General features: G+C 39.4%; 1 protein-coding gene across 1 annotated transcript; it reads right to left on the reverse strand.

Moving 5' to 3' along the window:
- Window positions 1–8,250: 8,250 nt before the first annotated feature.
- HSPA12A (heat shock 70kDa protein 12A) lies at window positions 8,251–51,500 on the reverse strand. Its single transcript, XM_010003981.1, has 12 exons — window positions 51,413–51,500; window positions 43,712–43,797; window positions 42,689–42,813; window positions 36,566–36,752; window positions 35,561–35,665; window positions 33,114–33,230; window positions 16,910–17,081; window positions 14,085–14,171; window positions 13,416–13,520; window positions 12,093–12,351; window positions 10,325–10,428; window positions 8,251–8,895 (listed from the first exon to the last, which is right to left on the reverse strand). Exons 1-12 carry the CDS (start codon window positions 51,498–51,500, stop codon window positions 8,261–8,263), a joined length of 2,070 nt encoding a protein of 689 aa, XP_010002283.1. The 3' UTR covers window positions 8,251–8,260.
- Between the last annotated feature and the right edge of the window lie 5,784 nt (window positions 51,501–57,284).

A 57,284-nucleotide genomic window follows, 5' to 3' on the forward strand; every position in this document is an offset into this window, starting at 1 on the left:
CAGGAATGAGATCAAATGTTCCCGTGTTCTCTCGGGGTAGGAGAGGCACAGAGAGTCAGAGTTGACTATGTAAAACTTCAGAAAGGTGAGGAGAGCAAAACACAAATAAATGGCCTGGGTAGGTGGCACCATTGCAGCATCAGAAGGTCTACAACCATATTAAACAGAAGTTGTAAGTAACTCAGGCAGAACTAATACTGTTTTGCCACAGTAGGGTGAAAGAATACTGATGCCTGAGATCCTTTCCAGGTACATGCATCTCCTGTGATACTCTAGGAGAGATGCAATTGCATTCATCAAAAATACTGGATGGGTCTGCACAGAGAGAGGGAAGAAGAAAGGGAGAATATCTAAACCCACAATTATTACTGTGTGCTGCAATGGCTCTGAAGGAGAGAAATTATAAATCCTTTGGTGGGACGTAATCGGTGCATTTTGGCAACATCCCCTAAATCCTGTAACATCTTTGATAAGTGACACTTTTTCATTTCAATTTCTCACTCCTAAGACAAAACAAGTACAAAATTAATTTAAATGTGTTTTGCAAGACCCTCAAGTCATGTTACCTGATTCCTCAAATACCTTACACAACTATCAGATGTAAATACTGACCTTGTTGCCTTTAGCTGACAAAGTATCTCTCCTCCTGTCCACCTGTGTACTACTTGTAAAGGACTTTTTGATGGAAAAGGCAGCTAGGTATGTGCTCCCAATACCCTGCAGATACCAGTGCCACCTGGGACCTCTGCTTACATAAGGGAACATAGGGAGAAAATAACCTGAAGGAGACTGATGGATTGTTGTTTATGGAAAAACACACTTAAATATAGGAACCCCTGAAGATTTCATGTAGGACCAGGACTTTTTCTGACAGATTCAGGTCTGCTCACAGTTCACTTCCTTCAACTCCACTCATTTTGAGGTGTTGATAGCCATCTAGATAAGCAGGGTGTGTGTGTCAGAGGCAGGGAACAGGCTGAGAAAACATATCCATTATGATTGTTACTAGACGAAAAGTAAAAGCTCTGTAAGTGCTTCACCTGCAGCCTTGGTACGTGTGAGCAGAGATGTCACATGCAGGGAGCTCTGCAGGCTGTGGGGGAAGCATCAGCTCAGCCCCGAGGCTACTCTTTGTGCTACAAAGGAAGAGGATATGTGGATATGTTCAGTCTGGTGTCTGCTCTTATCAGCTGATAGCAGACGGAAGTTGCTACTAGAAGTGCAGAGTTTATTTCTCAGAGGGAAGGAAATACTCCTTGTTGTCCTCAGGAAAGAGACCTTTCTAACTCCTTAGACTACCATGGTTTAGCAAACTGGTGTTCACTGCTGTCAGTTTCCCCACTCCTTTCTACTTTGAAACCTTCCCTGATCTTCCATTGCAGCTGAATCACACCAACACCTTGGAGTCCCACATTCAAATCCTGGTTAGACACCTTTTCAGCCAATCCCTTTGGCTTCCTTACACTCAATCCAGTATTCACCTCCTTTTGCTTGTTAGCTCTGCTGCAGCACACAGTGTTCTCAGAGTAAGCTTATACTGTATTTTTCATTTCTCTGTGTCTATATGAGCTCACCTGTGGACACTGACAGAAGGATCATAACAGTTGCAATCTAAGTTCTTAAAACAATTATTTGTCATCAGATGGTAGCAAACACTATGTCCTAGTTTGATGACTTCTGCTCTGGGCACAAAGCCAGAGGTCCTTGGATATAGCATCTAGTAAACTCTTCCCTATTATTCCAGTCCCTGAAAAAATGAGAAAAATTATACTACTTCAAAATCACAGCCACCACTGACTGAACTGTGTGCTACACAAAGAAGATATAGAATTTCTTGGTTTGCAGAAATATGTTTGTAGTTAACTAACCAACCTAATATGCCACTTAGTACTTTTGTACCACTGAGGTGTGTGCCCAGCTGCTTTTGTTACACCCCTTAGTGAGTCTGAGATAATCTTACTGCATTGTTGTTTGTTAGTTGTTTTTTTTTTAATCCAGCTAGCTCCTCAAAATCTATTTACTTTCTAATGCATATTTCTCTGGCTACAAAGCTTGGCCAACAGCCAGACTCCAAGGTCCCCTGAAGTAAGTACAAACCTTTCTATTCAATTTAAAGAGAAGGGAAACACTCCCTGAACAGGGGAAGGGCTCCCTTGCTGAAGTGTTCATGTCATTTCCACTGCACTGTCAAAATCCATGCCTAGGAAACTGCCTCCTGGCTGCCAAACAACAGTTTGAATGGGACATGGGTGATGCCTTGCTTCAGACTGCCAGTTTGTAAGCTGTGTGCTGTTGAAACAGTTGCTGTGCTCAGACACTGGTGCTGGCTGCTGGGAAGGAGTGCATGAAGCAATCTAGGAGGAAAAGGAACAGTGACAAATCTAAGAGTTGTCACTAAGGCATGTTTTACAGCAGTAAAAGGTTATCAAAGCAAAGCAGGTTTCTGAGCCATCCTTTGTAAGTCTGAAATACAGTGAAAAATGCCAACACAAGACAGACTTTGGTTAAGTAAGATGGAGGGAGAAAAAAAAAGCCTGACTTGCAGTTTAGGCTGACTTGATACATACCAAAGTGAAGTCATGTTTGAATTTGGGGATGTTGGACACAGTTGTCATGAAGATTGTTTCAGAAGCTGTTCTATTCCATGGCTATTAACATGAAAACATGGGCTGCAAATTTCCGTAAGGATTTACGTGATCTTAGTGCAACTAATGATTTATATCAGCTCCTTCCTATCAAGATGGGGCTGTAACTTTAAATACAAACACACTCATGTGAGAAATAACTAAGATTTAAAATAGTCCATCAAAAGAGCCAAATTCTGTCAGTGAACTGCCCTGGAAACCAGAGCACTGGGCTAGAACACTGAAAGCAAAATTTGGTTCTTAATGTGTCTCTGAAGACAGTAATTATATTTCCCATTGTACTAGTAACATTAATTGAATGTTTAGCTGAAATCAACTTCATTACAAGTTAAATACAGTACCTAGCCTATTAGGATGGTGTTTATAATTATAGTCATAAAGCACTTGTAAAACATCTTCATTGCAGCAAATAGCTGGAAGTTGGGGTGTAGTGGCTGCTGTGCACTTCAGTTCATTCTCTGCATCTTTGTGTCTGGGCAGCACTGTAGACTAAGGTCACATACACCAGTGAATCACCTCCATAGCCAGTGCCAACAGTGCTGGATTTCAGAGGGACAAGGCCTGCTATGGTTAGTAAAGAAACATAATATTGAACAAACTCTTACGTTTTTTTTTTCAGTGCAGCAAGACCTTACTAAACATTCCTAGATCTAGACACACAGAATAAACATGTGCACTCATGCAAATTCTCCTGGTTATTGACCAACTTATTGGACTGACAGTCCTATTTTAGTAATGAAATAGCCTTTGACAAGGCTTAAGAAACAACAGTCCCCTCTGATATATCAATTTTTATATTCAATTTCTCAGCTTTCTCAGAGCACCTTTACAGAAAAATACCTAATCTTCTTTTGGTACTATCCAAAGTCTTCCTGTTAACTCAAACAGATGCCCTACTTGGAGCTAAACCAACTTAGGTGGAAGCTGAGTAATCCCCAGCAGCACAATTCTACCTTGGGCACATATGGAGTCTCCCTAGGAATTGCACAAGTGAACCAAAAATGCAGCAGCCTCTTGTTGAAGAGCTGTGTGTGCTGCACAGGCACCTGAAAACCTCTGGCCAAAACTCTTAGGTGTCCACACATCTTAAATATTGATGAAATCTGTACAATCAATGTCATTTCTGCTCATGTGCATATGAAGGAGTATCCAGACACAAATATAACCACTTGGGCTTCTCACTTTCAACTTAAATTAGGATTCTTTTTATAGCCATTTTCACAGAAATAGTAACACTCAAGAAAAAGAATTAGTTTTACTGTATTTTATTTGACATGGTTGAAGACACAAGAACACTCAAGATACAGTCCAGACAAGTTGTGAACAGCTCCAAACATCAGTGAAATCTGAATTTATCTTGCACAGAGGTGAAGAAGACCACAATGGTTGGTTTTATAATATAGTTTAAGAATATTTCAAGCAGGTGAGCACTGTGAAGTTATGCCCGACAACTTTTATACTATTCATCCGCTTAAGCCACTTCATATCATAAATACGCAGCTTAACTTGGTGATTAAATCTCTGCAATATATAATTAGCCTTCTCATAATAATGCATTAAAACTCCTGTATATAAATATTGGTATATTCATACCAATGTAAACTGTCCTAACCATCACTGCACATCTATCATATTCTAGCACAATTCATCATTCTATCACAAGGAGCTGCTGACTTTCAGCCTTGAGTTAAATCATTTGGATCCAAACTTGCAAGTTGCTGCTTCAACCAAAACTTCTGCCAAGACCTCCTGCTTCCTCCAAGGACAACACAGGCCTTGTCTTTTCAATGTTACGTTGACAATGTCATCTGAAACCTGTACCAAAAAAATGCTCTGCAGGGAATCTCCTGCAAAACTATCAGAACTGCTACTCTAAAAAAAAATGACTCATTTCCTAATAAATTTCATATTAATTTTACAACCTAACATCCTTTAGCAAAATGGGCATCCACATGCCACTTACAATGTAGAGTTCTTCAACTGGGTTCTAAACTACAGACATAATATTCTACTTAAAATTCTAATTCTTTAGAGAGACAAGCTAATTCTCCATTCTTTGATTTAAAGAGGGCAACAAGGACAGCTGGGAGCTTTTTCAGTAGTTCAGTGCTCTGCAAAGATAAACTTGATAGTGCTCTCATCAGACTGAACGAGGAAGTGAAAAAATATCAACTTCATATTTTACAGTTACAGTAATTTCAGCAACAACCCCTGGTTGGATCCAGAAGGAATCTTACAGAAGGGGAGTAAGAAAGAGCAGAAAATAGCTACTGTGAAGGCAACCATGCTTCAGAAGAGCTGCAGAAACTACCCTCAGCATTCCCTGCAGAAAGGCTGGAAACAGCACCAAAATCATGGGCCACCTGATGATTTTGCCTCCAGTTTGCCTCCTCTTTGAGGTGGGGAGGTTGCAGCCATTTCTTAGACTAAAGTCTGTGTTAAGTGAAGGTCACTGGCAACAAACCTGTGCAGAACTGGACCAATTCAATTTAACACAAGATGCAAAGACACAGAAGCCTACATTTAAGAATTTTGTCTAGTGGTAGTGGTAGACAGAGACTAGGTCTTACCTGCAGCTACAATGAATCAGTGTTGTCTGTCTTTAGAAGGTAGTTTTGTGTTCGTTTTGGTTTGTTTCGTGTTTTGGTTTGTGTATTGTTTATTGTTGGTTTTGTTTTTAAAATTAAAGAAGATCCTTAATACAAACCCCAAAGCTAGTGAAGATGCTGTATATCAAGCTATCTAATTTTTAACTTTGTTTTACAGGAGGATTCATCCATTATTATGATGAACTGTTGGAGATGGAGTGGTCACCATCTGAAACAAAGAAATTAAAATCCCAGCCACATACTAGTGCATCTGTGTAATATGCTTAACTGGCATGACTTGCATTGCAGGAAGAATGTTGTATTCTCTGACACACCAACATTTCTTTCCTATTATTATAAGAGCAGCCTTTTACATTTCATATCTTACCATCTTTAAAAGCCTGTAATTATAGAAGCTGATTGAGAAACTATGTTATTTAAAATTAACAGCTGAATGAAATCAACAGAGGCAAAGAGCATTTTTATACAAGAAAATAGCACTGTAGAAAGAAAGAGTCTGTACAATATTTAAATACTGTATATACATAAAATTATATTGTTAATAACTCATCTTAAAGTTTCTCTTGTTTGTAAACCATGGAAAGCAACACACAAAATATCCCAGTATTTAGCTTTTAAAGCATTTAGCAGGCAGCAGGAAACTGAATGCTAGCAAGCACACTTGGTAATTATAGAAAGTATCCAGCTGGATACTGTGTCTAGCATTCTCCACAGTCCTTTTTTTTGTTAAAGCTGAATGCAGAATAGATTTCACATTCAACTAGGGAATTCTGCAGGAGACACCCAATGGCAAAATGCAGTAGACCAGTTCTGCAGCTCTTTACTGTGGCAAAACTCCAGGCTAAGCACAGAAAGCTTAAGTGCAGGTTTGGAACATAAATTAGTGGAACAATTGATGAAGTTTTCATTTCCCAAAATTACCAGTAATGGATTTAACTCATGCTCAACTTATTAGAAATGAAGGTTTAGTTAAACAATTAACAGTGGAAAGTTTAAAACATGTAATGAATTCCAGCAGGTAACCAGACAGCTCTGTATAAATGCCCTGAAGGTGTCAGCATTTTAGGATGATTCTACAGGCTAGTATCAGTCTGCCAGTTTCAAGTGGGATTTAGATTTGAATCTGAAGTTAATTCATGGCAGATATAGGCTGTAGCTTTCAGAAGTTATCTACCTGTAGCATTTGCAAAATAAAAAAAATTCTATAGTTGCAGAAGAAATTTTCCAGGTAAACATGCTTAGAATAATACTTCCAGAAAGTTATTATTTGGAAATTAAGATGCTACCATGACCCTCATTGTATTTCACTTGCATCAGCATTGCTGCTAACAGTCTTGTAAGGAATGTCTTATTTAATGCTATTTGTAGCTTCAATCTCTTGGCTTCTGCCTTCCACTTTACTGGCCATTCAACTGAACCCAGAAACATATTTTACTCAGTTAAAATGTTTGCTCCTCAAAATGTATTGCACTACTTTTAATCTGGATGTCTTCTCTCTTTTCAAGTTGTTTAAATTCTCCTGGACACCCATAACTTAACTGTACTTCCAATCTTAACACAGGGATTACCAGTAAAAGAAATCTAGTAGCTCGGAGAAGAGCTTGATAAACCAGGTGGGTCAGAGTGACCTGGACAGGATGGAGAAATGTGCACACAAGAACCTGATAAAATTCAACAAAGGGAAGTGTTGAACCTGGGGAGGAACAATGCCATGCACCAGTATATGCTGCAGGCTGCTGGCTGGGAAGCAGCTTGTCAAAAAAGACTTTGGGGTCTCGGTAGACAAAGTTGAGTGTGAGCCAGCAACGTGGCCTTGCAACAAAGAATGCCAACAGCTTCCTGGGCTGAATTAGGAAGAGCACTGCCAGGAGGTGAAGGAAAGTGATTACACTCCCCTCTATTCAGCCCTGGTGAAACCACATCAGGAGTGCTGGGGTCAGTCCCGTGCTTCTCCCTACAAGGCACAAACATACTGGACTGAGTCCAGAAAAGGGTCATAAAGATTATTAAGGGATTGAAAGATCTGTCATGTGAGGAGAAGCTGAGAGACCTGAGACTGTTTAGACTGGAGAAGACTCAGGGGATGCCAGGAACATACATAGATGCTTGATAGAAGACAGTGAAGAAGATGAAGCCAGACTTCTCAGAGGTATCCAGTGAATGAACAAGAGGCACTGGTGTCAAACTGAAACTCAAGAAATTCCTTTTGAACAACAACCTGTTCTGCAGTGAGTGTTGTCAAATACTGGAATAGGTTGCCCACAGAAGTTTAGACATCTCTATCTTTGGAGATAATTCAAACTGGACAGGGTATCTGCCTCCAGATGACAACACTTGGAGCTGAGGGGTTGAACCAGAAAGTCAATGGATGTCACCTCCAACCTCAACTATTCTGTGATTTTATTATTTCAGATGGAAACTAATAAAGTACATTGAGAAGGCCCAAAAAGGGAAAGGACTTTGCTCTTAATAATTTTCCAAATATAATGAGGGTAATGCTAGCTATTTAATCTAACAGCTAGTTCTGAGAGCTTTGACAATAATCGCCTTGTTTTCAAACTGGATCAATCAATGTTAGGCCCCTAAAATATATCCATATTTTCTAAATCTAACTTTAAGGATTTCTGAGGATTTCCTTTTCAGTTGGATCTCAGAATTTAAGAAACACAATTCCCATTTAAGTAATTGACTTTCAGCACTTGAAATTTTTATCTAATCTTCAGGATCCCCCAAAAATCAGTATTTACTTAATAAAGGCAGATCTTTAAGCATGCTTGAGTAACTTGGGAACTTCTACCTCTGGAACTTCTGCTCCCAAAACTTTTTAAGGGTCATTCAAAATCCAGTCTTTGGTCATCAAAGAGCACAAACCTGACATACCCCACCTTACTAGCTGTTCTCATCTAGCCTGCTGAAATTCAAGTTGATTACGTGACATATGGAAGTCATACAATGGAATACTGGAAGACCAGTCTCACGAACAGGCTGTGGTGGGGAAATGGGCTGTTAGTAGTTTAAGAAATCGATACCAACTTTGACACTTCTAGAGGTGGCAACATCAATGGCCATGGCTTTGATTTCAGTGTCCCCAAACTGCATCAGTGTTTTGATCTCCCGCCGGTTTGGCACTGAAGCATCAGTTCCCGTGAGATCCAAGCGGAGGGTGCCACACTTCTTCACTCCAGACTCGGTGATGAAGCTGACATTATCCTGTTCTGAGCTATAGATGTTGATCACTATTACTAACTGAGAAGGTTTGGCAGGCGTGTAACTGCGTGTCACAGTTTCTCCAAGGGCTACAGATTGGTCAGCTGAGATAAATTTGTCAAAGACATCAGTGCACCAGCGTGTGCCATCTTTGACCAGAAGCTTCTCTGGTGGATGCTTCCCTTCCACAAACCTGTTGAGCACTCCCACCCCGTAGGTGAGAGGGGAACGCCGCACTTTGATGACAGCAGGGTCTAGACCAAAGAGAACAGCTCCTTTGAGGATAGTGAGCCCCACATCCTGAGGAATGATGACTCGACATCTTGAACCAAAAGCGCTCTGGACAGCTTGCTGGAGTAAGGGGGATTCAGCGAAGCCACCCACCAGGAACAGAAACTTGACATTGGTCACTTCTGGCTTATCAAATACATCACCTAAACAGAAACAGAGCCCGTTCAATAGGGAAAAATCCACAGTGACAAGGCAATGTAGATGAAACTCCTCATGTCTGAGAGTACTGAATGTTCCATGCACGCGCACAAGGTCTGAAACTGCCACATCTATGCCCACACTGCCACCCTCAGCATGCACTAGTTCCATAGTTTCTTCTCTACTCTGTTTCACCATGAATGGAAACCTACCTCAAAGCATACAATATTTCTGAGGTGGCATTCAAAGCAGAATTTTTATTTAACTTCTACCAGTAAAGGGAGACTCAGATTGCTTGCAAAGAAATCCTGCCAGTCACATTATGCGTAGTAGGGAAACAGATATTATCTTGCCACTGTAAGTATCAGTGAGATAGCACCAAACCTAACCAATCTGCATACCCTTTACTGCATTCCTGATAACTCAGCCCATTTTAAATTTACTTATAATTTCTGACTCTAACATCTTAACCACAATAACTATCATTTGCAAAATATATCCTTGTGTTTTTATAATGTTCCTTCTTAGCTTAAGCCCAGATCCCCTACATTGAAGAAAACCATACAGTTCAGTTGGAGGCTTTCCCTAAGTTCAAATAACTGAGGCAGCATGACTGAGTTATCTGTCATAACTACTGCAATTCTAGTTCTCTCCCTCCCTGCTGTCTTACTAAGTTGTGACCTCCAAAATTTACCTAATAATTTCTCACATACACTGAGCAAAGCTGGACTTTCCATTCCAAATACAATTCAGTTAGTGCTCTGTAATGTGTAGAACAGCAATAGTTAGGTCAGTACATATCTTATACTCAATACAAATCCAATCTTCCACCAAGAAGACTTTAAATAATAATTTTCCCAATAAGCCTACATCACTTTCCATTACTGGATAAACACATTCAGTGCTGCTTAAACCATGCCTGGAAGTTATTTTATATGATGCATCATTTAATACTTGTTATTTAGAGACATCAGTGATTTGGATGGTTATGAAAAAATTGTGATGTTTCACTAAGAAATGAACTAGAGGTCTTAGTAACAGGAAAAATTAGAAACTAGTTACATCTCTGACATTATTTAGTTGTCACCTGTAACAGGCAAAAGAAAAGCAGCATACTGGTCAGTGTATTTCAGCCTTCTGAATGCTTGCAGCCCTGGAAGCTGAGAAGAAGTGAACCTTAGGAGCAACGTGACTGAATCTCAATAACTAGTACTAGAACTAGGTAGGAATACATGTTAAGGTGATGTCTCCTACTTCTATAATTTTCCTAACTACTTTGTAGAGAATTGCAAGCTTCAGAACTAACTTCCTTGCCCACATTTGGTGCATACTAGGGGGGCTGTCTGACTTTTATCCCAGTTACTGGTTTGAAATAGGCAAGCAAAGCTCCAGTTTCAGCTCAGGCAGGAAGTGGAATTACATGCAGGTACTTACTAAGGTGCTGAACGATCTGGTCAATTGTAGGCTTGAAAAGAGCATTCATTGCATCTGGGCTCATCCTCAGCATTCCCTGGGAGGACCACTTCACAAAGTCCACACTAGAAAAGCACAGTTAGGAAGGACATTAAAACATTACAAGTGAGCTGTAAGCAACAGCCAAGCACTCACAAGATATGCTAAATAAATAAACCAGGTTTTTTTTTACAGAATCTGCATGCATTTTGCTTGTAAAAAGGGCCTGACCTCATCCTAGCCTCATACCAACTGCAGCAATGTAAAACTACAAGGGAGAATTACTATTTTTGCTTGTCTAAATGTTGTTTTCTTTGCCTGATTGCCTTATGTTGCCTTATCAATGCTCAGCTGTTTGCTGGACAGCTGGAAGTTAATCCAGTGCTCACTCATCTGAAACAGCACTGACTCATTCCCAGAAGGGCAACATTTAGATTATAGCAGTAGCAGGCCAAAGCCCCTGAAAACACTCCAGGAAAACAAGGAAGTATGGGAAGCCTCAGGAGGCAGAAGGGAGCATAGCATTTTTAATGAGGCATAACATTCGTTAAGTGAATGCAGGCATTGTGTTATTCCATCACTGATGCACAACCATACAGCTCAGTAATCTTTTCATTCATGCACATTCTGTGTCACCTTCATACTCTTTCTACCCCATTATCCAATTAATTTTATTTCAAGGGAACATTTAGCATTGCCTCTGAGATTCACCATTAAGACTATTAATAAGGAGATGGTCTTGAGAGAGGGAATATTTCCAGAAATGTTTAATGATTTCAGAACCTCAGCCTCCTTTAGGAAGTGGCTCTGAGCTTCATTACAAGCCATTGTAGCAGGGCACTGCTCAAAGTAAATTTACCAAGAACTTTAGGAAGAGATCATCATAGAAGCCTGCATGCTACATTTGACATTCACTGGATTAAAAAAAAAAACAACACAGAAAGAAGCCAAGGTACAGGTACTAAAAATCATGCCTCCTGCTCTTGGGTCCCAAGCATTCTGTCCCAGATTTGCAGGCCCCCTTTTTTCATTCTCTTTGATGCTATTAATCTCCTGATGTTCTGTACTACATAACTTCAAAAGATGCAAAATGCTCACTTCTACTTTCTCCTCACTTCCTTTTGTGTAGCAGCCCACAACGTTGTCATTTATGGTGCTTTCTTGATACAACCAGGAACTACAATCTCTGCAGGGAATTGTGTCTTCTCCCCATCTACTGAGCAAATGATCTAACTGTAGCAGACTGGGAGAAAAGAAAGGATGCTTCCCTCTCATGGAGCTCTATGCAATCATATGCGTTTTCACTGGTGATGATCTATCACTTTCCTCTAGTCATGAACACACTGACACATCTCACTGAAGATCTTGGATTTGTCCCAGCATCCAGACTTCTGAAAATTAAGGTCTAAGCAAGTAACTTTTAAACATCAAATTCTGTAATTTATCTGACCTCCCTACTAAACACAAAAAATATGGTCAAATTCAGGAAAGTGAAGCTTTGGTGGCCTAAAGGAAAGTCATAGAAAGAAATACAAGGAGAGTGCAAGTCTTGTATAGGAAAGCTTTTGCAAGACATTGATCAGAACTTCTCATTCTGGAAACTGCACTTTAGGCAATCTGATTTTCTCCTCCTTATATTACAGTTTTACATGAGTATCTTTCAGTCTATGTGTAATTAGGATATTTTAATTATTTGACTTTGCTATCTATAGTTAATTCTGTATTCATATGGGTTCAGTTGTCTACTCACTTGCTTTTCCTCAAGGCATGTTCTACACTGTGACCTCGAAACTTCTTGTAATAGTCAATGAAGGAGAAAGGCAGAGTGATGTTGAGTGGATTGGTCCTGTCTGGAGCTGCTGCTCGTTTACGTGACTCAAAGGCTATCATCAGATCCACCCAGGCAGCAGGACGCTTGATTTTAAACTGCTCAATAAAATCTTCTCCAAATATTTTACACAGGAGCTTTTCAAATTCATAGTCGACACCCAGAGAACCATATGGTCCACCTGCATTACAAACAAAGCACAACTTTAATACTCTAAACTGCTTACTGGCTTTTAAGTTGACCAAAATCACATCAGATTGACACTACTAGGACCGCCAAGGGTGAAGGTCTACAGAAAGAGGTGGTTTTTCCAACTGTAACAGTTGGTCCAATACAGAACATAATCTTACTTTTACTCCTATACCATCATAGCCACTGTAACACTACCACTACAGAACAGAAACGTTTTTTTAGAAGCAGAGCAAACCACTTCCTTATTCACATATGTGGAGTTGTGAGTTGGACCCATATTCAGGAGCAGATAGACCTGATGTACAGTGTCCCATCTGCTCTTCCTAGGTTGTGTCCTGAGGTAGTCTTACAGCCACCAAGACTGAGAAGGCTCAGTGATGAACCATACAAATGCAGACTAAGTCAGTTTGAACACACAGGAACAAGTAATAGGTTGTCTCATGTGGATGACAACTTAGGGGACAAGGTTAAAGGTGATCTGCAGTTCAGGAAGGAAATATCATTCAAGAAATTGCACTTTGTATATCATGCATTTTTCCCAGGTGATCGTAGACTCTCTTTGCTACACTTTTAGCGAAATTCCTGGAATATATAAGCTTCCCTTTAAATCTAGAGAAACTTCTGTTCTGCCAACGACACTTTACACAGACTTTCTTGTGACACCTGGGTACTAATCTCTACAGCACATCTCTGAATACCTGGACAGAGCAGCAATACACAGGTGACCTCTCAACAGACAGGAAGATGACAGCTCTACTAGCACAGGTCAGACCAGGACCATGGCAGGAGGTCATGGCCTGAATGGGAGCGAGTAACACAGAAAATGGCAGTTTCATACCCTCCCAGGGTGAAGTTTACCATCCAAAAGCATCAGAAGCACTAAGCAATTTACCCTTGGTGGCTGAGCAGCAGCTAGGTTATACTGATTTTGAATTCTGGTCTTACTTCAAGAAGAACTGTTAGTAAAATGCAGTCAACAAGAAAGGCTTACATTGCCTTCACTGACCAGTCAGCACACTACATAAACAAAGCCAGCAGAGGAAGTGACATTACCTGTTGCCTTGTAGAGCTCCTTGAGATGTCCTTCAGGGAGCCTTATTTGATGGACAGTTATATCCACTGTGCCTCCTCCACTGTCAACAACGATGTAACGGTCACCTGGTTTTCCAAAGGGATAGACAAATGGTATTTAGATTAGCACTATCACAGCAGCGTGTTGCAATTAAAGCTTCTCAGGGGCATTGCTACCATGAGAGATGAAGACAGAAAGTCATGAATATCTATGCTGAAGTCTTGACCTTTATTAGTAATTATAATGCAATAATTAATAAAAAATATGAATGTCAGATGTCAAAAGCTATTGATTTAGCACAGATGAAAAGCTGGTTAGTGGAATTGCTCATGGTGTTAGTGTACATTCTAGCGAGCTACCAAATGAATATTATGGTATATTTACTAGGCTTTTCTGAGAGAAGTATTCTGTCTGCATGTCAATTTCAATTCCTTTTTACCACCTCCTTAATACACCATATTTTGCTAGAGCATGCAGCCTGGCAGTTCAGCCTTAGCATAACAAAGAGCAGCACATGAACTTGTCTTTTTTTCTTTCCCTGTTTATAATCGCTGAGAATAAGGCAGTGCACAGCACATGGCTGGGATCCACAATATTTGCCCGCAATATAAAACCAGGGAGAGCAAAGTTGATTCAAGAAAGGACACTACCTTCCTCCAGCTCAGACCAGATCTCTCCTATGACATTTTCCACCAAAAAGGTACGACTCTGTCGGTTACGACGGACGTGTTCCTTAGCTGCTCATCGACAGAGAAAAAGATAAACACATCACTGAGTTTAAGAAAGCATGAAGCAGTTGATAGAATAAGCTGCAGGAAATGAGTGCAAGCAGGCTGACAGATCTGTGCCACTTCTTAGCAAAACAAACGAACAAGTTCTGTTAGAATGTGGAACATTACAACGTTGCTCCTGGAAAGAAGAAATGTTTTCAGTCACGCTGATCTTCCTCATTGGGTTAAAACAAATGACCTAAGATGAAAGCTATAACTAGGTCTGATTTCTTTTATTTTTTTTTCCAACACTGATCTGCAGAGGGGGAGCAGGCAGGGGGGCTGGCAGGGGATCTGGCAGGGGGGCTGGCAGGCAGCAGGGCTGGGTGCAGGCTCTGCAGGCAGGCGGCAGCTCCGGCCCGGCTGCCAGACCCATCCCCGCCCCGTTCCCAAAAGCCGCCGCTTATTTTAGGTGCTCAGGCCAAGAGGCCACCCGAGCCTTTCAGGACGTTGGTCTGTCTCAAAACAGGCAGCCAAAACTACTGCTTCTTAGAGTTACAACTTCTTAAGGCCACAGCGACCAGGTCTGACCCTCACAATATTCTAAATAAACACCACAAAGATTCAGCATCATCTAGCAATACTATCATAACAATAAGTTAATTTACAAGGCTTAATTGCCATTTAGACATTTAAAAGATACAGAATAGACTGTGAAGAGAGAGTAGTGAGAACCTTTGTCCTTATGCATCTTAATCAACCTCTACAACAGAATGATAAAAAAAAATCATTCCCTGTGTAACCTTCACTCACCTTCACAGGCCGTTCCATACAGCACGACAGAGGAGAGATGTTCTGTCATGCATGAAAATATTCTTTATGAAAAAACATCAGCATGCAAATCACTGAATGCTTTTTGCTTCTTGCTTCTATAGTGTCTGTTATCAGAAAGAGACCAGCAGCACCCAGACCCTCCCCATAAAGACCCTGTGATGCAGACAAGCCAAACCAGCCTCACTGTGATGACTTAGCAGCACCCAGAGAGAACCTGAACAATGTGACAGAACAAGCACTGGGTTCAAGCAAGGGACAGGAGCCCATAGAAGCCAACAAGAGTCTTTCCATTCACTTCTGTGGGCTACAAGTGAACACAGGAGCCACTCTTTAACTACAAGTGAAGTAAGATTATCCTGGCTACTCTGAACAGTAAAATTTTTTTACATCACAGCAATAAAATGGCCCTTGGAGGTCTTCTCTCTGTTTACATTTAAAGGGTTTTTCCCCCTAATCTGTTCTCAGCCTGCCTTGGGTGCCTGCCACATCTTTATGAAATTTTAATTCTAACCCAAACTTAATTCACTCCAAACTTTGTTTTCGTTAATTTTGACATGAAACCTTTTTCATCCTTAAAAGATTTTACCATGCAAAGTATGGAGAATGGCACCCCCCCCCCATCCAAGAAAAAGCCCATTAGCAGAAATCCATGATCTGCCAGATCCTGCCCAGCTTCAAAACCTTAACCAAAGAGAGAAATTCCTTGATTATTTTCCCAGAAACAAATCCCTATGTAGCCTGAAAGTGAGTATATGCAAAATCACATGGAAATGGAACGGCTCAGGGCATGAATGAGGGGAACAGGAGCCAAGGGGCCCCTCAAGGGACTGTGTCCTATGAAGTGACTGCATCCTGTGCCCTGTGTGGGCCTCCATAACACTGAACACATCTGACAAGTGCTGGCTAGGAGAGGCATGGATTGGAGAGAATGATGTAGTGACTCTGCCTAACTAAAAAAAACCAACAAAATAAAATAGCCTCTGGTAAGTACAGGAATAGCTTTACTAGCATAATCTTCCTGTACTGTTTTGACCTAGTAAATGTGATAAAATACATATTCTTCTGACTAATTCCTCCTTCTGGGTTAGGTTGGCACACTACCACCAATATCTGTACAACCATTATAGTTCACACAGATGGGAAATCTGGGCGTTATGCAGCAACCACATCTTACTACCTCTCCTGGTTTGAGCTTTGTTTTCTTTTTTCTTCTTTCTCTCTTATGTTCCTTCTATCTTAGGTAGGATATCAAGCTCAAAATGAAGGCTCTCTCAGCAAGTGACTTACACTGTGGTCCAGTCTCTGAACCTCACTGTAAGTCAGTCTTCAACCATTGATATTAGCAACAGATCCCAGGTCAATAAATCACAAGTGCTGTATCTAGTTGCTCTGCAATGAGCAGATTAATTCATTGCTATATTCCAATACCATGTGTTGCCCTGACTGTTGACAGTAATTAATGATATTTCATAAAGATGGTATCAAAAATCATCTGCCAAACCTCTAGAACACCTCAGACTAAAAGTCTCATTGCAGATCCACTTACTTAACACTGCTTCAATAATTCAGCTAATCAAACACACAATTCCTTCCAACAAATTACATCTAAAGAACAATTCAACATGAATAATTGATTTTAATTAAGGCAGAATAATACTATTGTGAGAATACTAGAAGACTCTCACAACATCCCAATAAAGGCAAGGCAGTGAAGCTACCTGCACACTAAAATTCAAATGTGTGCAAACATACCTGCTGGATGCCTCAATTAGTCTAATTACAGAAAACAATGAAACAGCTTATAAAAGCAAACTGATTCTAGCTTGAAACTTTTCAAGAGAGAACAACAAGAAATGGTAAGAAAACAGCCCTCGTGGACAAAGCAAACTTAGGCATAAGAATCTAAAGAAGTGAGTTAATAGAAGTAGTACCCTGTGTAAATCCAGTTCCAATAGTGTCACTTGGGCTATAACCATTGACAGGTGCCCTACTACTCAGGTCTATCATCTGGTGCAGGCGGAGCTTTCGGCAGTAGATAGAGGCAGCCTCAGGTTCCAGGGCAATGATCAACTGCTCGGGATTTTCAGGAGATGCCATTCCTGCCTGGGAGAGAGAATCGATCAGAGAAGTGGGGTGGGAAATACTGCAACCTATTAGATCCTTTTCAGCAAGTGAACAAGCCCTTCTGCCCTTTCCCAGCTCGAGGTTTCAGTCAGCCCTCTGAGGGCAGTCCCCAAAGGAGCTGCTGCTGCTTGCTAAAGGTCTTGACCTGGAAATGGTCCTGCCCACGAGGTTTAGCACAACTTCACAGCCTGTAACAGGGCGGCATGCATGCACTTACCAGGCTAAGTGCCTAACCCAGCAGCAGTTTTGCATGACAGGTGGAGAAAGGAAGAAACTAGTTTTGGATTTTGTAATGAATGGCCTAAAACCTGAACTCCTAATTAACTCATGAATCTGGCTGCTCCGAAGCTCTCCAGCCTCTCTTAAGAAATTAATAAATACTTTTGGCCTCTCCCACAACAATTTCTTAAGTATGCTTTTTTTATATCCCAGATATACATAGTCCTTGCTGAAACAGACTCCTCACACCATATAGCTTCCTAGGAATACACTATACACTTTGCCAGTAATGCATCTTCTGACTTAAACCCAACATTTTCTACTTCAAAATCCATTTCTTTTAAGCACATTCACTTTCATAATATCTTCAAAATGTTCAGTATATTCAAGGACTCAAAATACAATCAGGTAGGTTCCCTAAACTGTAATGAGAACTAGTCTAAAAATAGTCCTACATTATAAAATGAACATTTGCTGTTATTTCTATTTTAATTCTGGATTTTCAGCCTCCAGACAAACACTTTCAAGAAGCCACAAGTTCACATGTAACTACACTACTCTCAGAGCTGGACTTACAGAAAAATACCAAATTTGACAAACTCATGTTTTCATTACTTTTCTTCTGTAGTTCTCCCTACTGTATGATTTCCAGTTAAAGTGGATAAAAATGTATTTCAACTCTTTCTGCCCACGTAGTGGTTTACCTGCTGTTGTTTTTCAGTTAAGTGCCTGAGTACCAAACCATGCTAGCAAACAAATAAATGTATGAATATTTGTCTGCCTTCCATGGTCAGTCTTCTGGCACACCTTAACACTTCAACACACTGTGGGGTGGCTCCAGCACATGCCCAAAAGGAGGTGGACTCACATGGATAGACTGCAGACCTGGACCTGAATTTGGCTTCCCTCCTAGCACACTGTGGGCTGTGGGAACTGCTGGCTAGTTTACATCATCTGCAGCTAGAAACTCAAAGCAAAGCTTGTTCAAAAAGCAATACCAGGATAAAACTTGAAAATATAAAATTGTCCTTCACATTTACTGACTCCATTTTACCCACTCCATCTTAATAAATGAGATAAATAGATTTTTATAGAAAGCGTCTTCCTCATTGCTGATAACAAAGAAGGTAAACAACAAATAAATTCCAAAATAAGAGAGCAAGGGTTAAGCTAATCATGGTTGCTCATTACTTTAAAAGCACACCTCATCAGTGAAGTTATGTTCACTTTACAACCTTCACTGCTGTTGAGCAAAACCCTGTGCTTCAGTTACATCCCCTGGATTCAAAAGCATGATCAGAAATTAGGGTAGCTCTCTAGGAAGGAGAATAGTGTGCCAGCTCCCTTCAGCGTCACTTATCAGAGTCAAACAATAAGGTCCAGATAAGCTCTTCTACACACAGTTTTAATTTGTTGCTTTGGAAAGGGCAATATTCAAGATACGAATAAATACTCAGTCCCTGACAGATATTTATCTAATCTGCTAGAGAATTAAAAAAATGTATGGTCTCTGCACACAAACTATCTCAGCTCTTTACTGGTTTTGCCTTTGGAAAGTTTTGCAAACAGCCTTATCTGAGTCATTCTTGCTGCAATTTTAAGGCCAGCACTTCTTTGCCCTACCCAGTAAGGGCACGGAAAACAAACAGCTCCCTACTATCCTGCTGCAGTTCTCACATATATTACACTTATTTCCATGTCCAGTGAGAGCTCTGGGCCTGAGCAGCAACTGTTGTTTTTGGATTTTTTTTTAATATCCAGCAGTGTGGATGGTCTTAGCATGCTCAGTCTGGTCCATATACCTGTCTTATGTTAGTAGCACAGACACAGCAATTCTTAGTCTCACATCTAACCTACACAGTAAAAGAGAAAATTATATTTTAAGATAAAAATAGTTTGTTTCTAAGAGTATTAAAATCCAAAGGCTACATCATAAAGTATATGCAGAGGTGACAGGACCTGAGCTGTGGGGAAAAAAACCCTGTATTAATTGCAAAGTCAACTGTTCTAGGGGGAATTTTGGTAAAAATTCCAAGGCTGGTTCAGCTAAAAGAAAACAGTAAACGATTAACAACAACATTTGCTTCCTCCCCTCCTCCAGCTGTAGTCTGTACTATGAACTTTTCACATTGCAGCCTGCATGTCAGGAGGGCAAGGCAGTGACCTGCAGCAGATGGATGCAAATCCATGTTCTCAGTCCCTTCCAGTACAGCAGATGCTATTCTTGCTACTTTTCACTCTTGATATTATTTTAACATAATGAAAATATCTCCTGAGGAAAACATTCAGCACAAATGTCAGTTTTTAACAATTCAAAGCACAGCTGATCCTAACATGATTTCATGAAGAGAATGTTGGAACTTAGTGTTAAAAAAAGTTTCCTTACAGAGTTTGAAGGCCCAGTTACACTGAAGATTGTGTTATTTCACATCATAAAAATCTTGTAAAGTGAAAGGTATCAGGCATCCAACTTACATATATATTTGTATGTACATATATGTACATGCATACAAATGTATGGATAAATATTGACTATTTCATACTTTGTGTATGCAGTATTTCTACTTAGATCATCAGAGATGGCACATTTACTGAACATATATCTGCACACAGCACAGAGAGAATGGAGGAAGGGGAGATGAGAAAAACACAAACACATACATACTGGAATGGAGCAATGAAGTTACTTTAACACAAGACTTCAGAGGCAGTACCTCTGTCCCATTTTTACAGGGGAGAGGTAAGGAAATAATGTGGAAAAAAAAAGTATCAAGAGTGCAGCAAAAGAGCAGGAAAACCAGCAGGCAGTCAGCACAAAGCAGTGATGATGCATTGACTGAAAATACTAGCTATAGAAGTTTGCTATATTTTACATTTGTTCCTTTTATCTGCCTCACTGCATGCCCTTGTCCACTGCTGTCCAAATACTACTGTAACTAAGAACAGAGATTCACAAGTTACAGACTTGAATAGGACAGATCTAAACAATGTCTTGGTATTCAAGATTATATAGATCACCCTGGCAGTGGGACAGATGCATCATGTTGCTTTTGCCTAGGGCAGCTTATAGCAGACTTCATAATAGAGCCATGTCTTGACTCCAGAATGCTCAGGGAATTTTCTTTCTCCCATTATACTCACTAGGAGTACTATGAAACATGAAGGAAGCAGACAGCAGTTCTCCCAAAAATGCAAATATGGAAAACCCATCATGGAATTACAAAAACAGCTTTGAGCAAGAGAAAGTTCTTAAAAATAAATTTATCTGCAGGACATTGCTGCATTTATATACCTGGAAGAAGCAAAGAACACTGTGAAAAGAACTGCTTTAAGAGAGTGCAAATTCACTTTGCTCATCTGCCTGAGCACTAGGATTTCATGCTTTGACAAGGGAACTCCCTGATTTTCACTCACTCCAGTAACACAGGTCTGTGAGCTGGTGCCAGTAAGTTGCTGTTCATTTGCCAAGATGCATCATCAACAGCAAACCTCGGAGTGCTTTGAAGTCTCACGTGCTGGAGCACAAATATCTTTACCATCCAGACGCAGGTGAATTTCCAAGCTGGAGCATTAAACTCTGCTTTCATAGCCAGAGATGTGGCACCAGAGAAGAGCCACAGCTGACCACAAATAGATTCCTGATTCCCTGAAGAGCATCAGCTGCCAAGTGGTAAGACTAATTTATCATTAGTAAATATAGAGGTCTGGGCTGAAGCTCAGTATAGCAGGCTGAGTGCTTCCAGAGAACTAAACAACTTTCACTCATTCCATACACAGCATCATCATTATTATTTTTAAAATCTAGCCTCTACTTATTACCTTTAAAAAAAAATACTGTGAAGTGCATGACCATAAAGACAGCATTATAATAGAATATTCCATCTAGCTTGAGCCACTGATTTTCACTCACTCCAGTAAAATGGGTCTGTGAGCTGGTGCCAGTGCATTGCTGCTCATTCAGCTGCCAGTCAGGGCAAGAGCAAACTGCAGCTGGGGATACTTCAGGGCTAATGCTCACAAGAACTTGCAGAGTGGTGGTCTTTACCACTGAAAAAGCACAGAGGCCACACTGACCCCTTGATTCCCCTTCAGTCCAGAGAGTAGTTCAGGACAGTTCTCTGAACTAGAGAAATCACTCTGATTGAGACCCATTTTTTACCTATTAATAACATTTGCTACTTCACTTTCAGGATCAAATTGAAGTAAATTATTCCAACATATACTCATAAATTTTAAAAAGTGCATTTTCTCTGGATAAGAGCTGTGCTTATACTCAGGAGATGTGAATTTTACTTTCTGTTACACTACTAACCAGTGAGATGATCCTGGCAGACTCTGTATTCCTTACTAGCTCAGACTACCTATATGTAAAATACACATACTAGCACCTTTGTCCTTTATGCACTGAAAGCCAGTAAAGGAAAACATTCTGTAAACTAAGTATAGAGTAATATACTATATTACTTTCATGGCTGCTAAATTCAGAAAAAGAAACAAACCAAGAATGAGCTCTATTGAGTTAATGCTAATTTACTACTTTGATAAATTACATAGTCATCTAAGCCCTAATTCAGTCCCATGTCAGTGCCACAGCCACTGCATTCACAATTAAAATAACATTTCCAGAAGCAAACAAATATGTGCAACAGAAGAACAATCCTCCTTAGACAGTTGGAAAGGCAAGGCACAAAGACTAAAAGCCTTGGCTAATATTGCACAGGAACACATGATAAGGTGGGAATTCGCTCCACAACCCCAGAAGCACAGGTCAGTGCCCCAGCCAAATGCTACTCTTCACCAGACAGCAAACTTCAACTTCTGCATGTGACACGTAGCACTTGAGAAGCCACAGGGCAGCTCCATCACAGCCCTGGGCCCCCATTCTGTTTTCTCAGTTTGCTACCTCCACCATTACTTGAATCACTTCTGAAGCAACAGGGCAGAGCAGATGAGTGTTGTGATCCGTTCTTCTGGGTGGTAGGAAGAAAAGTTTTAAATGCATTTTACCACTGAAGCCACATTTGTAGGCACCAGACATAAAATTTAAAAGTTGGATTCCATGAAATAGCCCCGTAAAGATAATGTGGTTCATTAGGAAATGAAGCTCTGCAGGATAACATCATTCAGCCAAAAAACCAGAAGCTGTGAATTAACATCAACACTTTTCTACATTCCAAGGTATTTATTATAATTAGTAACAATAGGAAAGCCATGATTGCAAGTTAAGCAAAGCTCAGCCTGCATGAGGAATGTATTGTGTGACTGAATTAAGGCAACAAAAAACAGCAGTTGGAAATTAAGTGCCTTGTGAAGTCTACACTGTTTAAACTAATCAGTTCATTGTGTTAACAGATTCATGATAACACCATCCACTTAGTGCCTTGGTAAGTGAGCTCTTCTCTAATCCTCCTCCTTTTTCACTAGCTAGCACTTTCTCCAGTTCTATGGCATCAAACTGGGATGTCACAAATAAACGACTGAGATCTAATTACAGAGGCAGAGCATGCCAGGAAAGAAGATGAGCAACATGGGAAAAGGCTCTCAGCATTATCACAAAGAGGCGCAGAAGGGGGAGCTGGGTTGGCAGGGGTTGGGGCTACTGGGTATCACAAAGCTGCATGAAAAGCACAGTGCATGGTTTAGCTAGATCTTCAGCCTTGAGACTTAAGAAGCCTTCACAAAAATATCTGAAAAACACCATGCCATCACATGCTCTGATGCTTTGCTACTTCAGAATGATGAAGAGTACTGCAGGACAATAAGTATCGTGAATAAATACAGCAGAGGGAGGTCAGAGAGCCCATTGAGCTCAGTCCACTTGTCAGTTCAAAGACAAATTCTTAAAATTGCTCAACAGCCACAAAAACAAACAGGATTGTCAAAAGCATCCAGATTCCTCTTAGAGAACACAGTGAAGAGGCTGGGTTTCCAAAGGCAGGAGGAAGAGCTGCTGGGTGCTTCCCTCCTTTGGAAAATTCATCCTCAGAATTTAAGAGCCTAAATGAAAAGGGCGAATTCACTTCTTTCTTCCTCTCATTTTTAAACCCAGTCAACATAACGCTTGCGTAGTAGTTGATCCTGCAAAGATCTGACATCTACAGTGTCACAGAATCATCATAGAATCATAGAATGGAAGGGACCTGAAAGATCATCTACTACAAAGCCCCCTGCATGGGTAGGGACACCTCCCACTAGACCAGGTTGCTCAAAGCCCCATCCAACCTGCCCTTGAAAGCTTCCAGGCATGAGACCTCCACAATCTTCCTGGGCAATCTGTCTCACCACCCTCACGTCAAAGAATGCAATGTCTAACCTAAATCTACCCTCTTCCAGTTTAAAACCATTACCCTTCATCCCATCACTACATACCCATGTAAAAGCCCCTCCCAGCTTTTCTGTAGGTCCCCTTCAGGTATTCGAAGGCCACTATTATGTCTCCTCAGGGCCTTCTCTTCTCCAGGCTGAACAGCCCAACTCTCTCAGCCTGTCTTCATGTTACAAGTGTTCCAGCCCTCTGATCATGTTCGTGGCCCTCCTCTGGACTCAGTCCATTGACCAACACCCCCAGGTCCTTCTCCTCAAGGCTGTTCTCAATCCATCCTCAGCCCAACCTGTATTTGTGCTTGGGACTGCCCCAACCCAGGTGCAGGACCTTGCAGCACTTGGCCTTGTTGAACTTTATGAGGTTGGCATGGACTCACTTCTCAAGCCTGTCAGGGTCCCTCTGGAAGGCATCCCTTCCCTCCAGCATGTCAACCACACCACACAGCTTGCTGTCATCAGCAAACTTGCTTAATTTCACAACTTGCCAGTTGCTCTTCCCTTGTCCACTGATGCTGTGACCCCATCATAAAAGGCCACCAAATTTTTCAGGCATGATTTGCCCTTGGTGAAGCCATCTTCATTCACATCAACCACCTCCACATTTTCCATGTGCCTTAGCACAGCCTTCAGGAGGATCTGCTCCATGATCTTGCCGGGCACAGAGCTGAGACTGACTGGCCTGTAGTTCCCTGGGTCTTCTTTCCTTCCTGTTTTGAAAATTCTCTTACTCATTTTGCATGAGCTTAAGTGATTAACGTGAAAGACATAGGAGAATGAACCTCAGTGTAAAATTGGCCTTTAAATTGTCCTTTGGATTTTAGAATTACCCTGAGACGTCTCTTTGAAACCCCAAGCATCTTCTCTTCTTACACAATTAAGTAGATACTGTTACTATGTATTTATACAACTTTCCCTTGCTTTTAAAATACCAGAGTGTAGGCTTTGCAGTACTGCTTAAATTCCCAGGGCTTGCCTATACCAGAAGCTCATACAAAGCAACTAACCCACAGAAAATTCACAGCCTTCCCACAGCCTTCATGTATGCTGAACTTACAGCTGCTCACACTTCAAAGGTAGAACTCACAAGCTATGAACTCCCATAAAGGGAGTTTTTAGGTGAACCCTCTAACCTGTAGGAACTTGGGCTAGATGATAAAAAGGTACCTCACAGTTGCACCTATATAGCTGGTATAGTGAACTTCACCAGACAAGATATAAACTAATCCCACCCTACTCCCCATCTGAGAGTTTGTACATGAAAGTTAACAATGAATGAACAGAATTTTAGATTAGCATTTTATTTATAAAGAGACTTAGTTTAATGGTGGAAGAAACTGTTGGATATCAACTTCAAAAAGCTGGAATGAAAATATGTAATAATTGCATAAACTATTATTATTATTGTTAATTCCAAAGAAACCACTAGAATTACTTAGAGCCCTCTACTATAGAGTTTGCACTGGGAAATAACATGGAAGGAAATATTTGTGGCTGCTAATTTCCCAGAACCATGGCTACAGAATGAGCTCTAAAAGAAGTGAGGTTCTAAAACGAACATTTTGGCACCCTTAAGTTCAAGACAGAGATGGAGAAAGTGGAGAGGGTTCAAGGAGGGCTGCTAGAGAAGACGTTCTGTAAAGAGAGACTGAGAGAGCTGGCTTTGTTTAGTCTGGGGAAGAGGCAGCCAAGGAGCAATCTGAAAGGTACCTGCAGCCAGCTCAAGGGCAGTTACACAGACAGCAGAGCACCACTCTTCTCAGTCTTGCCAGGAGATATAACAAGGGGCAATAGGCACATATTGCAGCTGGTAGAGTTGAAACTGGATACTACAAAAAAGCCTTTTCACTAGGAAGGTGAGACAGCACTGGAACAGCTCTGTCCTTGGAAATGTTTAAAACTTGGCTAAACAAGCCACTGCTGACCTGGTGTTGGCAATAACCCTGCTTCAAATGGAAGGTCAGACTAGATCATCTCCAACAAGTGCTTCCAAGGAATACTTACACAATTCTAAAATTGTGCAGCTATTATATACTGAAAAAGACCAAAGCTGCTGGTAGGAATCTTTCCCAGAAGTCAAAAATCCTACACACTTTCTCATTCCTTGTCTTTGTGAAAGCAGTGTATCAGGAAGAGGGGACCCATCATGTCTGACAGTATGACAGCAGGACTAGACTCACTCTAAGAAGCCTGGAGTTATTCAGGGCCTCAGAGGCTTCCATATGGAGTACAGTCATCTTTGCAATTAGAAATCTTATTTAAGTGTCTTGGGACCAAAAAGAAACATTAGTCACAGTATTCTTTTTTTTTTTAACCTCAAAGCAACAATTTTCAAAACTAAAAATACAAAGAGCACAACAGTGCTCAGCAGTTATTGAATCTTAATCATCATCCACCCCTCATTTAGAAAGTGATTTAATATAGGGAAAACAATTAGTTTAATGCATCGAGGATGCACCAATTGAATTTACAACACTAATACAATTTACACCCAAAAAGCAATCTGTCTCAGTCCAGTGTATTCCCAGAGAGGGAAATTCACTTCCTAAAGAATTCATTTTTCTGCATTTGGTTGTAGAGAAAAAATGGTCTTTTACTGCAAACCATGAGAATACAAACAGCAGACCAGGACTTGAAGCTCAGTTCTTTCATGTTCCACTCTGCCACAAGCTCCCCATGTCACATTTTAAAAGTCACTTAGACAAAACATTGTGAAAAAATCCACTAAAGCAAAAGCATCAATTTCTGAGTATCCAGCTCGACACTAAGGTTTATAGCTATTTATTTACAGCTGTTGTTGAAATTTGTTGAAATGGGTTGCTTGGACCTGATTATTCAATCAAGCTGGCTACCTCTCATACACGTACCTCATCATGCTACTTAGCAAGCTGGTTTGGACCAGAGCAGAATCCTGCTGATATTTCATTTATTATCCTATCCAAAAAGCCACTATTACAATAATAAAGTCCAGCCTGTAACACTGCTCTCTCCTAAGAGCTGTTTAGAAACTATGGCATCATCCCATTCTGAAAGGCAAGATAAACATGGCACCTGGAACTGTAATGAAGCGTGACTGGTACTTTCAGCACACTCTGAATAATGAATTTTCTGAAGCTGCATTGGCTACAGTCAGATCTGCTGCGTTTGTGTGGTCACTGATTAGATGAACCAATTTGTTATAGATGGCTAGGCTGTCTTATTGAGATAAATGCCTCTGCCAGGCACGGCCAGACTGCCTCCATTTATTTTTCCTGGGGTTGCTGTTACCCAGCTAAGAGTACAGATTGCTTCATCAGTGCAGTTCTAGACTTTGTATTTCATACACTATTTTTCTAACCTATTCTTTGTGTTTTCAACCTGAACTTTGAATAATTTGGGACAGCAAGCACTGTTTGATTCTATTATTAAAACCCATACACATCAGGTCTTCTGGAGTTGGCATTATAAATTTCCCTTTTTTAAATTTAAAAAATATAAAATTTACTAAATACAGTATATAATACAGGATTTCTTGTATTTGTGAGACACAAAAGACTACCAATAATTGCAGCAGACCTTACTTAGGACACATCACATCTAGTCTATCACATTTAGGTCTCGGAAGTAATCCAAGATATGTGAACACAATTTTCTAAGGGGAAGAATCTTGGATCCCTTTTAAGGTAAGGAACAACCACAAGACTCTGAAATCACCAGCTTTTTCTTTGCACAACAGACTACACAAAATCTCCAGATTACTTATTTTGTTGTGCCCCTGGCCTTTCATTCCTCCAAAATTATCACAGGTATTGAGACCACAAATAAATTCAACTTACCACTACTAAAGCTGACTCACATATTGCTCAATGGTAACATGCTAAGGGGGAGGTTCTGTTTGTTGACAGGTTGATGGTAAATGGGACCACAGTGACACAAAGCCCCCATTTCCACTAGGGTGATGTTGCTGCAGCTCATTCCCAAATGATTGTTGCCACAGATCACATTAGTGCAGTAAATGAAAGCTTAGCTCCAAGTGGTATTACCAATAATTTTTTGCTGCATTACATTATATCCCCCAAGGTTCAGGAGAACATTAGTTGCAAGTTTTATGACTAGTGTGCATTAAAAAAAATGAAGCCATTAAATTCTCAAAAGCTTTTCAATTTTTCATGTTATATTATTCTAAAAATGCTTTTTGTACCACAGGCATGCACCAGTTACCACAACAGCAAAGCCTGCCTCTCTTTCTATTTAAGTATTCTCCTAGTGTCTCAAGGCTCTTCCCTTCTCCTTGTTTCAAAATATCCTCATTGTAGGTCCTCATGGCCTGGCCCCAACTGAGAGCAGGTTTGTTAAGAAAACTACAGGCTTGCTGTTTTCTGTTGGTTGCATCTTACTCATCTTACTTTGTATCTTGGGCTTCCTGATTTTGCCTTAGTATTTTTCACTCTAGTTCCACTTTGAGCTTGTATTTCTTTTCTCTGTCTTTGTAACTGAACACTGGCACCTAAGATGTTTTTTGGACCAATTTATTATCTTCCTTCATTGTCCTTTCTATGAACTTTTTAATAAATGATCCTATCCACTAGTTGTAGCCCTTGTCCACGCTGATTTATATTTGTGGACTGCAATTACTCCCCACACTCCTCCTGATTGTAGTTTAAAGACTTCCAAATTGCAGTTTTCTTCTTTTGGCTGGAAAAGCCTATCTAGCACAGCCTTCCTGACAGGCAGAAGGAAGATTCTAATTTTTGGCTAGTTCTGTTGGTTTCAGTGCCCTTTCAGGCAATTTCTAAGATCCTAAGAAACATGTTCCACAGCTTTATAAGACAGGGCCAGACCATTTACCTACTCTTACCTACAATGCTATGAAAACCTCCTATTTTACTTGCCTAGAAAAATAAAAATAAAACCTCCCAATATTCCAACTTGTGCCACAGAGCTGGACAAATAGAAATGTACAGCACTGGATTAGCAGATAGCTTTGTCAACTACCTCTGCTTTTATGTGAATCTGGCTGGGTAATTAAAACGTGTAAACCAAGATCAGTTAGTACACATTTCCCACTGTGCTGAGTTCCAACTCTAATCTGCACTCCTCAATTAGTTATCCTTTCAAAATTAAACATAGCTGCAAGATGCAGAATCTTATCACTTAATAAGCATTTTAATTCTAATTATTAAAAATATCTTAATATCACAAAAGTGAAAGCATGGACTCAAGAGAACCCCAGAAACTACAAACAATCAGGGTGGTTGATGCCTTAATGCACTTTTACCTCATCTGCCTCCACTAACAAGTACTGTTTCAAAGAAATCACCAGCTTCCCAGTGCTGCTCATGCCTCAATATCATTGCCTTTTTATGTAGTTTATAGCACAAGTCTGTTACACTGTGCCTAGAAAAATAAATTTCAGTTGTGTAAGTGTAGCTCAGCTTCACAAATATCAAGCTGGTTAAATACCTCTAGTAATATTTTTTAAAAATCAAACACACTTTGCATCATGTTTTTACTAGCAAGGAATTTTATGTGCAGTCACTCATTCACCAAATCTGTTTCCTTCTCTCTGAAGGTTTCTACAGAGCAGAATAATAATACTGATCAATGTAATGTAGCCTTGGAATACAATGTGTTAAATTATTCTCATCATGCACATTCTGTAACAAAACTGAAGCAAAAACATTAATAAAAATCCAGAATAAGAGCTAATTAAAGAAAGCCTCTGGAATTCCAAGCTTGCATGCTTAATCCTATAACCTAGACTGCCTCTCTGTTTATTTATATGAACTTACCATGCAAATGATTTGCTATTTGTAATGGAATCATAAATCTACATCAGAGCTTTCAGAACTCCATTTCAAAATCAACAGTACATATAAGAGAAAATAACCTTCACTATCTCTAAGTAGATCTTGGCAAATGTTTTACTTTCCTTTTTTATAGTTTCTGCATTCACATGCTTCACTCACACTCCAAACTCTTCCTTAAAACCTCATCCCTATTGACATATTCAAGGAATTCCAGGCTGCAGATTGTGCTCTGCACTTACTATGCCCAAAGAATTTGTAATGAAAGATGAGCTGGAAGAGTGCCCTCACTAAAAAGAAACACTCTGCCAAGAATATTGGATCCTGTGTTCCTCTAATAAACAATCTACAGTGCCTGAATTTCATTTGGGTAAGGGCTTAAAAGTGCTGCTCACAGCAGCGTATTAAGACAGCAAAGAGATGTTAGGTCTGAACCAACTATTCCCATCTACCTACAGTCAATGGATTTCTGCACAAATACTTTTAGAGTTTCACCTTCTCATTAGTGGATGTGTGCTTTATTATTTTTTTGTTATCAGTAATACAAGACTAAAAAAACACTGAATTTTCTTGTGTCAGTACAAACTCAGACGACACAGAGGTGGGATCCTGGTTTTGTGTCCATGTCCATGTGCTGTTCTGATGAAGCTGTAAGTGCCAAGGCCACTGGCACCTACCTTCACACCTAAGCCATCTTTTCATATTGGGATCTAAATCTCAGGCCCAGTGCAGGTTGCAATTGGCTGGTTCTGCAAGTACAATAAGGGCAGGTCGCACCCATGAGTGGGGTGGAGTCCTCCTACATGCTGTCCAACTGTACCTCTCTGCCAAGGTCTTCACAATTTGAATTTATTACTCATCATAAGAGTTCTTCATGATAATGCAATTCCTTCTAAGACTGGTATATACATCACTTCTGACAGAACTACACCAAAGTAAAGAATTTGAGAAAGGAGACTTAAGGCAAAGTTGGTTGTACTGAGATGACACTGCTCTTGCCAGAGAGCTCTCTGCAAGTGTGACCAGACCTCAAAGCGACACACAGCTTTAGAGCTATCTCTGTACACAAAGGAATTACATACAAAGAACAGGAAGAAGCGTCTGAACTGTTACTCAGAAAGAATACAATTTTGACTCAGCAAAGTGAAGCTATAAAGACATACAACTGTCTACAGCCCACCAGACTTAGTCCCTCAGAAGGCCCAGAGAAAATAAACGAGAATAAACAAATACCTGCTTCAAAGAAGTAACAAGTCAAGTATAAAAGTTAAGGATACAAAAAGCACCATAGATGAATACACATGACATGCAGGGTAACAGCAAGAAGCAACGAGGAGCAGCAGGTTCAGAGGAGGAAACTGAGTTAGCATTACAGATGTTGATGTCCAGAACATGCAGTTTATGTCTGAGATGACACAGGTGAAGGACTGAAATATAGCTTGATTTCCTGACAGATGTGGGGTTATAAAACCCTTTAGTGGCAATACTCTGAAGAGACACAAACCAACCCAGATTGCTGCTGCCAAAACCAAGGAAACGATGCTGCAGTAACAGAGATGCAAAATCCATAACAGCTTTAATGAAAGCTAAGCAGTATGTAGAGACAGGAAAAGCTGTCATGCAGTCAGAATTAGCAGGATTTTGATAGGCTGGATGGAAAGAGAGAGGAAGAACTGTGAGCTGAAGGGAACACCCAGATCCCTTGCTCAAATGAGAAAGCAGCACAGCAGCTGGAAAGGAGCACTTCAGGAGCCCTTGGGCAGATTAAGAGTTCCAGGTTAGCAATGTTTTTTTTAAGGCAAGACAGAGATGAGGGGATGTCAGAGTGACACTGAGACTGTAGGCTGTACAAAAGCTAATGAATGTTGAGTGCAGAAGCAGATCTACACCACTTCCTAGTTGACTTTATTAATTCTATGTCATGTTAAGCTTTGCTTAGACAATTACTTAAGCATTCCAGAAAAGGCTGAGCTTTACATTGTGATCCAATGACTGAAGCCATTTATACTTGTGTTCACTTAGAGCTACTTCACTTGCCACAGATTACTCCAGCAGATTTCCACAGCTTACTCCCACTAGTTAACTCTCAGCTTAGACTAGCTCTGTGTTTCCAGTAACAAAGGCTCTACCACTGCCTTTTCACACTTTACTCGATGCCCCAAATACTCTTGGGAGAACAAGCTCTCATTTCATGCTACTCCAGTGTTCCAATAGCTACCAATAAGGGTTGCAACTTCTGATCCATCTGTACATACTGGTTTGAGGGATCCAGCAATAGGAATCTGAAAGACTGAATAGCAATGCAAAACTCTGTTTTCTGCTCCTCTTTCCTCATCCCCTTCACTTTAAAGAAAATCAACCACGTGTCAAGTAAACATCAATTATCTCCCTAAACTCTTCTGTTTTCCTGCAATTGATCACACACCCCGAGTTAAAAGTCTTGTCAGTCCTTGCTGTTTATCAAGCTTGCTGATAAAAGTACACAATCACAGACACAACCACAGACACAGACACTAATTAACAACATTCCATTGTGCCACAAATGAGAAATGCCAAGAGATCTACCTTATATCCTGCCCTGCTCCTTCCACAGCTCCCAGTTCACGAGCACACATGCACACAGACAGCAGGCAGACAACAATATACAAAGATAATGAATGGGTCTCTAGTGTTTCAGATTTACCTACAACCGTGTCCTTCCATCAGAACTTTAAGAGTGTTTTGCTTCTGGCACTAGCATTAGCAATCCCACAAAAAAAACTGTTAAGAAAAATGTTGCTCAACATTAGAGAGAGTTAGAAACAGAGTAAGGAAAATCTGGGTGCTTCCCAGGAGCACTCTGTGCATTACTCATGACTACCAGATATTTTACAAACTGTGGATCACGTCGCTGCTGCCAAAGGGTTTCGCAAGTCTCTGACCACAGAGAAAACAAAACAAAATGGAATATCCTGGTGAAAAGAAGGATACCTACATCTCGTGCATCAAAGACACAAGCTGAATTTGAAGTAAAGGACATGCATCTGGAAAGGGCAGATTTGGGGGGTGGGAGGACAGGGTTAAATGCAGATAGACCTCTAACCGGTGAAAATGACATTTAATTTTATATCTAGACTATCCAGTTCACAGCCCTTTCATTCCTACTGTGGGAAAATGGGAATTGGGAAAAAAAAGTCCCCGAGGAGGCTCTTTGCATTCCCTCCTCTTCTGTTGGTTTTGGTTTTCAGGGCTTTTTGTTTCATTTTTGTTTTGGTTTTGTTTTTTGATTGTTGTTGGTTTGTTTGGGTTTTTTTTTACTTTAAAATCTGTGATGACCTAAAGAAAGTAACAAAACTGCATCCAGTATTTTAAAAGCAGCTTTCCCTTGGGTCTCAAAACTGCATCTGTTCCATGTGCACTGAATTCAGTAGGAATACAGTGTACAAGATGACTAAAACATCAGAGTCTGCAGTGAAGGACAGCAATATATAAAAGTAAATAGAAAGGAAAAGCCATTTAAAGGTGAATACATATAACTTAAAGCTGCTGCCTGGTAGAGTTAACTTTTCTTTCAATGTTTCTAGCCTGTTTCTACACCATTTTTATACAGTTTCTACTAGAGCTAATTATCCCAAATACAGTTTATCATTTAGCCTATCAACTATGGCTTCAAAGGGGCATTTCTATGTTCAGCCTCTAATCTTACCTTGTAGGCAGCTTGTCTCATAAACTGCTTTGCAGGCTGCTTCCAAATAGCAGGCACTGTAATGACCCATCTTACTTCATTGTTTTCAAAATCTGAGCCTCCTTGGTCACTGAGCTCCTAAGAAAAAAGGAAAACAGAGGTGACTGGAAAATGATGGGTGTCAGCTTTATAAGAAAACATTATTCTCTGCTGGCTCCAGTAACAGTAACTTTTTCTTTTCCGTTTTTTGCTTTTTCATCAATGTCACAAATCAGAATTACTGCCAGACTGTCAAGAATGCTCTACGGTGCCAAAAGCTGGGATTTAGGTTGATGTCTTCTCAAGGAGGCCTACAGAAAAGTTTACTGCTTAACATAAAGTAGAAAATATAGTTTTTCCAAAAGCAGCTCGTGCATTGCTGAGTATTACAGAATATTCATGTACATTCTTAGTCACAGTGTGGGGTCTGTTGTTAGCTTGAAGAATTCACACTTGCATCTTGAGTAATATGCAGAAAAAATATTTCAGGTATCACCAGTGAACATTATGCTTTACAATCTGGATTTTTCAATGACTTCTTTATACATCATTTACCTTTAAATCAAATTTTTGCAACTCAGTTAACAAGGGGAAGTTAAACCCTATAAAAAATGACTGACTCCTCCTTGAAAATTTTGCTTCAAGCAAACATTCAAGACTAGTTTAGTTCTTTTATTGTGCCTTTCCCCCCCCCAAAAAAAAAAACAGGAAAGTCTGTATTGCATTTGCAAATTAGGTGATATACTGACGTGTTTTGGGAAAGCTTCCAAGTAAAATGTCACTACCATATGTCCTACCTAAACTTCCATCCAAACAGGGAAAGGTTCAGAAAGGTGAACAACGGGCCTTTAGAATGTAAAAAAAAAAACCAAAAATAGTTCTGCAAGTGCTGTGCCAAGGTGTTGTGTTTGTTTAGCTATGCTGCAGCTCAGAAATCCGTGCTAGAAAAGTAGCACCTTTATCCTGCACGGGCCACTAGGAACAGACAGATCACAGTCCAAAGCAACAGGTCATTTACATTGTTTGTCTTAATTAGTTTCAGTGGGAACTCACAAATCACAAGGACTTATTTATTTACACCAAGAAAGGATGTAGCCCTAAACAGGCAGCACAGCAACTCTATGGGACTGTACCCTACACATCTCACAGAGAATAAATTAAACCCATTCAAAAGAGTAGGTTAGTTTTTTAACAAGACTATTTTAAACAATGCTTCCTTGAAGATTCTGACCTGACACAGCAACTACTTTGCTTACGTTAGCATTACAGCGGTGCACTTGAAGACAATCTGTACTTAAATCACAATTGACTGTTTACATGAGATTCTAGATCTCCAAAACTGTTTACTGAAAACATGTGTATCACAGGAGAACTAAAAAAATGGAAAATAAAATGCATTTTCCTCACCAACATAAGCCACAGCGAGGGAAAAATAGGCAAAAAAACCCCCATAAAAAATGCAACATAAATGGAAGCAGTAGATCAGAACACAGTATGACTTCACAACTGAAACCCCAACAGATGTCTGTCTTTCTGGTTCTCCCTAATGCTTATTAGACTTTATGCCTAAGTGTGCCTTCAGGATCAGGGCAACCAAGTAACATCTCACTGCACAGTATGAAATCCAGCCCTGCAAAGGGTGAGCAGAGGCCAAAATACCACAGCCTATTCACAGCTCTTTGGCGCGTGCACTTACAGTGTAACTGCATGAAACAGAATAAAGGAGTGCTGTGCACACGTAGTTACGTTGGTGCCAGAAAATGAAGGCAATAAATCTGTGCTAGTGCAGAATTCTAGGTAGGCTAATACACTGAACCCCTCAGAGTAATCAAGAGGTCTGTACAGATGATTGCACTGCCATAATTACACTATTTCCACTGAGTTAGCTGGCTTGTTAGCTGACTTCCCTTTGCTTAATCAGTGAAGACCAAGCCAGGTTGGGGCAGGAGACATCAGTAGGTGCCCATCCTATTGCAATTCACATGCCAACTCTATAACATGAGAGAATCTTGCATGAACACAGACAATCCATTATCCCAGCAGCAGAAGTGTAGGAGACAAGGACAGGACCCACTCACAAATTTAATCACTGAGCTTCAGCTCCTGTACTTCTAAATTTTTCATTCAAATCAACATTTTTTCACTACAAAGCAGTAGAAAATATTTAAGCTGGTAAGAAGATATGCAGAACTCTGCATCACAGTGATACACTTACTGTTACTGAACCAACCTTTCCCTGTGCAAGGGGAGATCACTTCAGGCTATTGTGAGCTCTCTGGAGTTCACAGCCTTCCTAAAGTTTCTACAGCTGCCTTGCTTTGTTCCCATCAAACACTAGTAAGGTCAAAGCTTGGGAAGACTGGAAGTGTTAAGCTCACATTTATTGCAGTTTTAAATACAGAAATCTAGATAAGGAAGCATTACTTTACCTTTAATGCCTGTTCCTTAAAGAATTGCAGAGCATAAGCAAATATCTCAAGTGCTTTGACTTTTTTGCCATTTGCAGCTGTCAGGTCTGTCTCCATAGTAAGATTCTACATGAAAGAAATTAACTGGAAGTTATTAAAAGGAAAAGATAAACATGAAATGAATTCCCACTGCTTGAGGAAAAGGAATTCTTCATTATCCACCTGGTTAGGAATGAATGACAAAACTGTTCTGAAAAGGATTTAACTCATCACTTGAACTTCCTGGAGCACAGCATTTGTTGCTTATTACAGACTTTGTTTTTAAACACCTTGCATGTCTACAGATAACTGCAGGCAGAGAAAGAAATACGAACTAAATATTAAATAATTACAATAAATATATTTGTAATTAATTGCAACAAAGCTGCATGTGCAAGATATTTAATGCAAATTAAGTGTTAAAAGCATAGATTTTTGGCTTTCCAACAACAATTGAAACCATAAAAAACCTCAATACAGAAAGTACTGACCAAGTCCCACAACTCTAGAATGGCTTAAAGACAATAACACAATCAGTGGGAATAATGTCAAATTAACAAGATTTGCATTTGCAGTTTCGACAATAAACTGGGTAAGTTTTCTCCTCTCTGTTAAGAGTTCAGTATGGCTCTTATATTCCATTTCTCCTAAGTACATTTATAAAACAAACCAAGATCATTCTGACTCCCTAGATACCTATGGGTTTCACTTCAGAAAATTAGGACATGAAGATCTAAGCAAAGCAGATATTGAACTTTCTAAGATCTAGAAAGAAGGCTGGCAAAACACACTTACCAAACACAGTGAGAAGCAAAACAAATCACAATGTTAAATGAAGAATTGAGTTTCATTTACTTCATTTGCTCTTTGCACTTAGAGCTGCTCCACAATTAATTAACAAGCTTTAAGCAAAAATCTAGTACCGTCCACAGGATGATAATTTAAGTAGCAAATGCACAATTATATAAGAGATGGTTTATTACTTACACTAGTAGTATGTAGCTTCATCTTAAACTTTTCAAAATACAACCAGTGCTTTGATTCAGTGGGATCCAAGTCATGGTAGAAATCTCTTGCTGCATACCCAAAGCTATGAAACTTTCTCTCTGGTGTTAGGAGGATTGTTGTTGGTGTCTTCTGGTTGGATACGCCAGGATCTCCACCTTCCCATCGTCTATCCAACAAGTGAAACAACTTCAGTAACTGATACTGATAGCAGCAGAAAAAAATTGTTTACCACAAGCAAACAAGCTACTGACAGATTGCACACACTGCTATTCCCCTCCAAAGACACTAATTACAATCCTTATCATATCAAAACCAAGTGTTTCTGTTCACATCCAAGAAAAGAGGGCTGTGATTTTAATTTCAAACAATTCAATAAATTTTGCAGTTAGTTGTATAAATTTTAAGGACAATAATACTCCATCTTAAATAAGAATACAGGTTCCCTGAAGTAAGCCACATAGAATTATCAAGGAAACAATGCTACACTTATATTTTCAAACTAAATATAGATTTGTAATAAATACTGTAAGTAAAAAAAAAAAATCAAGTCATTATCAAGAACACACTGAATGAAACTGCAATTCCTCAAAACAGCCCACACAATTGTCAGTCAGACTCCATGAATGCTTAGTTGTACAGCATATTTTTCCCCATTTTGAATGAAGGACCTTTTTAATTCAGCTAAACACCTCTGCAGAGATATTTAGAATATCCCTGCTTCTGTCACAGAATGCTCTCTGAAGCCAGACAATCCAGTTTGACCAACACCTCTTCAAGTGCCTAATTTCCTGGACACCTGAAACTGTGAAGGCACATCTGCAGATGCTGAGTGCTCTCCACTGCACTTTCCACTCACCTCAAGTTGATGGATTTTGTGTTTCAAATGCCAAAAATGTTGTAAAAATTTCCTGTGTAAAGTAAGGCAGACTCCTCCAAAGAACCTTATAGGCACCAAAGCATCTCCCTCACCACCATCCATTAAAATGGTGAATAAAATTATCCTATCAATATTGTGAAAATATCTTCAGGAAGTCCCAAAAAGCACAAAGGTATTAAGGCAAAAGCAACAAAAGGCCTATTTCACAGAATGGATAAGGAAATAAGAAAGAAGATAAAATTTGGGAGCGACCATTAAACGCAGCAGGGACTGTGGGGGAGGCACAGTGGGACAACATGGTCACACAGTAGAAAGTTGTATCAGAGAGACAGATGTGAACATTCTAGTCTTCTCACTTCTCCATCACACAAAAAAACCCAACAACAAACCAGAATGAAAGAACAAGAAACCTGCATTACTGATCATCCTCACCCCATATGCCAGTATTTTCAGCATTGGAAACAAATACTTATCAGAAAACATTTTATGAAAAAGGCATCAGTGGAAAATCTGCTTTATGCTGTCAGACATAATGATAAGGCAGCTCAAACAGGAGCCAAAGTAAGACAACACAAGCAACTGCATTCATTATTAAACCACATGTTGATTGCTTTTTTTCTAAAGATAGCAAAACACACTTCCGTATTATACCACTGCCAAAGTCCTTGTTCTAAAGCACAAAAACACTGCCTTGTTCTTTGGTACTTGTTTACATGACACAGGAGTATTATGTAGAAAAAAATTCTTTTCCATTTCACTCTCAGAAACAGTTGAGCCAATTGATAACTAACTGACCTCCAGACCAGGTAGAAAAGTGACATGAAAAAATGCAATCTAAGGGGTTAATACTTGGCAAAGTAACAAGGACTGGGATCTTCTGAAGTGCTAGGGATTCTTCAGATCATTCAGCTAGACCAAACCAGGCAAAATTTGCCCTTTTTTGCACCCGCAGCAGCAATGGCAGGCAATCACATGTCTATAAATTTGTTTCACTACAGAGGGCAATTGCACTGCTCTGAAAGCAGAAATAGCATAATGAGAAATGGGATGTTTTCCACCTTCATCCACTTGGAAAAACTCTCCCAAACCTCTCTAGTCCAGCTGCTCAGCCCCTGAGCTGTTATCAGCTCACAATGCTCGAGGCAGTTTCTTTTAACCTGCTGCTAAAGCTGTACTAGGTCAACTCCAAAATCTTTGAGTAGGTGTTACAACAAACATGGCTCCAACGTGAAGAAGCTGGAATCCCAGAGCCCATGAACAGAAAACACTGCCTATTTCACCAGAACATTTAAATCTCACAAACAAGCAGAGAATAGGCAGACTAGTATCGTTTTCACGTGGAATCACTAATGATTCATTCTGAGTCACCAGTGGGAAATTCCATAAAAAGGTCGTTGCTAATAACAATACTTTGTTTTCTTTACAGCTAGGTATGTTCTCTTTCCAGACTGAGTACACTTAAAGCACAGGTTAAATGAAGACAAGTTGATGCTGAATGTCATGGGCTGAAACTTCAAAGCCACCTAGAGAACTGGTGGCATCACTTCCTGATGAGTTTCTGACAGAAACTACACGTGGTGATTGCTCAGCAAGTTTTAAAATTCTCAGTCTGTATTGCTGTTCTGTCACAGAAAGAGCAGTAAGGAAACAGAAGGGGAAGTCTGACTTTACCATTTACAAGCAGAGCTTTAAAAATATTCCTGTGTGACATCTATTCTAGACAGCAGCAGCTAAAGGCAGGTGTGTGGTAACTCCTGACTGTGACACTCTTCTCAGGACAAGCCCTGGCTTCTCTCCAGCCAGAGGACACTTCTAGTCAGCAGGGATAGGATTTCAACACTTGCATTGCAGTTCCCTTTCATGGTCCAAATGTTTCAAAAAATTGTAATAATGGTCTTACGGAAAAAAAACCAGAAATGCCTATTAAGAGTATGGCCTAATAGAAGACAGCAGTACTCTTAAATGCACATGTGGGATATCTTCTCAAAGCAGGGTCAGAGCTAAAAATCTACTCAAGGTAGCTTTCTGCCTAAATTCAGACATATGAGACCCATTCCTAGGCTGATATAAAGTGGAGTATCTCAACAGAGCAGCATAGATCCATTTACAGCCACAGAGGATCTGGCTGTATATTAATGAAAATAGAGACAAGAGGAAAGGGAGTGTGGAAAGGATCACAAGGTTATACTAAGGTTAGAGAAATGCCCTTTCTTACACATGAATCTGGCTAACAGGCAGAGGAAAGGGAGTGATTCGTGCAGAGTGATGAGAATTTGATCCAGAGCTGCAGCAAAACAGTCAGGGAAATGAAGCAGTGGGGTCATCAAAATGCAGCCAAATGCCACTAGGAGTGTGTATGCAGAAGAAAGGCAAGCCTCTGTCTGCCAAGAATTACAATCAAACAGGGAAGAGATAGAGAAGGAAAAATCTGAAGGTTGAGGTAAAGCCCCACTGAAAAAAAATCCCACCTTCTCCCTCCTTCCCAAGACAGACTGCAATTTGTTTCATAATCAAATGCATTTTTCCACTTGTGTTTCTCCATGTGGCAAATACATTGTTTGTTGCTATTTAAGCAGCAGCCAAAACATTTCTAACTCCATGTAAGTGCACATAAATCAATAGGAGTTTTTCAGAACTGTGTTAGACCTCATGTATTACCTCCAAAGGAGGCATTAGCTCCTAGCAGGGCACCAAACTGTCTACCAGTTACACAACTAGAATCACAGCTTTGCTGACACCACAGTCCAGCTCAGTACTAAAGCCCTGTGTGTTCACTCTCTTGAAGCAGGACCTTGTAACTAAACCCATCTTGCCCTTCACTGAGACATCTACAGAAAAGCAGCTTTGTTAAAACACAGACAGAAACCTAAATGTCTGGAAAGGATCAACACTTAAGGAGGGAAAGCAGAAAAAACGCTGGGAAGCAAGGAGGACCATGCATCATGGGTATGCTTTATTTTAATGTAAACATTCTCGTCTAAGGGCAGGAAGTTATATTTACTCTGCTGAAATATTTGTAAATCCTAGGACATGTAAGCTTCATTAGATACAAAGTTACAACTTTTGTATACCTTCTGAACTACTGAAGCCTTATTTTGATACATATACCATACTTTAAATTGAACTACATAATTTCATTAATATTTATATTTAAATACTTATAATAAAAATATATAACTATATATAATTATTATATACATTCTTTCATAAGTCAGTTTCAGCTGTACCTTCCCCCAAATCCTTCCCAGCCAGCAATGCTTACTTAAAAAAAAATAATAAGAAAAAAATCATTGTTGGTCTTATAATATTTTCCATTGTTTGAAATAACTGTTGGAAATCTGAATATATTTCCTGCAAAAATATGCTCCTCCCTTCTGGTTGGAAATATATGGATTAATTTATTTAATTTCTTTTCATATCAGTATTTCATATAATATCTACACAGGTCTGAAATCACAATCATGTTACCATTATTGTGTAAGGTACAAAACACAATGTTTTGAACCATCAAATGGTAAAATGCCAATTAAGATTTGGAATATACTCTCAGCTGGCCACTTGGCACCTAGTTTTCCATGTCCCCATGATCTACAGCAGGGAAGCTTTGTATCCTGGAAGGAGTAACTAGTCTGTAATTTACTGCAGTGTAGTGTAAACCCAATGGCAAAAATTGGGTCCTAAGATAAAATTTTGAGTGCAAAGTGCTAAAAGGACACCCTTGGAAGCAGCAGGGATTTCACATGGCAAAATCTCCACAGAGACAACAGGACCAACACAGCATACAGGACGTAGATTCACTCAGCTAGAACTTCAGAGATGCCATCCCTCATTTCATCCAACTTATTTAAGAAATATTATTAATTATTTGCTGTTAAAAGAGAATAGAAGTCAATAAACATGAGTTCCAGCTCCATAACCTTGTAAGCTGGCTAAGTGATGAAGACATGCCTGTCCTTTGACATCAAGCACGATGCAGCTTCCTCTGCTGTTTGCCAAACAATAGGTGGATGGGGTGCAGAAAAGGCCTGGAAGCATTACTTGTCCATACTGAAAATGGTGGCTGGCTTTGCAACTGGGTGGGCTAATACCATTCCAAAATTAATGTCCCTTTAAACAGGCTTTCACATCACCCAGTTGCACTAAATCTCTGAAATAATTTCCAACCATATACAAATCAACTATGCAGGGTGACTGCAAAATCAATACTGTCTGCTGAGATTTAGAAAGCTGCATTCAGCCAGCATCTTTGCTTAGAAAAATTACAGTATATCACCCTGGACAGCAAGTTAGCCTTTTTGCCCTTTTGTTCTCAGTAGTAGAGTGCTAAAATAGTACATGTTACATGCTGTAACAGCAGCTTTGTTTAGAAGAACTTCTACAGCTAAGCTTTTCATACATCCTTTGTTTATGTCCTCTATCTTGGTTTGTTACAATATGGGTATTTTAAAGATACTTTAGTGAGCATTAATAACAATAATTATTATAGTAATAAAATGGTTGGCAGGGTGATCCTTTCAAGTACCTACCATTATAGTTTCTGCATTTTTGATTGCATTAGATTTATATGCATGGATTTATATTGTGTTAATTTAATCAAGAAATAAAAAAAAACCCAACACCTACATAACATCTAAAGTCTGTCCCTTACAAACAAATAACACAGAAGAGATTTCACATCAAACCTCAATTTTCACATTCATGCCTTTTGATTGCTTATTTCCTAGCATCACTGGTTCACTGTCAGAGATTTTATTCAAATTTAATGCTAAAAAGCTTAAACCAGTCAAATGAACTGTCCATTTCTGGGTACAAGTAACAAAGCACTGTACACACAGCTGTGTACAAGTACAATTCCAGGGGACAGGCACCTCCTGGGAAATGCCATGACCCTTACTTAATAAACGTGTGGCTTCCCTCCATCTCTGAGATAAGGGCATCTAACTTAATTATCAATGATTCCTAAACAATTCTGCTTACTGATCCCTCCTTTCACTCAAGTCACCTTGTAAACTCAGAAAAATAATTGAGAGATGACACATTCACATTGATTATTAAAGCAAATTTGAATATAATAAGATGCAACAAAAAAACATGAGAAAGGTCCACACTGTGGCAAAAACAGAGAAATCTAGACAATTCAAGGTTCCTGGATAAAATACCTATAGCTACTGCAGACAATCCATGTTACCACAATTGAAACCTAAATGCTGCATTGCAGCCCTTACCTCATTACATGAATACATTCTGGCTCCTTGGTGAAGCTGTAGGCGTAGCCACTGGATGTTGTGCCAAAATCAATAGCCACAACAACAAGAAATAACTGTTCTACAGCATCTGCATCAGAGTCCTTCTGTTAAACAGCAGAAGCAAAACACACACTGAGTCACTCATGAGAATAACTAACATGTCTTACCCTACAGGATTTCTGCTCTCTGAAACGTGTATCTCTTCAGTGGAAATAAGGACTTTCTCAAAACTGCACTTGTGACCAACACTGAAAGCTCCACATCCAATAGGAGTGGAAATTCAATACACAACTCAATATATTTGCAGGAGCCTTTTATATATAATCTTCCCAATCAAGGGTTTTCTTGTAGGGGCTTGGTCTGTGTGGTCTATTTGGTGGCTTTAGGACTTACATATGTCATAAGCTTGAACCTGAGGTACTACTACCATTCCAAACTAATGGAGACAGAACAAGATAAAATGCAGCAATAAGTTTTATACCCAATGATAATTATTTATTGATGAAGAATTTACAGAACACTTATTTTATAAACACTATATGCATTCTTTCCTCCTGTCTGTGTTGAGTTCTCCTCCCTGTAATCCTGCAATGTCTGAAAAACTCAGTCAAGGGCAACGTGGGAAACATTAACTAGGAGAGGTGGAAGAGTTATAGCTCAAACCATAATGATGTGATATAAAGTACAACGTGAATAAATGAGGAATTGCACTACTCCCCAGTAGGCTGTTACCTGACATAAATCACATATAAAGGAGGAATAAGTAATGAACAGCATGGTAGTACAGTTCCCATGCTGATGGTAGGCAAAGCACTAAGAGCTTAGCAGGACAGGAGAACAAGCTGGAAACTCAAGTGACCAAAACTTCCCTTAGGACTATGGATAGCATAAAAGGGATCAATACGTGAGGAAATTACAACTTTCTTAAGAAATTACGTCCGACTAAACAGGCAGGATAAAGTAATGTTACAATACAGTATATATTAAAAGTACATTTCTTACCACAATATGTGATGGAGACAGAGGAGTAATTCCAGGGTCTCCCAGACTTTTGGCTGGTGATGAGTAAGCAGATGTGGAAACTGCATCTGAAAGGAAACAAAAAATTCTTCAGTGTCAGTAAGCTGAATGAGTGGGACAGGAAAGTTGCTTTGCACACTGCTACACTATTTTCCTGTTGTAACAAATCTGCTAATAATAAAGCAAATTTCACAGCTGCCATGTAAAACACATTTTTCCCCCTTACAACCTGCTAAGACACAATAACTTCAGCTTTGCTTTTAAAATGTTTGTCTGACCTTCATGACTAGCTTGCATTCTTTTGCTTATTACATTACCATGCATAATCTTAAAAGTCTTCCTAAAAATATCCAGAAGTCATGGATGAGACAAGACAATACACTCACATTAATGGCCCAAGTTTTAATGTGTTAATGCAGAAAACTAAACACAAACTGTGAGATTAAAAAAAGACAGACTCATATTAAGGAAAAAAGAAGAGTTTATACCAATTTGACAATATAGTAAGAGTAGGTTGCAATTATTCCATCATGAACCCTTAATCTGAAACTTTCCCAATCCTGTCTGGTTTTCTTTTTCAATACACTCTGCATTCAAACATCTTGCAGCTGTTAATATTACTGCAGGACAGAATCCAGCTGGGAAAAAGGGATGTATTATTAACAAATCATCAAATAAATATTTCTACTCTGCATACAATACTGAAATTTCATTTAAAGAAACATACACATAGTGCATAATAGTGTTTGTCACTCATGTAGTGTTTTTGCTTTACCCCATTGATGACAGAAAAGGAAATGGCTTATTAAAATAATTAAGTACTGATGACTCAGATTTATATAGAATATACTCTCTTTTGAAGACTGCAATATTTAATAAAAATGGAATATAGAAAATAAGCCACACACCCTGTGCATTTGCATCCATCCCCAAATTTAAGCCTTGAGTTTACTGAATTCTCTTCTACAGAATGCAAGCTACTTAGATGTAAAGCAGAATTATTTAACAATTCTCTGCATATCAATAACCATATTAAACATTAAAGAAAATTTCAACATATCACCCACTTGGATGCTTCACACAATAAAATGCATATTTATGCATAGCATGTAATTCCTAGACACAATGCCTGGATGCAGTCCTGTGTCAAGTGCTCTAGGTGATCCTACTTCAGTGGGAGAGTTGGACTAGATGACCTCTAGAGATCCCTTCCAACTCCAGCAGTTCTGTGATTCTGTGAACTGACAAGTCAGAGCATTATTCTAAGATTACACAGGAGCTGCTCTCCAAGCAAAGACCTTCAAACTACTTAATAAAGAACCCTGTTGCTCCTGGTACTCAAATATATGTTCTTCAAGATGCAAAAAACTCGGCAGTAGGCAACTATGGGATAATCTGCCCACAGGAAAAAAAAACCTTCCTCCAAATCTTAATATTGCTCTTACAGCAATGTTTATTTCTGTCCAAGTCATAACATATTCAGCCTGATCTTCAGAAGAATTTGCAAAAGCAAAATATTCACATTTCCCATACAAGTTCTTCAAGAATGTCTTCTTTTACTCGTGGTAGAGTACAAAAAGCCACAGGCCAAGTATGAAAAGCACAGAATCTGCTCAGTTCATTAAGATATATTTGGATCAGATGATGTTAGAGCCTTCTTTGTATAATTACTTCCTCTTTACAAAACAGATTAATTTCTGTACCATCAACATGGCATTTTTGTAGAGTGGAAGAACAATATTTCAGCACAGGAGAGATGATTAGTAACAAAGCAGGTTCCTTGCATTCTGCTGTTACTGCTGACTGGACCTGAACCACCAACTACTGAGCAGACCAGGAAGGACAACACAATAATGACTCAGCATCTTTGGAAACTGATACATTTCCCCCACTTAGGATGCTGGCTTTTGGAGAACAAAAATGCAGACATCAAATCACTTTCTACGTGTTTCACTTTCAGTGTTTCCCCATGTTACTAATTCTATTTGCTACCTGTTTCAGCAATCTGTTTTTCAGCCTGTCTTCAGTTATTAGCCTGGGGGTACCTTGAAAAGTTATTTATAGCTCCATACAGAACTCAGAAAATCTGTATGATGGTATACACAATTTTTTTGTGTCTCAGAGAGCAGTGATTAAATAACCAGTGCAATATTCATATTCATCCATGACTGTGCTAACTCAGATGATGTTCTATAGATAATTTATTCAACCCAATTAACCTGTGATAATCCAGAGATGTCAAAATGTGTACAAGGACACTGTCTCCAGAAGTATTAAAATATTTGCTAAAAAATAAAAAATGGTAAGTAGAGATCAGGTCTGCCTTAGCTGCCAGCAGAAAATAACTCTCAAAACAGATATTTTCATTTAAAATCTTTCAAATAAATTGTCCATTTCAGTTTCAGAATGCTCTTCAAAACTTATACATAAAGGCTGGATTTAAGGAAGGGCTAATTTTTTCTAATTCTCACCAACCTGCTCAGCTCTGCTGGAATGTGTAAGCTTTTGGTGATTTACCAGTATTTTTTGACCAGAGGAGAAAAAATCCTTCCAAACCCATGACCATTCTACACTGTGTTCATTGCTGCTTCTGCTAAAAGAAAATAATTCTTCAGCTAAAGAAAATAATTCCACAATAAGTCCTACCTTCCCCCAGCCTAGAGTTCTGTTGGATCAAGAGGGGAATATAATAGAAGGCAACACTACAATCTCTAAAGTAACAAACTAAAACTTTCACAAAAATTCCTGTTACAGTGATTCTGTAGAGTTCCTCTCACGTGGGCACAAGCAGCACTTGCATTGCACAGCAACTCATTTCATGAGAGTAGTAACTAATCATGTGCAATAACCAGGGTGGCTCTCATAGTTATATTGTAACTCCGCTGCTGAAAGAGGCCCTGACTTGGCCACAGAGTTTGCAGAGCTAAAAACCTGAATGGGTGCAGTTCTGGATACCGGGAAGTTAGAAAGTAATTTATCAGAGCAGTTGGCATGTGCCGAAAATGGCTTGTGAGTCATTCATCCTGGATTTAATGCCAAGAGTTCTCCTAACAAGTAGTGAAATTGTTTTTATAATCAAATGGAATTAGGGAATTTGTAACATTATACTATCTACTCTATTGAAACTTAAAGGTGTTAAAACATACTTATGTGTGAACTTCTGTATTTTGTCGAGTTAGTATTTGCTTGGGCAAAAAAATTGCAGGAAGAGCTGGATATAAAAAAAACTCTTATCTGTTCCAAGACAGAGAATGGGAAAAGGGTTGCAAGGAATGTGATTTGCAATCATGCAACAACAACAACAAAAGACCAGTCTTTATGAGTAAACTCTCCATCCTAACAATTTAAATATATGTCCTGTATAGTATCATGGTATTTGGAACAGTTCTTAAAAGCAGGATGACTTATTAAGGCTTCTGTAAGAAAAAAAAAACAAAACACAACTGAGGGTAGTGAGGCTCTGCAGAAAAGGGCCTGGGGGTGCTGGTTGAGAGCTGGATGAACATGAGCCAGTAGTTGGACTCAGAGGTCCTTTCCAACCATGACAATTCTGTGATTTTAGCTTCCCACACAGCTCGAGCTTCAGCTTTATCTCCCATGTTTACCAAGGATATCCATCTGTGTCAATCTACACACTATAAAAAAACATACAGCTAACCAGCATGATTTAAATCAATATTTAATTATTGACAAATTACATGCCATAATTAATTGAGGAATCTGATCTAGAATCCAAATTATACTAAGTCTTCCAATACTTACATCAGTACTTAAAATAATCTTCTATATGTGACACAAACTTTTCAATGAGAACATTAATGCTTATAACCATTAGCCTGTAATATGACTTTATATCAGGGGTTTTGATAATTAAACTACATCATTATAGAATGATGCAAGCACATCATTACAACTTCTGACTTTAGTGCTAAGGTAAGCAATTGCTAAAGAACATCTACTGCATTTTCAAGGTGACCAAAGGAGAAAGGGAAAATAGAGAAGACTCTTTTTTAGCTCTTTTGTATTTGCAAATTCCCAAACAATTAAAGAACTGGTGAAATTATGAGATCAGCACATTCTAGATTAATAATGAATTATGTCCATTATTATACTAGCTGCAATTGCTGGTGTAGCAGATTTAATGTATTTCTTCTTTTAATCTAAACACATGCAAAGGTTTTTTGGTGTGTTTTTTATGTAGCTGCCTGCACTAGCTAATCAGTTTAGTTTTTTCTGTTTTTCAGTAAATGATTAGCCACATTCCAGATTTCCAACTTCACTGATGATAAAACGCAGTGAAGGATCAACCTTTAAGTGTCACAGAATACAGAGTAAAAGCAAAGTCCACAGCATTTATAAAAATTCAGCTGATGCAGCGTGAATATTTCACTAATAGCACGTTCAGCTGAATCTGAATTTCTAGGAGATCTGGAGAGCTGGACCAAGCATTTATTTAATTAGAAAAATCAGTTATTGGAAGCTGATCTCCTCTGGAAGACTCTCTGACTGTTCTCTGTATTTGGGAGTCACTGCATTCCTATCCAGGACCAGATAAATGAGCTTTAGTGAACCACTGAAAGTATCAGACATGTGCCACTATGGTCCCAAGATTGTCAGTTTTAAGACAGCAGGTTTGAACCTGCTTTAAGAAGGGTGACTGCTAAACTTGCAGTCACACCTCACCAAGGTGATCATACTGAAACAAAAAAAAATAAATCTTTTTTCAGCAGCTACACAGAATCTTCTATTAAACTCAGCTTTTATTACATATTTAACCTTGCATAATTCAGCTACACCAGGCATCAGGAAAAATTTCAGCTTCACGTACTAGGGAAATAATTCATTTCAACAGTGGGGTGGCATGCCATAGCAGGGAATTCTCTGCTAACAGAAGGATCCCTGCAACCCAAGTAGTATGAAAAACAGATAAGCAAATGTTTTTTCAAGTGTGCATTGTCTTTTAAGTAACAATTCAACAAAAAAAGTAAAAGCAGAGGTTCAGGAGGCACGATACGGCGCTCAACAGTATAAAGCACAGACACGCAGTGAAGCCAGGGAAGGGAAGACATTTCTGAGTATCTCTCATGTCACTAGTTTATCACACAGAAAAGAAACAAAGGCAAAAAGAAGAAGAAATAAGATACCACACTCCAAGTTCCCCAGAAAGGGACTCATCATAGTCTGCCTCTCTAATGGCTCGTTTGCAAACTAGAAAATAGGCAGAATCACTAAAAAATCATGTCTCTGTAGAAATACACCTGAACATGGGTGTCTGCTGCTCTACCCCAATAAATGTATTTTCAGTTTATTTCTATTCCTATCCTGCCATGGTAGTCACAAACCAAACACTCACTCATTAAACTCTTCTCATGATTATATAAATCAACAATGGTATCAGTACCATTCCCTATTTCAGATCATGCTTCTAGCATTTTAGTAAGTGATTTCATAGTAAGTCATTTATTTTTTTCATTCCATAATATACAACACAATGAATTCCAGGCAGAGCTGAGCCTCTGGCTGAGCTTAAGACCTATATCCCACGCCCTTTCCTAGGTTCTCCCAAACTCCCAGCTGAGCATGCCTGCAGTACAATGCTCTGCCTCAAAAGGAAAGCTGCAGTAACTCTTTTTGGTATGTATAATGCATATCCACTGCTCCATATGCCAAATCCATTTAGCCTCTCACTTATTTGTAGGTGGATGCAGAGGGTTACTCAGGATGCATTAGACCTACTAAAAATGCCACTACTGCAGATCTTTATGGGTGCAATAAATCCAAGTGAACTGAATCTACCACACACAGACTGAGCATTTTCATGGATCAAACACCTGCACCTATTTGATGGCCATTTTTCTGGAATTTCTAGCCATCCAGCAGCTGGTGAGAGCAATTCCTATATGTAGCTATGATCTCAGCCTGGTTTCTGGTCTTAGCCAAATTCTTCATTTTCCATTCAGGCAATATCCCTGGGTTTTATGTTGTTTTAATTAAATAAATAAATAAAGATGCAATGAGTGAAATATGGGTACAGGATAGCCATCAGGCAATAAAAGAATAGAATTAAAACATTGTTTTTCACTCACAACATTGTATACCATTTTGAGCATCAATAATGCTGCTGAAAGTAAAGCTTGCCAATGGTGTTTGCACAAAAGGCAAAACTTTATCCCATTGCTATCACCTGGCAACTGCTGCATTGATGGAGAAAACCTTATTCAGATTTTCCTATTGCTGAGATTCTGCTTTTCATTAAGAAAATGCCACCACTTCCAAATGTAATATGACAACCTAGAGCACTTCACTTCAAATACAAAGATGTCCTTTCAAAATAATCATAGAACAACAGCCAAAACAAAAGTCAGAGAGAAGTAAATAACAAAAAACCCCATACTTAAAATATTCTTATGCTTAATAAAAAGATCTCACATGCCATATCAGAAGTAAGAACCTTCTGTTTCTACTGAAAGCAATGACACCACTGCTATTACCATCAATGGAACCAGATTTCTTTGTTTTAAAACGCCAGTAGGCATCCAGCTGGTCTGTGGAAGACTGCAATACATTTCCTTTCTATGAATACAGCCATAGCTAATCTCTGACACAAATCCAAGTTTCCTGAAACCCTTTCATAAAAGTTGGTCACCCAAGGAGTTGGTATTCATTGCTTTGATACCAATTAGAGAACAGTAATTTCCTAAGTAAAAAACCCCGCCTGATTCTTTGGATAAAATTCTAAAAATAAGACATGTTCCTCATTACAACTTTGACCTTTTTTCATTTATGCTTCTGCATTGCCTCCCATAATGATTACGATTTGACTGGAGGAATTACTTTCCCACTATGCTTTGAAACGTTTTAAGATAAATTAAGTGGGTTTTTTTATTTTACTGTTATGAGTTTCAAAAAACAATCCTAGGTTCATCTCATCACTTTGTGGATAATAGTAATTTTCCTGCACCTCACCAGCAAAGGGAAGCCAAAAGACATCACTTTTTTTCTGTGAACTTAATTTAAGATGAAAGAAACTCGCAAGAACTTGCAATAACCTTCTGAAAATGCCACAGGGTTATGTTCACTTCTCCACTTTTTTGACAGGACATAGTTTAAAATGTTTTACTTAGATCTGATCTGACCTCGGTCATGGTTGGTAAGCTGGACTAAAACAGACCTATTACGCTCCCATGCACACTTCACAATTGGGTCTGTAAAACCTCAGCTAGATCCTTCCCAATCATTATGTCTGACCTTAAAGCTGCCTGAAACTCAAACCCATTCACCATCTACACTCTAAGGTCTTTCACCCAGTTCCACCTTGAGTAACCTGAGAGCTTTCCAGCTCATGCAAGCAGTCAGCTCCCTCTTCCCTCCCAGTCCTGACATGGTTGCCACTTGCTCAGAACCTGCTCACACCCCACAGCCTGGGCTTTGGAGAGCTCACTGGCAGCACCTTGCAGTGATTGCTCTCTTCCTAGATTCCACCTCTTCCACACACACAAATGCCACTGCCAGGAGTGACAAAACTGATCCTGGTTTACATGTTGGAGAGGTCAGGCTGCATGTTCTGATGAAGGTGGGTTAAGAACGGGTTTTGCAGCTCAAAGTAGTGGAAGACCTCTCTGGGATCCAAATATTCCACAGATACACTTCAGTAATAGACACCTTTAATATACACTAACTAACCTCTTCCTTCAACAAGCTCTTCTACAAACTTGCTTCCTTCAGGCTGCCTTGCACTATTTGCCTCTGTGCAAGCACTGTTTTCTTGCATCTCTCAACTCCTCTCTTCCTTCTTCCAAACATAAAGACATAAGGAACAGAAAACAAAACACAGCTGTACAGAACCTATATTCTGTGAGAAGACACCTTCCTAGAAAAAGCTTCCTGCTGCTTCTTCTTCTCCATCACATCTCTCATCATCTACCTTAACTATTTGGTTCACTACAAGGTTGTCAGAAATGACACTGAATACCAGGACCACTTTAATAAAATAGAACATTTCTGATGCTCATCAGTTTCTTTGGGAAAACCACCACTTACCAGCTGAGAGCAGGCTGGTTGGTTGGTTTGGGTTTTTTTTTTCTTTCAAAAGAGCAAGATCAAAATATTACAGTTATAAAAATCCCTATTTTACTTCAAGTTCCTAATTAAGAACCATCTCAAAATGCAACTGTATCCTGAAAACATGATCCTAGATGGACTTTTCTAGATCAAAATATTCAAAGGAATATTATTCAGAGAGGGAACAAAAAAATTACTATTCAGCTTTTCCAGACCATATATCTAGCACACACAATAACAACCATTTGGGGGTACTTTTTCCTCAGAAGAGAATAAGCTCATTTAATTATCAAGTATTTAGAGACTCTTGAAGTATCTTGCAATGCATTAAGCTGGATGAATACAGTGACTCTTTTTTCTTGAAACACGAGTTGGCAAAAAATACTTTAAAATGTTTTTCTTCTTCATATTCACAATCTTTAGAAATCTCAAACATGGTTTAAACATATTTTGAGTTTTGACAAAAGGTAAAAAACAAATATTCCCCCCTAAGAAAGAATAAAGAAAATGCAAAGAAATAGGGAGATCAGACAAGAAGGATAGTCAAACTACAATAACTATTGCTACTATTCCTTCTCATAGGAACCAGCATGACTAATGCTACATAGAAATCCTTATATTCTTCAAGGTTGGAGAATACCAGTTATTACAAAACTGAAAAAATTCTGTCAAATTTGATAATTCATTAGCAAAGTCATCTGTGAATCCATAGACTACGGGTATTGATTTAGCTTCCAAGGGACACCTCATAGCTGAATCAAAAATAACTTTGTGTCTTCATTATTTTTATTTTATGTTATAGAAAACAGATGAGGTATCAGGCTTAAAGAAAAATACTCTGTGAGGAGAGAAGCTATGGAGAGAAGCAAGTAGATATTTTAATATTTGAAGAGGATATCATAAAATCATGCAGTCAGCAACCAAAATCCTTTTCCAGAGTTTTTTATAGTAGCTTCCATCCAGCTTACATTCAAATGCCATGACTATGCACACACAGAGAACATTGACCAGCCAGAAAAGCAACTAGAAAGTTACAGTGTCATGATGACAAGCAGATGGTACAGCCACAGCCTGCAAAGGCATTCCTATGGCTAAAATCATAATAGGAGCATAACTGAGTAAGAGAGCTACTACAAGAGGTTGATTTTTGAATGCAGCAGCCCCATAATGACAATACTGAAAGCTTTTGTAAACAGCATGCCCTGCCGTTCTGATTACAGCATGTGCTCCACTAAGGTATCCATGGAAACTTAAGAAAGAGATGTTAAATTTGTTGGACCTGTTTGGCACCAGGGAGACAGGCTAGTTTCCAGTCAGCCTGGTACAACCACAGGTATTTTGATTTAAAAAAAAAAAAATAAAATAAAAAGATGGAGAAAGCATCAAGAGTCCTCAAACAATGATGAAATCCACAAGACCAAATTGTCACAGGAATGCATTTCCCAGACAATGACTAAGAGGTGACAAGGACATACTTAAGAAACTGTGATTTTAATGTTGTTATTATCGCTTAACAGAGAAAAACAGCAAAACTGCTGTAATGAGGAGAGAGACACCCACTCTTCAGATCTCACAGGGAACAGAATAAAAGGAGGTGTGAATACAAATGCACAAAACCTCCCAAGGAAAGGCTGTGCAGGACAAGCAGGCATAGAGCGCTCGGGATTGTAAAACCATTTGACAGACTGCTGCAACTCTGGAGTGATCCTGAACAGCACTAAGAACATAAAATGTATCCAGAAACAGACAAATCAAAGCAGTGTTCCCAGAATATTCATGGGAGAAGGAAGTAGCATAAGGAGAATAATTTACCTCTGCCTCCTTCCCCAAGGAAACCAGTGTAGGTTTGGGTAAGCTCCTGCAGCAGTTTATCTTCAGAGAGAAAAAGTGAATAAACTCCTTCAGATGAGATGGAATTGCTACTATGAAAATCCATTCACATACACACTTCTTTCCAGACTTCAAACTATAAGAATTATGAAAAATATTTTTCAGTATCCCTCAGAAACTGCATTTGTAGAGCACAATCTCAGAGTGTTGACTCAGCCACTGAGGAATAAATGAGGTAAGAAACAGCAGATATAAGAAAAACCCTCTCCAGATCAGATGTACTTTTAAATTAAGACACCTTTAAAACTGATGCCTAGAGCCCTGCAAATCAATCATGAGAGAGAGACTAATTTGGGCCAGTGAGTACCAAATGACCCTCACACATGAAGAGATCACAGCAGCATGTCAATGATGGGGCATGTTGATGCAGCTCATAAAGCCACTTTCTGATGCCCTTGACACACCCTGATGCAGTCTGAAGGACATTTAGTCAAGCTCTTAGGAAAGAACAAAGGCTTTCTAGCCTGAATGCTGACCTCCATCTTTTAAGCATTTTAGTGTATCTATTTGCTTACTTATTAAAACTGACTGCATTTTCCTTTTCATTTACATGAAAACCTTTCTCAAATGCCTCCGAGACAGACTCTGATGGAATTTCCTGTTTAACACCCATTACTTACACAGTTCCTAATCCTAATTTCAAAACACTGCAAAGTCACTGCTCAAGTAGTAGTTATGGCAAAAATTTAAAGCTCACATATATTTATTTTAAATGCATATTACTATGATTCTTAACAGCACAGCACATGGGCCATAGCTGACATATTTTGAGTAATGAGAGATACGAAATGCTCTTTTTAAGACAAAAAACTTGCGTGGTCACTGAGGAGGGGGCAGTTTCAGTTTAACGACCCAGGAGCCAGAATATTTGTCACAGTGAAGAAACAGAAGTCTGCAGGTATGTCAGAGGCATTTCAGATCACTGAGGCTCATACTTGGCAGCAGCATTCATCAGCCCAACACCAGCATCTGTGACCTTACACGACCGAACAGCTGCAGACTCTTCAGTAAAACATCTGTGAAGTGAATGTACCATTTACAAACGCAACCGATGGACTTCAGAGTTCATTCCTCAAACAGATTCCAAGTCCTCCTGCTCTCTCTCTCTCTATTTCATCTTTGGGGAAATACTGCTGAACAAGCATGCACGATAGTGATGCACCCTGGAGTATCACCCATTCCTTTTTTCAACTAGCATGGCTGTTTGATAGAAAAGTGACAAGTGCCTTACAGAAGCTGAGTAAGTAACCAACTGAAGTCATTTATGGATATGCAAAATACTCTGAAGATTTCACTAAGCTGTCAATATTCACTAAAATGTCAACATCTACTTAAAAAAAATACAAGGAATATATTCAAACTCTCCAAAAAGGTCATGTTGCCTCACTATCTAATTAAAATAATGACTGTTCTTGTTCTCCTGCTTGGAACAGCCTAACTTGAGTGCATTTTTTTTTATTCCTTTCACATTTCCCCTTATTGTTTACTCACAGGCAGCACAGTTTTTTCAAATACCCAAAAAAGCCAAGCTGCTCCTTCACAATACCTACAGACTAAAACAGCCACAGAGAGAAGTTTCTAAAGCCATAAATGGTGCACTCTTCGAAGTCAAACACTTGTGCAATCCCTTCTGACACATTGTCAAAAAGCAGAACCAATTCAGGTCCAGGAAATGGAGGGGATGGGATCCTTTGGATAGAAACAGCATATTTATTTATTTATTTATTTTAAAGGGATAGTTGCTTGGTACAATTATAGCTAGAATAAGTAAAATCATGGTAGAGGATAGCAAAAAGTGAACTAATTACCTAGAACAGTTTTAAAGAACAAGGAACTAGAAATTTTAAAATATTTGACCACATGTGCAACTTTAAAAAAAATAAAAAATAAAAAAATCCAGACTTAATTGCAACAGCAGATAAGGCATTCAGAAGGAAACCCAAAAATTTCAACAGCATTCCCACATAAATGGGAGAAGTTGGCCACGGCAAGTCACGTAAACTCAGTTAGAAAAATAAAAGCATATAGCAGTAAAGAGCATAAGATGAGACACCAGCCAACTCGCATATATCCCCAGCTACCAGTGACACAGCCAGAAAGCAAACTAGATCCTAAATCTTGGTATTTACATGCAGGGACCAAGCCTTCTGCAGCTGAGGCAGGATTCTGGTCTCCCTGCAAAGAACTGTCCTCCTGAAGGATGCTCTAACTTGAGCCAACATCTGAGGCTGTGGCTGCCTCTTCCAGCTCCTGGGGACAGTCATGTTAGAGAGAGAGATCCTGCTCACACCCTCTGGACTAGGACAAAGCCCCCTTACACCGTATGTGCACCAGCCAAAGCAGCCACACTACAGCTGACTGCAGCTTTAGGGAAACTTTGCAGGTAGAGAGCAGGGCAGCACTGTTGAACACCACCTCCATCCCAGTGGGAGTGAACTAAATATTCAGACTGAAAGCTTACAGAGTGACAGCACCGTAAAGGAAAACTTGTCAGCTGAATTAGCATCACCCAGTTATGAGCCAATGGCTTTAAAAATGCCCAAAGTCAGTGCAATTAGAAGCTTTACAGGAAGCAACTCCTGGGTATGAACAATCTCATCCAGGCTCATCCTAACTGAGCTGCAGATACCGCAATGCTGTGCTAACTGAAGCTATAAAAATGACTGGCAGGCACTGCATACAACACTTGGCTCTTTTACATATAGACATTTCTTTTACATATTGCACTATGCTACAATAGTGACTGCAACTCCAACGCTGTCAGTACAACAACACACACTAAACCACATTTTATCCCTGAAGCCTTTTTTTTTCTGACAGCTTCAGCATTCCAGTCCATGGAAAGAACATAAAGATTTCTGGCACAGCTAATGACTGCCTTACCACACAGTCTCCTGTATTCTAGCAAAATCCCTCCTGCACAGATCCTCCCTATGTGACAAGTTACTTGATTTCAGCATTGCGTGACATTAGCCTTGCAACTTTGCAGAAAACAAAACACACAATACCCTGTCATCTGGAAGACAAGTGAATCTGTCAGGCTGTTCTTCCCTTTGTCAGCTGCACGCTAGAAAATCATTACAGGTTACTTCAAACCTAAAAGACATTAGAGACATTATTTAGGAAGCTCTGAGAGAACGTTTAGACGGGGGAGAGGGGGCAGGGAGGGAACCCAGTAGAGCAGGTCATCTTCAATATTTAATTAGTTTTTAAGTATGGTCTTCACGTTTTTAAAAATTGATATTTTAATACTCCTTCATTTCATTGGCACCACATTAAGCTATTTTATTAAAAATATTCCCCCAAATCCCATTATGATCTATATAAACTCAACCTTTTAAGTTTCCTCGTACTTTATTGCCAGCACCTTAGGCTCAACATTACAGTCTCCTCAAATCTTTGCAGTATACACTGAGGAAGAAAGGATGGAGAGCTCAAATTAAACCAGGCTGAGTTTGCATTTCCCTGAGGGTTATTCACCCATACCATTTGTATCCTAGGAACACTTCTCCCTCCTCCAGTTCCCTCCCCACACAAGGAGAGACCACCCCTGTCCTGCAAAGGCTGTGCTATTTTTATCATCAAAACCACGGAATCTTTGTTT

This window comes from Chaetura pelagica, unplaced genomic scaffold (genome assembly GCF_000747805.2).
Source record: "Chaetura pelagica isolate M959 unplaced genomic scaffold, ChaPel_1.0 scaffold248, whole genome shotgun sequence".
NCBI lineage: Eukaryota > Metazoa > Chordata > Aves > Apodiformes > Apodidae > Chaetura > Chaetura pelagica.

Coding starts and splice junctions, on each gene's coding strand:
- HSPA12A (XM_010003981.1), bottom strand. CDS start 51,500: ATGCAAGAAAACAGTGCTTGCACAGAGGCAAATAGTGCAAGGCAGCCT. Junction 42,814..43,711: donor TGTCTCCATCACATATTGTG/GTAAGAAATGTA, acceptor GCTGTTTAACAG/AAGGACTCTGATGCAGATGC. Junction 12,352..13,415: donor GGAGCTCTACAAGGCAACAG/GTAATGTCACTT, acceptor TTTGTAATGCAG/GTGGACCATATGGTTCTCTG.